The sequence below is a fragment of the Amphiura filiformis genome, chromosome 4 (genome assembly GCF_039555335.1).
Source record: "Amphiura filiformis chromosome 4, Afil_fr2py, whole genome shotgun sequence".
Lineage (NCBI taxonomy): Eukaryota > Metazoa > Echinodermata > Ophiuroidea > Amphilepidida > Amphiuridae > Amphiura > Amphiura filiformis.
This window is the reverse complement of record NC_092631.1, coordinates 79541146-79613234: the sequence shown is the minus strand read 5'-3', so window position 1 is coordinate 79613234 and position 72089 is coordinate 79541146. Positions and strand designations below refer to the sequence as shown.

General features: G+C 36.0%; 4 protein-coding genes across 4 annotated transcripts; 2 read left to right on the top strand and 2 right to left on the bottom strand.

Annotated features, from left to right (window-relative positions):
- Positions 1–12308: 12308 nt before the first annotated feature.
- Positions 12309–16936, bottom strand: LOC140149946 (acetylcholinesterase-like). The gene is made up of 4 exons (XM_072171957.1): positions 16715–16936; positions 15208–15431; positions 13045–13211; positions 12309–12479 (listed from the first exon to the last, which is right to left on the bottom strand). The coding sequence occupies exons 1-4, from the start codon at positions 16931–16933 to the stop codon at positions 12370–12372; spliced, it is 720 nt and encodes a 239-aa protein (XP_072028058.1). The 5' UTR covers positions 16934–16936; the 3' UTR covers positions 12309–12369.
- Positions 16937–22071: 5135 nt separating this feature from the next.
- LOC140151482 (uncharacterized) lies at positions 22072–35425 on the top strand. Its single transcript, XM_072173833.1, has 10 exons — positions 22072–22227; positions 23314–23601; positions 24395–24496; positions 25159–25437; positions 26507–26593; positions 28247–28534; positions 30598–30789; positions 31794–31871; positions 32576–32651; positions 33006–35425. The coding sequence occupies exons 1-10, from the start codon at positions 22128–22130 to the stop codon at positions 33247–33249; spliced, it is 1734 nt and encodes a 577-aa protein (XP_072029934.1). The 5' UTR covers positions 22072–22127; the 3' UTR covers positions 33250–35425.
- On the top strand, positions 34334–35059 carry LOC140150413 (uncharacterized). The gene has a single exon (XM_072172425.1). It carries the CDS (start codon positions 34334–34336, stop codon positions 35057–35059), a length of 726 nt encoding a protein of 241 aa, XP_072028526.1.
- A 9-nt stretch (positions 35426–35434) lies between the features above and the next one.
- Positions 35435–67087, bottom strand: LOC140150412 (uncharacterized). Its single transcript, XM_072172424.1, has 5 exons — positions 66139–67087; positions 65462–65758; positions 37585–37686; positions 37138–37347; positions 35435–35880 (listed from the first exon to the last, which is right to left on the bottom strand). The coding sequence occupies exons 1-5, from the start codon at positions 67085–67087 to the stop codon at positions 35576–35578; spliced, it is 1863 nt and encodes a 620-aa protein (XP_072028525.1). The 3' UTR covers positions 35435–35575.
- Between the last annotated feature and the right edge of the window lie 5002 nt (positions 67088–72089).

Below are 72089 nucleotides of genomic sequence, written 5' to 3'. Positions count from 1 at the left end.
GAATTAACGTAGGTGAAAATATGTACATGTATACTAAATATGCATAGCTAAATATATAGAAAGTTTTGTAATTCCACTATCACATTTAGTTAAGTTTCTGCTTAAACAGTAAAATGTTGTTTGGTGTTTTTGGTTTTGGTTTTCATGTTCATGGCCATGCAATGGTGAAGCCAAACAAGGAGAGGGACCTTAGTGGCCACTTAACCTCTGCAGGTATACAGATGCATGGTTTGTTGTGTGGTATATTTACCATAATGTATAGCCTGTCTCAAAAACAATTGTGCAAGTGAAAAGCGCCCTCTTTGGCAATTAGAAAATACCGTTGTGACATGATGCTTACATCAACGTCAAGGGCGTCTTAGCTCTCAAATGCCGTTATTCTGTTCAATTTGCTTGTTTTAATCTCGAGATATGTTTAGTTAACAACGAAGGGGTAAAATCACAATTGTGCCACTTTTACTAGGGAAGAGGGCTGTATATCTTGCAAGAAGAGCGCTCTGAAGTTTTCAACTTTATTTGCCACTTGAAAAACTGACTTAATGGCTGAGACTAGTATAGTGCATGAGATGCCTAAAATTGTTGTAATTATTAAATGTCAAAAGAGTAAGCATTAGTAAGAATAAGAGGAAAAAGAGGAAAAAGTTGGTTTCGCCACTGTTCATGGTCATCGAGATTCTTGTAAATATTGTGATATGTCTTTTATGGGAAACATTAAAAAACTTGTACAATGTTGATTCTTATCAAATTCTATTCTTATCAATCTCAGAGATGAAATGTGTAAATTTTAGCTGTTTTTCCCGAATATGAAATGTAATAATAATACATGTATGATATGGTATATCAAGCATACGATATCATGATAGAATTTGTCTAAATTTATTTAGATTCATTACAATATTTTCTATACGCAGGCAGCGTAAGTAAGATCTGAGAAGAGGCGATGCCGCTCTATAGGTTCATGATCATGATGATTTGGGTAGTAGGTCTACCAGGTTAGGATTATGGCGAGGAATATGGGAAAGGATTAAAAGATGTTCATGTTGAGATTAAGGTTATAGGGTTAGGCTTATAGGATTAGGGTTGGGTGGCGTCCGGGGGTGGCGTCTCTATTTTTTTTAACTTACACACAAATTGGGGTAGTCAAATCGTGAGTTTTGGAAATGGTTTAAACAAATTCCGAAATGTATCCCATGACATATTTTGTTCACATTTTTCTTGCAATCATAAGTTCGTAATAATTAATTCATTTTAAAACTATATTACTGTACAAATAATTTTAGTACATGGGTATCGTTCCAAATCTAAAACGAAAGGTAAAATTCACTGAAAACGTGTATGGAAAGATATACTATAGACAGGATATTCAGTTATCAAACAAACAATGATTTTAAATGAACCTTGACTACGAATCAATTATTCAAACAAAAAAACTTAAGGGTGTTGAATGCTATTGCTAAGTTTACATGGAATAAGGGGGATGTGCATGAGTGCATGTGAATAAGTACAACTGTCAAATATATTATTTTTTAAATACTAAGAGTTGTTGTTCTTTGTAAATATTAGGTATTATGGTATACATGGCTAATGCCGTGTTCGCACGGAAATGTTTGTTCTTTGTAAATATTAGGTATTATGGTATACATGGCTAAAGCCGTGTTCTCACGGAAAGGTATAAGAGCATAAATGCATATTTTGTGAATAACAAGGCGTTATAAAGTATAGGCACCTATCGGGCGGTTGTAATAGACAAGTTTTTGCTTTCTTGAAAGATATAAAGGCTAAAAAGACTAAAAAATACAAGCTCGTTTTTGGTAGGCTGCACAAATCTTTTGGGAGCCATTTTCGTGGGGTTTTTTTTGTTGTTTTTGTTTTTGGAAAAATCCTGAAAAAAAATTCAAGCAAAAAATGAACGGCAAAAGTCTTCAACATATTTTGTCCCATGCATTCTATGAAAATTAATATATAATTTTCCTAACACTTTTTTCACAATAAATATTTGTAATTTGTATATGCCCATGCTATACCATAAATCCTGACTCTAAAAATAAAAAGGAAATAAAATCCGTATTTCGCATTTTGGTTTCAGGCCACCTACTGGAAACAAACTCGTTTTATTAGCCTAATATTGCAAAGTTGCTAGCAGCCTATTAAACTAACTCTCAGTGATATTTGTCAAATATACTAAGATTCATGCCCGGGGATTCATGACACTTCAGATAGTTTTGCAACAAGAATACATGTGCCAATAAACCGTTCAAATGGTAAAAGTGAAAGCAAACTTAAGATATTTGGCATAACTCTTACTTTCACAAGCATGGCAAGCAAGACTGATGGATTCTGAAATTCGGAATACAAACGTAATGAGCAGTAGACGCGGCTAGCCATCGACATGATCGAATTGACAAATTGGGGTTAAAATTAATTGATCATTAATGCAGAAAATCACTGATAGGTCTAGTGACTTTAATAGTGCAAGTGTAAATTGCCGGGACTCCCGGGAGTAAAGACGGTGGGGGGGGTAAGGGTGTGTAGACACACTAGTCCGTGTGTACTATCTGGCAACGGTGTCGGCATCATCCTACTTCCTCCTCTTATTGAAAAACTGATTGTTGCCTACGGATGGCGTGGGGCCGTCCATAGGGGGTAGGGGTGTGTAGACACACTAGTCCGGAGTACGGAAAATTATTTGTGTGGATGTTTGTTATTGCCGGCGAAATTTACGCCTAAGAGTAACTAGAGTGTGAATGCGGCTTAAGCCATTATAGTTTATATTTTTTCAATCATACTGCAGCAATTATCAATGGATCTCTACATAATAATGCACAGGTTATATTAAGGGATCTAAAATGAGCGTTTATTGCGTTTCGACAGTATTTTTTGTGCGACATGAGAGCACCTCAGACCTATCGAATTGCATTCTGAATACGAAGCATGTCTTTCTGATATCAAATAATTTTCATTTTTGAAAATCACAATATAATAAATTTTATGACAAATTATAAAAATTGATATTTTCCAAATTTTGATACATAACAGTCCTCGAAGTGAATTATATAAATCTAATGATATATTCTTAAAGTGTATGTAGCAGGGAGGAAAAGCCGACGGTCAATTGAAAATTTTGACCTTTCATATTGAAGATATGGATTTTTTCCCAAAAGACCTAATTTTTTTTGGTGTTTTGGGGAAAAAATCCATATCTTCAATAGGAAAGGTCAAAATTTTCAATTGATCGTCGGCTTTTCATCCCACCTACATACACTTTAAGTATAAATCATCAGATTTATAAAGTTCACTTCAAGTACTGTTAAATATCAAAAATATCAATTTTTAATGATTTGCCATAAAATGTGTATTAAATTGCGAATTTCAAAAAATCAAAATTATTTGATATCAGAATGACATTGTTCGTATTCAGAATGCAATTCGATATGTCTGATGTGTTCTAATGTCCCAAAATAAATACCGTCCAAACGTTCATACCCCAGCCCTTAAGGGCATTCATACAAAAAAATTCAACATAAAATAGAAATAACAAATGGGGAAATGCCGATAATATTCGGTGCCTCGTAATGTACATTGTTCCAAATGGCAAACACAGGTCCTACTTCAGGATAAGAGTTCCAAATGAGTATTAATATACTCAAATACAATATTAAGATTTATATATTTTAAGGGGGTACTACACCCCTGGCCAATTTTGTGCCTATTTTTGCATTTGTCTCAAAAATTATAGCGCATTGGTGACAAGTAAGATATGTATATTATAGGGGCAAGGACTACAACTACTGCTCTGAAAATTCAGCAACTCAAGGCAAGTAGTTATTGATTTATTGATCAAATATTGGTTTTCACTCATTTTTGACTGTAACTCCACAACTGTTGTCTGTGTAGAAATAAAATTTCCAGTGCAGTAGTTGTAGTCCTTGCCCCTATAATATGCATATCTTACGTGTTACCAATGCACTATAATTTTTGAAAAAAATGCAAAAATAGGCACTAATTTGGGCAGGGGTGTAGTACCCCCTTAAACTGGCAATTAAAAGGGCATTTCGTGATCCACAGTATCATCCCCCCACTTTTCTCAAAAAATGTTGAGATTTTTATACAACTAGAAACCATATATTAATGTTTATGTCAAAAAAATTCTTGGCAGAGCCGCAGATTAATTCGTTTAGCAAAAATATCGTGAATTTGAATTACGTTCTGATATACCAGAACGAAATTACAACAAGCAACACTACGGTAGTACGGAGCAGTATCATTACTACATGCATAACTCGCAAACGCAAAATCGGAATCAATAGAAATTTTGGGAATAAGCTTTTTTCATGGGTATCTACTGAAAATGTCATACAAAGAGGAGGCTAGGATCACGAAATACTCCTTTAAGGGTTTATTATCAAACTAATATATATTATATATTAGCTGGCAAATGCCTTACTTGTCTTATAAAGTGCTTTCATAATGTCTAATCAGATTACTCAGAATATTTTTGCAGCATATGGAATGGTTTTCAGTTTCCTACTGGAGTGTCTCATCTTTAATCAGTTAATTATCAGCCGAAACTTTTTTAATCATTAACTTCACTTGTTTGGACATTTACTTCATTATAATTTTAAACTTCAAAACGAATTTCTGTCTGTTATGTTTTGAACAGCATTTCTATGAAAAAAGGTGGAGTAAAGATTTAATTTAATTATCAAAAAGTTTGTTTTCTTCAATAGTCAATATCTATTTCCATTTGCTGAAAACAATTCCATTTGCTAAATATAAAAAAGGGACGGACCCATCAACGAGTTACCGGTGTTTACGATTCTCAAATATAGGTTAGAAACACGCAGAAAAAATGAAAAAAGATTCCCTCCTGACAAATTCCCGCATATCGTTATTCCTAAATTACTTGTTTTTGGAATGCAATAACTTATTATAGGGTTGCTATATTATAGGTCTAATCAGGCCCGTACGCAGGATTTTTTTTTTTTTTTGGGGGATAGGCTTCCAAAGAGTGGACCTTTTCCGAATGGAAAGTGCGCTTGAAAGTGGACCTAAAGTCTTTTAAACAAATTGCCCTTTTTTAGTTTTGGAATGTCTTGTCACCAAAACGGGGACCTTCTGTAAATTTTCTCCCCCTTTTGGACCTTTTTATTGGATAAAATAGCAAAAAGTGGACTTGTTTCGATTCTTTTGGGAGGGAGGGGTGCTGCCCCCCCCCCCCCACCCCTCGTACGGGCATCTGCCAAATATAATGTAACTTAAACGACATACTTTTTACATATTTCAAATTTCAAACATGTTAAAAGTAAAGCAGTTTCATTTTAAATTATTTCCATAGCAAGAAACATTTTGAATAAAACAGAATTCTCTGGCAAATAACAAGCTTATTTAAAACTTGACTTTCAAATTGGAAAAAACTGAATTCTCAATTGAGAAAAAGCAAGTTTCTCGAATTTGAAAAGTCACATTTTTTAGCAATCGGATTTATTGAATTGTTTTAAAAAAGCAAACAAAAACCAAAAAGTAAATAGAGGTTTTTTTTCTCGTTCCAATGGGTCCGGACTTTGTAATTATAAATTTATCTGCTTTATGTTATATCTTGTTAATGTGTATAAGTACAGGGTGTCCCAAACATTAATGCCCATTTATTGGTGTATCCTTCCTGTAAGAGAATACCAAACAAATCCCAACTCTAATCCTAATAGTATTTCGTACTCTCTATACACTAAGGATAAACCCATTTATTAGACCGTTTCCATTGTTAAACTGTCATCAAACCGTCTCCATATTGAAAGAGACAATATATTTTTCTTAATTTGTATATAACCAGACCATCTTGGCTATAATAAGCACAAGTTTACAAACGTTATGGGGCTTTCATTTATGAATTTCACAGTTGTACTGATACTGGACTGTCTTTGTACAGGCTGTGGTATATACCGGCACTGATTATTTTTGGACACCCTGTATTATTTTGTAAATATTGTCATTGTATTAATGATCCAGATAAATCTGTTTCGAGCACAAATCACAAGCATAATTCATATTTCATTCAAAGAAAACAGGAAGCCTCAAAGATAAGAGAAAGCTTTGTGTTCGATAAACGTTTTAAAACAATTTTTTTAAACATTTTTCTAAAGGTTTCATTGTAATAACATTAAATGTCGGGTTATTAGCATATTAGAAAAAACGTTTAAAGCCATATTATAACATTTGCTGAGGAGAACGCCCTCAAAAACATTTAAATTCTGGTTTTTACACGATTGTAATGTACTTTAGTCAATAAAGATATTCTGCAAAAATCAAGACTTCAGGTGTTGTAGTTTTGTCAAAATCCGAGATTTTGAATAAAACGATGGAACCGGCGTTTTATTATTACGATGGAAATATTAGTCGAACAAGTATGCACAGTACGTACATGCTGAGTCAAAAAGAAGTAAACTCATGTTTGAGAGGCTGTAACTCAAGATCTGTAAAGAATCTGCTAAAAATGAAAATACCACTGGAAAGAGCAAATTCTACACGTTTAAATAAAAAACAAATTGTTGCAATTGCTCACAGCAAACTCAAGTTATACTCATTTGAATACAACCATCCATTTTTGTAGCTGCACACGGTTTCACTTCCCAAGTAGGGCCTACCTATTATATTGATTGGTAAGGCGTGATATTCAAATGCAAATAAAGTTCTGTGGCAGGTGTGGTTTCGATCAATAATTCCTACATGTTAAAGGGCTCTTTTCAATATGAATTTTACCATGATTTTACCTCATTGCACTACATTATAATAAAACGGGCCAAATGACAACATGGCACCACAATTTACCGCACGGGAGTGCACGTTTCTGTCGACGAAGTATCATGAAACTAAGAGTCCCACTGAAGTTCAGTGTCTTTTTCGTCTCCAATTTCCTACAGCTAACCGGGTTTCATGTATTAGTGAGCAGTATATAAGAATGTAAACAAGCTCAATGTGCATGGGGGATATGGGACACCAAGGAACAGACAGCCGGAAGCTTCAGGCAGACCACGAACTGCTAGATCACAAGTGAACATTGCTAGAGTTAGACATGCGTTACAACAAGACCAAAGATCAGCTCAATCCTTTACCCAACATTCCCCAATCAAGCTTCTGCCGGATCGTTCGTAAAGACTTGAATTGGTATCCCTACAAACTATAGTACCGCCATGGAATTTTATTGAATATCAATTAAAAGCAAAAGTTGTCTTTTCAACAATAAATCCTGTTAGCACTTTGCTGATTCGTCGAAATTGTAATGGATGAAAATCAATCAGCCGTGTACAGCTGCAAAAATGGGTGATTGTAATCAAATGAGTATAACTTTAATTTGCTGTGATCAATTGCAACAATTCGGGTTTTTTTATTTAGACGTGTAGAATTTGCTCTTTCCAGTGGTAGTTTTATTTTTAGCAGATTCCTTGCCGATCTCGAGTTACAGCCCCTCAAACATGAGTTTACTTCTTTTTGACTCCGCCTGTACACGGCGTGGGGGATACACATACACACACACACCCCGAGGGTCGTACCGTATTACAACCGCGGGAGTAGCATGCATGGGCGATAGTAGTAAATTCCAATTTTCTATCTTTACCTCACTTGTTCGGCTCAAAATTAAAAGGGGACATATCTGACAGTAAAAGCTAACATTTTATGGAAAATAAATACTTAAAAGAAATGTTATAATATGGCTTTAACGCATTGCAATATGCATGTTCTTTTACGGGCCACCCGAACAGTTTTTGCTGATCCCATACATGTACAGGGTGTCCCAAAAAAAGAGGCCCCTCATTGCGCCCTCTTTTTCTCCTATTTCTGAAAAGGTGATTAAAAATATTTTGGTATGTAAAGAAACCTTTAATGATAATCGTTAGCTTTAAGGGTAGACGAGGTGTTGTTGGTCGAAGCAACCAAAAAAATCGATTTTCATTCTCTAGATCAATAAATTATTGACAAATAACACCTTGATGTTTTGCAAAAGTTCATTCTACAAATTATCTAATTTGAAAACTTGCTTAATTTATTGTTGTTAATGAGTTATGTACATTTTACACAAGTGTTGTTGTTTCAGCCCTCTTTACAACATAACTCAAGAACCACAGGACCTACAAAATTATTTCTGTGATATATGAATTCTTCTACCCGCTCGTAAGGAAATGAGCAATGCAATTTTTGCCAAAGCTCATTACCATTCGCAAGATGTTGTGAACTACCAAATCGCAACACTTTAAAATAGTGTATTACCTTAATAAACCAAAACAATTATTTCAATCGGCTCACAACTTTTGAAGATATACCCTTTTGAATAAAAGTACCCGTTTTTCACTCTGTCCACGGATAGCAAACAGAGTGGTTGGGATGGCTCATGCTGTGGAGTGGCCTGCACGATCACCAGACCTCACACCACTTGATCTTCGCAAACGTATTACTGAATGCATTTGCAAGTATCCGGTGCACAAGGATGGTACGCAACGCAATTGATGCAATGAGGACCAGGGCTGAAACCTGTATTCGCCAAGGAGGCAACCAGGTAGAGGGCAGAGCAGCACAGTAAACTCACTTCAGAAGAACCAAAGACAAACCAAACAGCCTTTTAGGGCTACCTTTTATCCTAAAGAGAGAAATGACTTATGTTGTAAATTTTAAAAAAAGAAAGCAAGAAACAACAAAGTAAGAAAGTAAGAAACATAATAAAACAAAAAGGCATAAATAACCAAGAAAAAATAAGTAATTGCAAGTAAAGCAAAAGAAGTCCCTTTTGGCATCCATTTTACCCACAAATTAATGACACTATTAACAAAATCCATTCCCCATTGCCCATAAACCCACTGGTAAAGCCCATTCCATAAATAAAGTTATTTTATAAAGTTATCATTGAGGAATGTTTGATATTCATGCATGGTATGTGTACTCCTTTTCAATCTTTGAAGTGGCCAAACCTTCTCCGTGGACAGAGTGAAAAACGGGTACATTTCTTTAAAACAGCATATCTTCAATAGTTGTGATCCGATTGATATAATTGTTTTGGTTTATTAAAGCTAACGACTCAAGGTTTCTGTACATACCAAAATATATCTAATCATTTATTTTATTTATTTTCAGAAATAGGAGAAAAAGAGGGCGCAATGAGAGGCCTCTTTTTTTGGGGACACCCTGTAGTACCCATGGGATACTACTACATGTATGGGTTCAGCAAAAAAAAGTTACGAGCTGTTATAGGGTGGCGCCCGTCAGCTTTTCTAAAGTTGTTCTGTATTTGCGATTGCGATTCTGAGGGATCACTTATAGCAGGACAATCAGGATCAGTGGCGGTATCAGGATCCTGGGATGGACACGGAACGTGTCCCCCACCTTTTGGCAAATGACCCATTGTTTGTTGTTTTCTGCCATTAAAAAAAAACAATTCAGGCCAAATGCCCCCCCCCACACACACCCACACACACTTTTCAAGACGGATTGACACCAATCACCAGGGGCATTTTTTAGGCATGTCTTGGGCTTTGCCGCCCCTTCTCTTCCCCTCTTTCACAGTCATATAGGAAATCAGGAAAATGTTCAATTTTGGAAAAATTGTAGTCATGTTTTCGGACCCTTCCCTGATATTCACTTTCCCCGTCCAATTATGATGCCTTTAGAGATTCCTAAGGATCATTGTTCCGAACTGGTGTATGGAATACTAGTAATTATGATTCGTCGGAATAGCAAGTGGATCCTTCTGCAGAAAATCATTCTCTATAATTAACCCAGCTAACACACTACGTTTTCGCGACATTCGCGGACGTTGGACTTAGGTTGTCATTTACGTTGTAAATACGTAAATCTGTGAACTCGTATTCGTGTAGTGACAACGTTATTTTCGACGTTGATTTTTGGACGTTGATATAACATCATTATGACGTTGTAATGACGTTGTTTCGACGTTGATGCAATGTTTGACCAGACCTGGTGACAACGTTTGAATAATACGTTCATAAAACGTTACACAAATACGTATCTGAAAAATAGTTTAGATATTGACACCATGGAATGTAAATTCTTCCATTCCAAGGAGTTTGTTGTCCAGCCAAAATTTTCTCATCGTGTCGTGTGACGATCGCCTTTAGGCGTGAAACTCAAAGTAACGACTTCTATTCCTGAAGTTCTAAACTTTAAATTTTTATACGCTCTCCCTTTTTGGGATTGAGCATCATTGTTGCCGGATGTTAATATAATGACTTAAAATCACGTTGTCTCGACGTGTAAAGCACGTGGTTAAAACGTGGTTTAAAAGTCATGAACTGACCCAGATACAACGTCATCTACAGACGTCGTTAGTACGCAAATTTATGACGTTGTTTCGACGTATAAAGTACGTTATTACAACGCCGTGTAAATGTCATGGTCTGACCCCGATACAACGTAATCTACGGACGTCGTAATTACGTTATTTTGTGAACTCGTATTCGTGTTGTGATTTTCGGACGTTGATATAACGTCATAGTGACGTTGTTTCGACGTTCACAACTTGACGTCGAAACAACGTCATAATGACGTTACATTAACGTTCGGAAATAACGTTTTCACGACACTAATACGAGTTCACAGATTTACGTACTTACAACGTCCATATATTACGTTTGTACGACTTTATATAACTTTTAGACAACGTTGTAACAACGAAAAATTGTTAGCTGGGAATAAGGATGCGAGGAAAAGGATCAAATTAGCCCATATTGTCTATGATACTTTTGGTGCTATTGCAGATTAAATTTAACTACAGATATGTACAATCAATCAATCAATCAATCAATCAAACAAACAAACAAAACTACGGAACAGATTTGTCAGATTGGGCTATTTCAGAAATATTATAATTAGGCTATATACCCACGTACTCGCCAAAGATGAAAGTGAAATCATCCTAAAAATTCAAAACAATATTGCTGAATTATATCATTGTAATTATTTTCATTGTTCAATAGATTTCAAATTCCAAGTTTAGACATTGTCTTTTGCCGTTTCTCCGTAAAAACAAACGAACAAAAAGTACACCCATAGATAGATTCCTATTAACAAGTTTAGACATTTATTGGGATGTGTCATCGTTCTTTCGCTTGTTTCTCCGTAAAAAGAAAACAAACAAACAGACAGACCTTTTTCTTTTTGAAATAGCCCAATGGATCTAACATTCACAATGGCAATTAATTATGTATTCTTGATAAACAATATCTTGCTTGTATTATAGCTTATCGATATTATATGAATAAACTTTGCTTGGGGTTAAAAGTATTTTACTGTGTTAATTTGCCTTTTTCATTCTGTGCCGAAGCACACTCAGAGTGCTCAAATCAGGCTTGAAAAGTTATTGAACTTATTTGCGGGGCCTTTCTATTCACTAAACTTTCTTGGCTCTCGTACAGCCCTGTTCATATTATTGATGCATGAAGTTTGGTAGATGACATTGACAATATTAAAGTTAGATCACTGAATTGTCATGAGTTATATTTAGCTTCAGACATATTTTGTTGAAAAGCAATTATGCACAAATTCAATTCAATAGAAATATTGTGCATGCATGGATTCCTTTGACAAAAACATGCGTCTGACCTGACATTGTGCTTTAGTATTTATACGGTTCACTGCCTTTGTTATGATTTAGGAAATATGACCCGTTCCGACAAAGCTCGGAATAATGTCATTTTGACATTTTTAAGATTTGAAATGATCACCTGTAATTTGATCAGGGGCGTAGTAAGAGCCTCGGGGGCCATGGACAAGGGACAGAGCGGGCCCTTTAAACATCTCCTTTATTTAGCCCTATAACCCACTTCATGTTCACTTTTGCTCGGGGCCCCTAAACACTCGGGCCCTTCGTCCACCCGCTTGCTACGCCCCTGAATTTGTTTTTGTATCATAATGCAGAAAGCCGAATCTTGCCGAGTTGCAAAGTTACCACGATATAATTGCTTATAACTGGATAGTTGACCAAGCTTCTGCTCGCTGCGTATCATGCACTACCTGTGAAGATTTGGTATGCAATAATTGCAATTTGTCAATGGATCTTTATAGATGTTTAATATCAATGCAATGCTGAGCAATACAGCAACGAATTTTCCCTAAAATTACTGAATTAACGGGATTAACAAAAGTAGAAATACAATTAATGATAATCACCCTTTTCTAAAACATAATGTGTGTTTTGATAAGTAATATTGGTATCACATCCAAAATCACTACAACCTTTATTTAACACATTTTTATGGTATCTCAAAAGCCTTCATCTCAATGAAAAGTTATGTTCATGATTTTGTGAGACCGGGTCACAATATATTTTTGAGTCCATGCAAAATGAAATGGAATAGTTTTCTGTTGAGTTTACAGTTCACTTTTATATTTCTCAAATTCTTGCTTCCATCTTGGTAGATATTTCTCCTTCCATTCATTCATGTTAGTCTGCCATTCATCTTGTGCTAATTCAAGATCCTCTGCAAAGAATGGAAAAGAAAGACCATTTTTCAGATAAAGCATAAACAGAATTATTTTTTTGCTATAGGATTTTGCAGCAAACCTTGGGTTTCAATTCTTTATCTGCGACATCTATAACATGTTATAGATGTCGCAGATGAAAGTTGCAATAAATGAGATGTCATAATTAATGCGCAGAAATAAATTCTGCTTCGAATGCATATCCCAAATTTGGCATATGATAAAACGTTTTGGAATAATGGTATTTTGTGTTTACACCACAGAATTACTTTCTTTAATTCTGTGGTTTACACAAATAACAGGTAAATAATTTTGATTTTCATCTCCCCGTTGTTTCAATGAGATTTAATGAATTTCCTTGTCTCAAAATGAAATTTAATTTTCTCCTTGAAATGAGATTTCATATTATTATACTCATCACCTCAAAGTGAACGTTTATCTCCCCCAATTGTCTCGAAATGAGTTTCATCGTATCTTATGATCTCAAATTCATCTCATCTCATTGTCACAAAATTTAATTTAATTAACTTCCTCATTGTTTTTAAAATAAGATTTCAAACTTACCTGTAAAAGTAATGAGTCGTGGAATATAATAATTCCAAAAGTTGGAAAATTCTGGTTTCAGGACACGTCCATTCGGCAAGTCTAATGAAATCTCTTTATATGAAAGATCTGGAATGGTGAATGTTGGCCAATGTGGTAGGTCATCATCACCATCACCATTGGGTGTCCTAGTATGGAAATATAGAAGGTTGGATTTTGAAATTGGAAAAGTTTCGGTATTATTTAGATAAGTTATAACAAACTGTTATTGGCAAGGAAAGCGATTTCTTCCTCAGGAGCAAGTTTCTATTTTCATTTCCTCAATTTTGATCATCATTTCCTAGGAGCGGTACTCCCCACCACCCCCCCACTTTCTACATCCCTGCATGCATGGTTAATGATGTAATGGGCTTACCAAAAACAAAATAGGATGGGTAATTTAGGATATTTTCCCATACCATTACAGAACAGGTATTATGGGTATCAGTATTTTAGAACAGTGCGTGATAATACTAATGTTTAGACATTTTGCATTTGAAAAATGCCTAATGTTCACCAATGTTCCAACATAGACGGTTTTTATCTGGTACAAATACGGTAATATTCATTTGTACAATATAACCTTTTTCAAAGTTAAGTATTTATTATTTTTGTTTCAAGCCTAAATAAACAAGATGATCAACAAGATTAGGTACTAAACAAATTAGAGAGAATGAAATTTGCAAAATATAGTTTGCATGTAGAAAGCAGCCCTTTCATTTTTTTTCCAGAATTTTGAACGTGATGCGGTTGGTGGTGGCGACATTTACTCCGGATTTATCATGAAACGGGTGACATTTGATAAACTGTATAAATAGATAATGACGAATTTCACATCCTGTTCAATACATGTAAATGCTCGCTTCTTGCCAATATCAATTAGGCCTAATAAAAAATAAAACATGTTTCACGTCCCCTCCCGCTTCCTTTTTTGAGGTTTCTTCAATTTTATTTTTATTTTTTGAAATTCAGTTATAACTTTTCAAAAAATATGTCTAGGAAGTAGAGATGCTTTCTATAGCCTTGTTATATACAAGAAACACTTTTATAAGGTTTTGTGATAGTTAGAGGGGGCCCCCCTATCTCTCAGAACAACAAATAAAAAGAGGCCTCCTCCTTTTTCCAGGCATTATTGTATACGCTAAAACAGCTCTAATTATGGGTATTTACACCGATTTTGCGATAAAAAATAAAAAGCCCCCCCCCCCCTTCCTCCTTTTTCTCAAACATGTTTTTTATTTTACTTGGCCTTATCAACAAGTGTTGCTGGATGTTTTTTCTTATTTTTTTTTTTTTAAGGAACGAAATATTAAATTGAGTAACGTTTTGCTCCCAATTTTAGTTACGTTATAGTTAGATCTATCTATACGTACTTCATGATGTTTATCCCAAAATATCAACAAAAAAAAAACAAACAAAAAGAAACAGAAAAACAACGAAAACCAAACCAAAAGGTCTCTGGTCAGCTGCGGACTATAATCAAGATTGAAAAATAAGAAGATACTACAACTATCAGTGGCGTACGTGGCTGCTCCTACCCCGGGGGCTAAGGGGGGTGTGGGGGGGTGTGGAGGGGGGTACGAGCAAAAATTTTGTCACCAAATTTTTCAAGTTTTATTTTACAGGTGTTACACCCCCCTAATACCCACACAGCTTAGAGCTGTCACCCTGTTGACAGTCAAAAAGGAATATTTTTATTAATTTTCAATAATATTTCGCCCTTTTTCCTTCATAATTATTCTTGCCGCCCCTTAAGGCCCACACTTTTTTCTTTTGTTACTCTTTTTGCCGCCCCTTTATCTTCCACCGCCCCTTCTTTTTTGCCGCCCCCTAATTTTACCCCGGGGGGCTGGCGCCCCCAAAGCCCCCCAAAAAAATAAATACGCGCATGACTATAAGAGATGCTAATATGAAAATGATCTTGGAAGTTTGGGAAAAGGTTAAAAGGCATTGGACCTCGATAGGGAAGATAATTAATGAGTGTGGTTGTTCACTTCTTCGTGAGAGTTTGGAGTTAATGAACCCCTCAAATGATAATATACAGGTTACTCCAAATCAATGTGGAACAGATTATAAAATTGCCCCTAAAAACAAAGGCACACTGATTGTTGAAGTTTCGTTGATTAATAAAAGAATCTTATTTACCCGTGCTGGGCGAAATTTGTCCAGTACTTCATAAGCTTAACAGAAAGCTCAATTTCGACATCTCTTGGTAGTTTAGGTTTGTAAAATTGTACACCAGGAATAAATGCATGCCCAAAGACAAACTGAACGTCTTCAGCATGTGTGCATCCCAACCATTTAGGTCCAAGACTAAGTATGTTGTAGATTGATACTGTTGGTACATGTGTCATGTAATAAAGATAGACCTGAAAGAAACAAGTTAATAATAACGATTTTAAAAAAGAATTCTTAAAAACTTGGAGTGATGATGCTAGTTTGATCAGGTATATTTTAACTTGGTCAAAAATGCCAGTATAACAATTTATTCTTTGTCATGCAATGTCCGTTGATAGATTGTAATAGTTGTACAAACTCACGCCCTAAACGGTAACCCATTCCCCAACCTAAATTACACAGACATAGACCATTAGGTTGAATGTACCGGTCTCTGGCGAAACTTTATTTCCATCTAAAGAGAAGAACAAAAATTACTACCCATTTGGATTTGTTTCTATATTTCAGTAGGTATTTCTTCAATTGAAATGATTTTTGTCATGCATCATCTGATCATCAAAGACACCGATTTCATACCTAGTATAGTTGGCTTCATGCTTGAATGCGCACACATTAAATGAAAGAGTTCACTAATTCAAAAGTTACAAAAAGTTCAAGTACTCGATTATTATGCACGTTTTCCTGATAACTGGTGCTCGATTGTAATCCAAGTGATGTATTTTCTAATAATGGTTGCCCGATATAAATGCAAGTTTACCTGATACCGGGTGCATGATTATAATGCAAGTGCCCGATTGCAATTGTCCTATTCTGGTTAGACAGTCGAGGCATGATATCAAAATTGAAAATTACTAAAAATTATCAGAATGCTAGCAACACCATAAAATGACAAATTATCCTCCTGTAAAAAGGTACTCATTTGTGATGCGATCAAGCAAAATCAGTCGGAACTCGGCAATAATAAATTTTCAGTATCCTATAGGATAGTAAAGAGCATTTACAAAGCTGGAGTTTGCAGAAAATCCCATTGAAATTAAACAACCAGTTCCAAAGATATGAGCAATTAAAGAGTTTCCAAAACAAGAGGTCACAAAAGGAAAAATTTCCTTTGTTTGGCTATATCTCAAAATCAATATTTCCGAGTTCCGACTGATTTGGCTTGATCGCATCACATTTTTGCCACTTTTGAAATCAGCAATCTCTCCATTCATGTGTGATTACTCATGCATCAGAACACCTGTAGGATTTGAACCACTGGCTATGAATAGCCATGAGTCTGTAGATGATGCATGCTAAAAATATTTTCAATCGAAGAAATGCTTCTTGAAATATAGAAACGAATCCAAATCGGGTGGTTATTTTTTGTTTTACTCTATTGATTCAGGATGAGTTTAGGCATAATAATCAAATAGGCCTATATGTTGGGTTACAACCCCGTTACAACTAAAGATAAATTCATTTAAGCATAACCAACCGTTGCGTTCAAGGCGACATGAGCACGAGCCACTTCATCCGTAGGACCCCAATAAGCTTGGTCTGTAATCTGACGGATCATCGTATCCAAATAATCTGCATCCGGGGATTCTGCTATCGACCAATCAACGTATTGCGTTTCTACGGCATCAACTAATTGGTCATTGACATACCCGTATGTAAACATCGGCCATGTTTCTTCATATAAACTTCTGTTCATTGGCGGTGGCCTGTGGTGATAAAATATTGCAGTTATTTCCATGTTATTATTTAAAAAGTCTCACAGAAATATGGACAAGATTGATAGAATAGGTCTACTTTAAATATTAAATAAATAACTACTTCAGATGAACGACTATCATAGGCTTTTTATAGCTTACTAAATTAAACATTCCTTCAAAATCACAGAACTTGAATTGTTTACTTTTTAAATAAAATTATTAGTGGTTTGCATGTAGAGAAAATCTATTCATTCTGTCCATTCTACACTATTCTAGTGCGTCATTTTTCTCATTTTTGAACTGCATGCATGGAGAATTTTATTGCACGGCAATCCGGTATCAGGAAAGACTACGTAAGTAGCAGCATTGTAAACCTACGTGTATAGAAATTAACAGGCGGCGGATGACACGATCGAGCCGGCAACTCGTGAAACCGCCCGGCCGTATGGCATTTTCCAATATACTCGGTTAGTTTTGTGGGGTTCATTATCGAACCCCAACGGTTTTAGCTTGTATTTATATTATTTATCAACATAGGCCTATTTGTTTGTGATATTTCAAGCGTTTTAAAATGTCAAAATAATCCCATTCAATTACACGGTTGACGATGAAAATTTACTGAATTTAGGGAATGCACGTCATACACCACCTGGAAATTAACGTAACATAAACGTTCATAACTCAAGTCTTTCAAACCCAGAGGCCGAGCCTTTCGTCATAAGCGACGACGGCGTTAGTGTCACATCGCTGCGCGCATTCGTGGTATTGGAAAGTTCAATGCAAGTGTCGATTTACCAGAACCTGGATAACCTCGCAGGAGAAATCATAAAATACAATACAAAAATAAGAACGCAATTTAATGTTTCCCATGGACAGGGTCATGAGGTTGAGGTTACAAGTATAATGTAAGACTATATTATTTTGTCTGTCTGGTTGCCTGTCAGTCTGTATTTGTGACGATGTGATGATGATGATGATGATGATGATGATGATGATGATGATGATGATGATGATAAACGTAGATATTTTTAAATAAATGTTGATATTTATAGCGCTTTATGCCACATAACAGGCTCAAAGTGCTTTACATTTATTCCGCCGTCAATATGTCGAAACCACGTTTGCAGCCTACAAATGGCGCAGGGTTCATCAGTACAACGACTGTGACTACCCCCAGCTTCCCAATGCACCTGGGTTGGTGAGGCAAGCGAGGCAAAGCGCCTTGCCAAAGGGCGCAACACGGTGGTGGGACGGGGACTCGAACCCACGAACGTCGAGCAAGCTCACAGAGTCCAAGGCCGTAACCACTGATCCACCGTGTCCTCATAATGATAATGATGATGATGATGATGATGATGATGATGTTGAGGAGGAGGAGGAGGAGGAGGAGGAGGAGGAGGAGGAGGAAGAGTTAGAAGAAGAAGACACTATCTGGTGAGGTTTTGTATTTTAAAGATGTTATAATAAATCAAGACTCACGTTCGATCGTTAAAAGCTTCTGGAAACGCGCCTAACGCGTACGAGGATCCCTCATCCTTGTTTGTTCCCAGAATAATGCCCACCGCTGCAAATTCGTTGTTTTTCAGTAAATTTTGTGGTGTGTCGTGTAGAAAATAACCATCAATTACGGGAACGTATACTTTTCACTACCACCACCACCACCACCACCACCACCACTACCACAACCGCCGCCACCACCACCACCATCGCCACTACCACCACCACCACCACCAACACCACCAACACCACCACAATTATCATCATCATCATCACCATCACCTTCAGCAGCAGCAGTATCATCATCATTACCATCATCATCAACTTTGCCGCTGTCATGATCTTCATTTATTAAGTCTATAAAACTCGAATACCGTATTGAAACATCAGTGACTCTAGTGACAATGACAACGGCAACACAACGGCAGCATCCAAACAACTATAGTCGCTTTGGATTGAAATTAGGGTGGGGGCTACTGGTATAAAATGAAGAGCCATTTCAGGCAGGAACAAGTCTTTTTAAGGAGATCTTGATTCTATATTTCCACTCCAAAAAAAGGAACGTATAAAGCATATTAAACAAAACAAAATTCCCACTAACACTTGCATAACATTAAAAAAAACCAAATTATCACTTCAAAAAAGGTTTGAACCTGCTATTGAAAGACTGTACATTTACCTGAAGCCCGCCTTGTAATATCTCATCTTCGGTTTGTTCTCGTAAGCATTGCATCAATTCTACTGTCGACTCATCAGAACAGTTGAAGAGAGCACCTAGTGCAAATGCTTCACTTCTTGCATTGTCGATGTCAGAACGAAAACCAAATGCAACCAAAGACACACCACTCTAAAATGGAACATAAATGAACCGGAAATAAATGAACGCGCCAAAGTTCTACAACGGAAGTAACCACGCACCCAATTTCGCCATTACTTATCAATTGCTCCATATGAATACTCGACCGGCAAAATCTCAAAGTCTTTATCAAAAGGCAACATTATATACCACAAGAAACTTCAAACTGGAGATATCACACTGACAGTATGATCTCTGGTGAGATTTTGATTTTAAGTACCTACAGAGAACACACTATCATAAAGTTCCAAGTTCCCTTAAGACTTTTTAAAATAAATCTGAAAGTATTTTACAAAATTTAGGAAAAAGAATATAACGGTTATTGTTATCACATTTTATTTTACACAACGTTGTGTTCGGTCATTATTTAAGAAAGAATCAAAAGATGCTGTTTTGAAAGTTGAACTGCGGTCCATTTAACTTTAGAATATGTAGTAGGCCTAACCTACTCACTTTTTTTTATTGTGGCAGTGGTGTATCGTCATAGGGTCACGTGTAATAAATTACATAGGAAAATTGCCGAAAAACGGCTAGTGCTCCTCCCCATCGGGCCCGGTGCACACCCCATCCCCACCATCCATCATGGTCAGCCCCCCCCCGATGACCTACGCTACGCCACTGCTTCGTGAGAGTTGAATATTGACCAAAGGGCAACACATTGTAAATTCAACCTGGTGTATAAACCAAAATATGCTATAACTTTATAAAGTATTCAATGTATTTTTAAAAAGTCAATAAAGAGGGGAACTTATAACATGTATAATTTGTGAACCCTTTGTAATGAATATCATGCTAATTGTTGTTGTATCAGTTTCGTATTATTTTGTATATTTGACTTATAATTATAATTTTATATCTGTTTTCATATAACAGCAATCAGATCAAACCGACACGGAAAAAGTAGCACCATCTGATCAAAAGGAAAGCAACTGAAACAATTCACGCTAATTCAACCGTTAAAAAGCAGTGATATAATTATTTGTTCATCTTCTAGGATGGGAACTTTTTCAAACACGTTTGTGATGAGTGATCTCCAGGAAACCGTGCAACTATTTGACGGGAATCGTTATTTAAAACTGAAGGAATTTAGTCAATGGATTCTTATTGTGTATTTGTTTCAAATAAAATATATTACGGTCCATTCATGTACATGTTTGCGTATGGACACAACCCCCAACATCCACTAAAATTTAAAAATTGTATGTGGGGTGTACCTGTGGAGGTGCCTGTGATTAGTGATCTAGTCTATTTTGCATTAGCTTTTAAAATGTATTAATACTCTTCAATAGATAGTAGCATGTACGACGTATGGTGATAATAATAATTATGCAGAAAGACCATGTAACAGACATCATTCGTAAATGCACTTGATTTATAATAAGAGATATTACAATATTAAGATGACATGGAATAAACTTTGTAAGATTGCATGTAAATCTGGTAATATTTTAAAAATGAAAAAGGTTCATGTACCAAAATAAATTGAAACTCGATGATAATTATATATTTACTTTTATTCAATATGTTTATCCAATCTTTACTTATATTCTTTGCATTGTATATCTATTTATTTATTTATTTATTTATTTATTTATTTATTTATTTATTTATTTATTTATCTATCTATTTATTTATTTATTTATTTATTTAAGAGCGTAGTTAATTTTAATTTAATTATTTATTTATTTATTTATTTATTTATTTATTTATTTATTTTTATTTATTTATTTATTGTTTATCTATTTATTTATTTATTTATTTATTTATTGTTTATCTATCTATCTATTTATTTATTTATTTAAATATTTATTTAAATGAATTTTAAATTTAGCTTGCTGTTACCTTGTCGTCTGACGATCGCCTTTAGGCGTGAAACTCAGAGTAACGACTTCTATTCTAGAAAGTCTAAACTTTGAATTTTTAAATATTTTTTTTTTTTTTATTTTTTTATTTTTTTTTATTTATTTTTTTTTTTTTATAATTTATTTATTTATTTATTTATTTATTTATTTATTATTTAGTGCAATTGGTACATTAGGCGCCGAGCATATCATTAACATTAAAGCCATGATATTCGATCTTAAATATCTTTTTTTCAAGGCATATATATTGGTAATGTTTACACATGTCCCAACCTATATGGAATCAGCATAATGTGTTTGTACAGAGCAAGTTTGACAATAGAGCAAAATGACAAAATCATAATAGAAAAAAGACCAAAACTAAGGTTAAAATGAACAGAAAGCCTTCCTGGCAATTGTTACTAACATCATTTCCGCAATTCGGGTTAAGAATAACAAAATTAAAATTCGACAGAAATCGTACATTATGCCTTTAATCATAATTGCTGATAAAAACAAAAGTATAACCATACAGACAAGGGTCATACCGCCTTGTCATTTGATTGTTCAAGTATATGATTCACAGATTCATGAATAGGTGTGTTATTAACGAATGAAGCCTTGACGTTTTCTGTATTCATGGCAAAAACCAAATAACACGTTCCATTGTTAAGTTTCGGGTCACTTAACTTATATAGCAAACTCACTGAACTTGCCGTGCTTTAAACATAGACTTACCTCAAGAGTGTTAAATATTACCGAATAAAAATGGTTTGTAAAATATATAATTCACCTTTATCAGATCATGCATATTATTTGAAAAAAACATATTTAGTTATTTTTCTTATGTATAAGATTGTTAATGTGCTATTTGAAACGAATTTATTTAGATATTAAAATAAACGCTTTCTTGTGACGATATCAGCTTAGTTCCGCAAATTGACTTACGGAATCGTACCATAGTGACAGCGGTATGAATAAAATTCTGCCTAACTTGCTATGATTATCAACTTGCTTGACTTAATCAATATGACTTCAAAGATTTCTTTCGTGTTTAAGCTGCTTTTCACCGTACGATTGGTATTTTCTCAAGAGCGGGGTAAGTATTCTTAAATCAGTGTTTTTAGGTATAAATTATAGTCAATGCAATGTTGTGGAAGTTCTTTGGCAAACCATGAAGAAATCATCTGTAGGCTATATCAAGGAATGTTTGTACATGTGCCGCAATAGTTAGATGGGATACAGGTGAGCTGTGGGTGGTAGGGGTGTGGGGTGGGGTGTGTGGGGGGTGTGTGTGTAGGACATACTGGTTGTCTGTTGTAGGGGTGTACGTACTTTGTGTGGGATGGAGGTGTGTAGGGGGATGGGGGTGCGTATGTACTGAGTGTTGGCTGTGTACGGAAGGGGTGTATAGGGAGTTTCGTGTGAGGATCAATGTGGTGGCTTGCAGATTTGATTATAAATAATAATATTTGAATTGTTTAGGTCCTACGTGTTTGTTTTGTTTTATTGTATTCCCCTTTAATTCTTATTTTACGTTAACGGGTAGATGTTAACAGTATGTGACCGTACAGCTCGAATGAGCCGTAAATTCCCTAAAATTTTATTCTGAGTTACAGTGTAAAATGTGTATGCAGGTTGTATTCATCGGCATCTCTAGCTGGCGCGACATCTATCTCATTTTGATAGTCAAACACCAATCAATAATCCTATTATTGAAGAGGATAATAAGCTTCTACCTTAGATGGCAATAGAATTTTTGATAGCTCGGGTCTTTGTTTGCTTTGGCTAAATCCTGTTCAAGTGGTGGGTTACCAGGAATTCTATTGTATAGGTATGTATAACCAACAATTAACAATGAGAGAACTTTCTTGAACCTCGTTGACTTGGGGATGATTTGATAGGACTGTTGCCAGCAATGTGGAAAAAGAGACACACGTAGAAACGAAAAAAGCTACCATTTTGTTGAAGGAGCAAAGTTCAAGAAACCATAACCCCGCTACTGTATATCGTTTGAAGTCAAATAATATACCATTTCAAAGGTTATGATGTATATTTTATAAACACAAAATAAAACAATTTTGACCGGGGGAAGAATTTACGGCTCATTCGCCGTGACATGTCACGTATAGGCTATTATTATCTCATTTATAGTTGGCATAACTTATTGCTTCTTGTTCCCTAGACGAAGGCATAATAGGTGTCAGACTTAATCCCGATAGGACGACGCCAACAGCATCAAATATAGGAGGAGTCGAAGTTCAATTCAAAGAAAACAAAACCAGCTCTCCAGTTTGGGTACTAGTGTGTAAGAGGGGTAATCATGAAAATGATGAGGATTGGGGAAGAGAAGAGACTCTTGTTACTTGTAGGCATCTAGGATACTTAAGAGGATGGTCGTATACCTACACCTACCAAAGCGACAGCAAAAGTATGGCTATTGATGATGTTCAGTGTGACCTTGACGGACCGGGTATGTATTGTTTACCGTGTTAATTTGTTTCTTCTATTCTTTTTTTTTATTGTATTATTTCACAATCTATTGTTAGTATCATTTTCTTTAGTCTTTCCTTCTCTTTGGGACTCTCTCCTCTACTTTCAGCGCCATGTGTCATCTAGTATGGGTCCAGGGCCCCGATGTTAAAATAAAACGCAAAGGTGGGACAAGGATAGCTCTAAATACAAGGGCGACATATCTCATATGTAGCACACGTATGGCCCCTGATATGCAGATGTGATTTTGGTTCAGGGGCTCCAGAGGTTCAATGTTTAAAACAGGCCGGTCGTTTCTCAGAAAAAGCAGCTACAGCTACAGCGCTCTGAAGTATAGGTATACTGACAGCACTTGAGCATTACACCTTAACGTATGTACATAATTTCCTATATTATGGGCCCCAGAGTTTCGTATGTTAAAACAAAGGCCTGTCGTTTCTCAGTTAATAAAGCAACTTGGGAAGCTTCAGATCTCGGAGTTGTTATACTAATATCACTTGAGCATTATATTGCATGTATGAGCCCCGTGTGTCACATAGTCGGCCAGCTAGGAGCCTAAACGCCAAAATAGATAGTAGTTCGGCCGTTCCGCATTAAATGAAGCAGCTATAGTACGCGTGTACATGAGCGCATAGTTTAAATATTATGGGCCCGGGCCCCAAATGTTAAAACAGAGGGTTGGCTGTTTCTCAGATAATGAAGCATCTTCATAATTACAACTTTGTGCATTGGAATGTTACATTATTGTTTATCTTTTCAACCTCATTGTACAGATCATTTGAATCGTCTTTGGGATTGCAGATATGATGGGGAGACATTTATTGATGGGGTTACTGGGTGTGGCCCTAACAATCGAGTAGGTGTCAAGTGTTATGGTAGGTTTGCACAACAGTATACGCCAAAATGAAATTATCTCTAAACGTGTTTTTAGAATTAGATTTATTTAATGCTAATCTATTGCACATGCTATACTGACTTAAGTTCGGAAGCAGTGATAGCGGTAAGCCGTGGGTTCGAGACCATCCTCTGCAAAACGTATTTCCTTTTGGGGGAATTTCATTTTAGGGAAATGGGGCTAGGCGAATCTATGTATGGCGTAGGGTGTGTCACTGAAAGTCTGATGGGGTTGTGGGTCGCATTAACACCACTTTATAATTACGTTACTGTGTGGATTAGTCGGGTTTTTTTTGTTTTGTTTTGTTTTTTCTTTTTATTACGTTACTGTGTGGATTAGTCGGGTTTTTTTTGTTTTGTTTTGTTTTTTCTTTTGTTTTTTGTTTGTTTGTTTTGTTGTTTTTTTTGTTTTTTCTTGTTGTTGTTTTGTTATCATTTTTTTTTAAAGGGTTTTTAGGGGTTTTTTTGTCACCTTGATTCATAAAAATGGTAGCTTTTTGGTTACTATCACTACGGCGGCTCCAATTTTGGAGGCTATACTTATAATAATTGTTCATATAGTTTTATATATAATGATTCATATAGTTTTATTGCTTTAATCATATATCCTTACGCGGTCTTGAACAACTTATTTTTAAAATAGACAGTGCATCAGTTCGTCTTGTAGATAATCCAGCGGACAGGCCTAATCAAGGCTTCTTAGAAATCAAGTACGATATCCACGGCACCAACTGGATGGAAGTATGCTTCAATGGTACACGTGGACCTACTGAACCTACTAAACCAATGAAGCAATTATGGACTCTCGACAATGCGAGATTGGTGTGTAAGCAACTTGGTTACCCGGATGTGATGAGGACTTATAAAGGGATATTTTATAATAGAATTATACCGTCTATTGATAATTTCAACTGTAAAGGACGTAAGTACCATTAAAGTTCTGACTTCAAAATTAATATTAGATCGCACTTTAGCCTGGTGAACGAATGTGAACGCGGTACGTAAACGTACCGTGTCACGTGATTCAGCTGCAACCAATCGGCATTCTTGAATGGCACCAATTAAGATCACGTGTTGACATATTGCTGTCAATTTCTTTTTCATTGATTGCAGTTTTTGAACGAGAAATTCTCTACCAGCATTGAGATTATAGATATAATATACGATTTCGGTCATTATTGCCTTGTGTGGGATTTTAATTTCTTATTAAGGCATTAATTGCTCCGCACACAACAAAGTTGATTCTAATTTATTAGAGTGTACGCTGGGACACGTGTAAACAAGACAAATATGCCAAAAACAATTAACCAAATTCATTTACAAAGATTGTACAATGTGGAATTATTTGCCAAAAAGCCACTTGCTTAGAACTCATCTTCGTTCTATATCTCCTCCTTTTTTTTTCTTTTTCACCAATCTATTAATAGGGTCAGACCGGCGAAGTGCTGATTACAAATTACAAAATATCTTCTAGCAATCTGACAAAAACCGATTGTTATTATTTTATTAAGTATATTGTTTAAGGGTATACGATGTATTGTTGGTCGAAGCAGCAAAAATGTAGTTCACAGCATCTTGCGAGTGGCAGTGAGCTTTAGCAAAAATTGCATTGCTCAATTCATAGCGAGCGTGAAGACGAATTCAAATATCACAGATATACATTTGTAGGTCCTATGGTTCTTGAGTTATGTTGTAAAGAGGGCTGAAACAACAACACTTTTGTAAAACGTACATAACTCATTAACAACAATAAATTAAGCAAGTTTTCAAAGATTATGATTTGTAGAATGAACTTTTGCAAAACTCTAAAGTGTTATTTTTCAATAATATATTGATTCAAATAATGAAAATCGATTTTTTTTTTTTTGGCTGCTTCGACCTACAATACCTCGTATACCTTAAGCGCAATTAATAGCAATAGACGTGATACAAGCAATCGTGTAAGTTTGACAGGACCGTTTGTATTATTAATGCTTTCTCTGTTTTTTCAGATGAACAATTAATTGCAGAGTGCTCTGTTGATGAGCCACAACCGGATAGTTGCCCAGACAAAGACAAAGTTGAAATCATTTGCTTTAGTACGTATTTTTGGTTTATATAATGTTTACAATGTTTTTGATGAAAGAACGCAACCAGAGGTGGCACGGTGTCTTTTAATGACAACATGCCATGTCCATTTAGTGCTTCCGTACATGTATTTTATACATGTACGTGCATAAAACTAAATAAAATAAAATAAACCCAGCACATAACTTTTCTGAGGGATAACCTCTTGAGCACATCCCCTCGGATATGGATCAAGCATCGCCGTATATAATAAGCCAAGAATTTTTCGCAAGTCAATACCCAGTAATTTTCACACCGGAGCCCTTGCCTTGTACTGGAGATTAGAAACCCAATTGAACCCAAGCAACATTATAGGCACTTACACTTCTTCCGGGTCACTTATTACACACAAAAATATATAGTTAGCATGTTAAAAATCCAAGATAGCCGCCACAAAATAAAATGGTCATACACGCACCAACGTTGCAGTTTGAATCATTTGTTAAGCCAAAGTTAGCCAATTCAATATCCAACATTCATGACATTGAGGGCGAGGTGGCCTAGTGGTCTAAGGCGCTGGACCATTGGGGAGAGTTGAGCGAAGGGTCCGTGGTTCGAAACCCCATCCTGCCCGATCCTTGTTGCTCATTCTAAATAGTTCCAATATGTCGGAAATATCATAATCATAATCTCTTCCAGTCTAGTAGAATATAATTGTGATATTTCTCCTAGACTTCTCCGTAGTCCACTTGCCCATTGTGCATACTCTTAAAACTCTGATTTAATTAATTTGTGAAAAATAGATAGATTTTCACGTCTGATCTGATCTTTTTAGTCACCGTACTCCCTCTGTTTGTTGGCTTCCCAACAGATTTTTAACTAGGACTTTCGCGATTAATAAACCGCTTGATTCTAAAATCAGAATTGTTCAGTCTTGAAGTGTCATTGCATTCAATATTTTTTCTAAGCCTTTTCTGTTACTCTCACTAATAAAATTAGATAAACTTTTTCATAACCATTAACAACATTTTGATGAAATAAATATCAGTATAATTTCGCAACTGAATGCGTTCATCATGATTAATAACATAGTTTTATTTATCAAAAATCGACTATGGCATAGTCTATATTTCTCCTCGCTTCTATCCACCGTGTATAATGTGCAGGTGTACACGGTAGGTGCCCGGTGTCTCGTGGCTCGAATGGTCACGTAAAATGGCGGTTCCGTGTGTCAGACGAGTCAAACCTGAGCACGTAAAAGTTGCAGGCCTTATCGAAAAGAGTAGGGGATCATCCCCGGGCGTGTTACCTGCACCCTTCCTAAGTCCCAGGGCAGTAGTAGTTGTGTTTACAGTGATGGTAGTAAATTAGTTGTGTTAATGTAATGTTGTGAAATGGTGATTTAGATAGATGTTCAAAGCAGTGGTGCACCTGAAATACAGGCAGGAATACCCAAATCCAATCCAATCCAATGCAATCCAATACAATCCATGGTTGCCATTTTCAAGATGGTGCCCCTGAATGACCAATATTTATACTACAAAGGACCGATGGTCATAAAAGCATAAAAATCCTCACTGTTTAGAAGGTCGAGGTTTTTTCAATTCCCATATGGGAAAGGTTTCCGAAAAAAATTAGAAATGACAGGCCTAATTATTTGAATTTTGTTTAACGCAATATTTCAGTACCCGGATACGTGGGGTGTTTTTCAGAAGCAATACTTCCATCGGTGTATATGGATGATGACACCAAAATGACAATAAGCAAGTGTTTGGATTACTGCCGTAAACTTGGGCCTCTCTTTAAGTTTGCTGGGCTAACAGGTGGTACTGACTGTCGATGTGGAACAGCAGATATTGGAACCGAACTGGATGATAGGAACAATCGATTGTCAAATGAGGAATGTCAATCGCCTTGTGGAGGAGAGAAGGACTTGTTTTGTGGAGGACAGAACAGAATTTCCATTTATAAGAGTAAGATTGTAAAGATGCTTTAATGTTAACATCGTCATCCGAATAAGATCCTCGCCATCAACTCCCGATAGTCATTCTACCTACCTATGTCAATGGCCAAATTGTATCTTATAGTTAGTCATAAATTTTTCATAAGTAAGGAAGTAATATTTTATTATATTTGTTAACCATGGTTTAGGTTAGGCAATAATCTCGGATGACTACAGTAAGTAAATAAAGGAAGTAAAAGGCTAGTAATAAATAACTGGAGTTGTGTATTACATAATTTTCACATTATTATGTTCCATCTTCATTTCATTCACTAGACTGAATGTTCATCTCTGTTGGTAGTAAACACAGTTAAGTGGTTTAAACCTTTGATCACAACACAAAAATTTGCGTACCTAGAAATTTCAGTCGACACTTCGACTTTCATCAGCAGAGTGGCAACCCAAATTAGATGTCAGCGACCTTTCGGACACTTGATCCCAAAATAGGATTGTAGATTTTAGGTAGCTTGTATCGGTCAGTGGCGTAGCTGCCGGGGACAGGGGACAATTGCCCCCTGGCAAAAAATGCCTATTTGGGCCCCCACACCCTAGCGCAAAGAAAAAAGAGGAAAAAGGAGAGAGAGAGAGGAAAAAGAGAGAGGGAGAGGATGGGAAAAGAGAGGGGAGAGAGGGAGAGGAGGGAAAGAGATGGGGAATGCATACGATATGCAATACCATACGATTATTATCAATAAGTCAGACAAAAATTGTCTATTTGAGCCCTCCCCCCCTAGTGCAGAGAAAAAAGAGCAAGGAGGAGAGAGAGGAAAAAGATGGGGGAGAGAAGGGATAGAGAAACAGGGAACCCATAGGCCTACGATATGAAGTGCCATACGATTATTGTCAATATACTCGACAATATATTTGACTTCTTGAAGACAAAGAAATAGAAATCTTTTGAAATGCTAATTGCACAAAAGCACCCATAGGAGCAGTATATTGACTAAAACAAATAAAACAATAAAATGGCCAACCCAAAAAGAAGAGTCGAAAAGGGTGGTCAAGAAGGCTGTGTCCGACATGTTTCTTGTATTGCATGCCCCAACCGAAAATTTTCAGTTTCGACACAAAATATTTGCAATTTCAGAAAAAAAAAAATTTTGTTCTTGAAATTTCCGAAATTTGGGTCGGCATTCATTTGTACAGGAAAAAAATTTTTCCCAATTTTTTCATAATCTGGGTCGGTCGGGCCCGTAGAACAGGGTTTTCTTTTTTTCGTGAAAAAGCAATAACCCAGCTTACCATTTTCCCTCTTGGGCCACTTGGGCCACTTTTCTTTGAAAGTACACTTTTTTTTCGATGGGGGTGCGTCACACCACCCGCACCTACCCCCATTTTTGTTTGGTGGATTTGGGCACCCCACCCCATACAGACTTGCCCCCCCGAAAAAATCCCAGCTACGCCACTGGCTCCCGTCCCTGTTTCATATTTCATTCGTTTGATTTTTGTCAAACATTGGCGCAACCTGCTAGCGCGGGTTTTCTATGTAAATTACATAAACTTCTGTTAAAGTATTTTTAGAAACATTTTGGGGCTATATACTCGGTGTCACAGCCTGCGATTCCAATAACTGATATATGTGCTAGCTATTCTTCAGACAAATTTTGGTAACATAAAGCATTGTATTGAAGTTATAGAGCTGGCGTCAGTGGTTCTTCTGACCAAGTTTAGTTGTAGCATGTAATTTATAGCAGAAATATATTTTTCACAAAATGACCCCTAATAAGCCCATCATGACCTTTGACTCTAATCATGGTACACCCTATATTAAACTTCTTCAAACCCGGTTTGGTGGTCATAGCATGTAGTTTAGAGTAGTAGTTTGTTTACATCGCATATGAAGCGTTTGACACAGGTATCATAATGAGCGTGGATAAGAAGAATCAGAAGCAGATTTGGCAACTCAACAAGTGTGCCATGTTGTGAACGAATGCTAATGGAGATGGACATTTTCACTTTAAAGATATGAACATCCTAGATTCCCAGTGTGTATTTCAGATAAAATTGTATCCTAACTACTCTGTAACTCCACAGTTGACAACAGCGTTTGTACTGACCCTGGTACACCTGCAAATGCAAAGAGAGAAGGGGATTTCTTTTCGTATGGTAGCGTCATAAAGTATAAATGTGATCTACATCATAGACTTATTGGTGAAGCAACCATACAATGCATCATGGATTCCAGTAACAATGTCAGGTGGAATGGAAGCAAACCTTATTGTCAAGGTAAGGAAGGACGATTTTCAGTGGTAATTACAAATGAAATTGTGGTTACTGTCATAACATTACTGGTGATTTAATGTTTTAATATTAAAGGATAGAGGATTGGGATAATAATCAAAATTACTCCCTATTCCAGAAACAATGCAGCACTCATTTTTTTAATTGAAAAAATAATATCCTGTTTTGCGTAATGAAATATAGCTAAAATAAACCCCTTAGTTATAACTGGCAATAAAAGTCAAATTTTTGTAATTTGAGGGAAATGAGCCAAAAACATGCAATTTTGCATGTTTTCTTTGAAGTCACAAAATTCTAAGACTTGACATAAGCCTAAGCATTCAAATTCTTAAATATAGTCTAGGAGTTGGCTCGAAATTATAATATTAATTTTTATGTGATATTTGATAATTGGTTATGAAAAGATTAGAAAATATGTTTTCCAAAAATTAGAATGCATAACTTGATATTAGTCTTTGTACAAGTCTTTCAGCTTAATTGTCACAGCATACGAAAAACGCCCTAAAAGCGCATGTTTTTGGCCCTTTAAAATTAATATTAGATCGCACTTACCAGGTAAACAAATGTGAACGCGGTGCGTAAACGCGCATGTCACGTGATTCAGCTGCAACCCATCGGCATACTTGAATGGCACCAATGGACATATGAAAGAGGTCTGAAACCATAAGTGATGCATAAAAATCCTATGCAGAAAGTGCAACTTTTATTACAATCCTTGTAATTTGGCCGAAAATGTTATAAATGGCTGTATTTCTCAGTGAAAATGATAAAAGATAAAAACAAAACCCCGTTGACTTGATGCATGACTAATCAGTCTATGTTCCAAACTTTAAAACAAGAGTCGTTTTTGGATTATACCAAAATGTCTTAGGGGGACTTACTTTTTTGGAACCGTTTAGGTAAAGTTAGATGTCAAGATTTCATAGGCTTTTTTATAAGGGGTAATTATGTGATATTGATTACTGGTTTCATTTTCATTTGCTATTCAGGACCCCCAAAAACAACTACAGCAAAGACACCGACACCTGTTTTACTTGAAGGCGCAGTGGACCATCCCGTTGATATAGGTATACTCTCGTGTGATATTCTTACTCTTTTTTAGCCACTACACACGATACATGTACTTTTCTCACAACATAGATTGGCCGCTGAGACACAATGAGAGAGTTATCATGGGGACTTAAGTTGAGATTGCCCGAGTACCGACTGTGAACTCAGGCAGTACAGTGGTAAAGCTCTGGACCGGTAATCCAACGACCGGGGTTCAATCCCCGCTGAGTCCTGATTTTTTCTCTCTCAATATTTTCATATGCCAGTTTGCTCGAGCCCCAATCACGCCATTTAAATTATAATTTCTCGAGCTTGCATCGTTCATTTCCGATCCTCGCATATATTAATTTGTGTTTCGCATTGTCTTACGCCCTGCCAGGGCGAAGCATATAGGCCGCCTCCTTCTTCATTATTTAACATAGAAGAAAAACATAAAAGGCTCAAAAATGCGAAACCAACTAAATATCGTTATATATAATGTGAGGAGTTTAAATAATTTCGCGGTTGGGTAATGTAATTCTTCTCTAATTTTCTTTAGAAGTTACCTTATCAAAAATTATCTACTTCCGACAAAGGCTTGTCAAAATTCCTGAACATGAAAGTCCTCACGTCTAAGTATGCTTAATGTGATACCAAATTAGGGTTATGTGAATCACCACCATGGTTTTAAACTTAAATTAAAACAATATACATGCACTCATATAACTGTTTTTCTATGCAGGACTTTTGGTGGGCATTTTAGCAGCAGCTTTACTCCTAATCGTTCTCATAATTGCATCGATTTGTCTTCTATTTTGGTAAGATTTAATATTTCATAACTCGTATGTCTCGAAACTCCAACGTGTTTTTCGGAAATTCCACCAAAAAGCACCGTAGAGAACACGTGTACGGCTTAAACAAATCCTATAAAGTAAACGCTAAGTAACATGGCGCCACTGCAATTACCCCCCCACCTATGACAGAGCTGGTAAACCAATCGTCGCTGGTTCAAGTCCCATCGAAGCCGTGAAAACCATTTGTTTCTTTTTAACAGTTTAATGATTGCATTCCGATTTTGAGCATCAGGATCGCTAGTACCCAAGTCCTTTTAACAGGGCAGTAATTTGATTTCAAATAAATCCAACATAACATTGTTTTGTGAACTATTATAGGCGTAAGAAGGCCATGCGGGAAGATAACATAGCGGCAGGGTCCATATCTGGGATATCAAGTGACATGGTTTACGCATCCCTGTGTTTGATGAAACTGGTGAAGTCATACCCAATCCATACTTTGATCCATCCATGGTTGCTGCAGGTGGTTATCCAGACTACGAAGACCTGGCAATGCCTGGAAAACCGGAGAAAGTTCCAATTGACAATACAGGTGCTGGGTTTGCGCAAGGCTCAGCTATGAATGAATATGTTGCCGGTCCGACGATGGGAGCAATGGCACCGCCTGATTATGATTATGAAAGTAGTATTCCAGAAAAGAAACCCTAAAAAATTATGCTGGATATATAATTATGTTGCTGTTTGTGTGCTGTTAGAGGTTATGGTGTCCTTTACATGATATGAAGTAACTTTAGGTTAAGACAAAAGAGGTATCAATATTTGCTAAACTGTGCTTGTTTTTGCTATTTTAGTTTTGAAACTTATATAAATCCGTAAATTTGCAGTTCTTATCACATTATACAGAGGTATTTATTTCTAGCCACCATTGGGTTTCACGCAAGTGTGATAATAATAATGTTTAAAACAGCTCCACGAAGGATTCCATGTGATCAATAGCAGAAAATGGATCTACTATAATTGTAAATTACAGTTTTACTGCGTATTCGCATCATCCAATTGACGTTTTAAACACACAATGACATCGAGGGTTCAGAACCAAAAAGCCGTAACTCACTATGGCCAGCTCTCACAAAATGAGCATAAAGTTGCTACCTTTTTCAAAAATCAATATTTCCTCCACAATGTCTTTTGTTTTCTATTGAATTTTGTCATGATTAATGGACTGCATCTTCTATATTGCCCTGGCGACTTAATGCTCATTTTGTGGGAGTTGAGGCTTTCTGGCTCTCAACCCTTGACATTATGTTCCTGTGTTGTATTCGTATTAGGCGGGCTTTGGATGTCGACGTTTACCCATTATGCACTGCATATTTTGACCTCTCCTCAGCAAACGCTGGAGGCGCATCGTATTGTGAATCGACCAAATTAAACAATATACATTCTTGAAGATGTTCATCAGGACTGTTCATGGTAAACTGGTATTTGTAATTTCATACAACTAGTCCAAAAATTTCCACTTACTTGCAGACGTTTCGGAAACTCACAGTTTCCTTTATTGATGCTATTGTTGCAGTGACGATCTGTGTACAGCAGATGATTTTTGCTGCTTAGCAACCGAGTTGCCAGTTGATTTTTCAGCTATCAGATCGTCAAAGACGTGACTCAAGTTGGGCAGCCCCGTTTCACCTTTGGCCGCCAATATTTTCATGGAACACCTGGAAGACATTGCTATCGCCACTGCTCCATTGGAATGTAAACCTAAGCTATGGAAGAGATATGTGGATGATATCTTAGAAATTGTTTGCAAGGATGAAGTTAATAATCTCACTGACCACCTGAATCAAGCTGACGAAATTGACTCCATTAAATTCACCTTTGAGAAGGAAGCGGATGGTAAGATCCCATTTTTGGACACATTGATTGTTCGCCGTGATGATGGGTCAGTTAAGTTAATGGTATATCGGAAGGCAACACACACCGACCAATACTTGAACTTTAGGTCTCACCACCCTCTGCACCAGAAACTTGGCGTCGTGCGTACCCTCCTTGACAGAAAGAACAAAATAGTCACGGAAGAGCAAGACAAAGTAGAGGAGGAAACACATATCAAAGGGGCTCTCCAAAATTGTGGTTATCCAGAATGGAGTATTGAAAAAGTGAAAGACCAGATGGCTAAGCCTAAACCTAAGAAAGACAGACCAAAGAAAGACGATTCCACCAAGTCCAAAGGCTTAGTTGTTATACCGTACGTGGAGGGTGTTTCAGAGCGCATCTCGAGAGTTTTTAAATCTTACAATATCTCAACCGCCATGAAACCCAATTGTACGCTGCGGAATCTCCTGGTTCATCCCAAGGATAAACGAGATCCCCATCATTCGTACAAGAGATGGATCAAGGAGGCAATCACCATTAGAAAGCGGGGAAAACCATGAACCGAGACGAGGGGCAATACAACTTGAGTCACGTCTTTGACGATCTGATCAACTGGCAACTCGGTTGCTAAGCAGCAAAAATCATCTGCTGTACACAGATCGTCACTGCAACAATAGCATCAATAAAGGAAACTGTGAGTTTCCGAAACGTCTGGAAATTTTTGGACTAGTTGTATGAAATTACAAATACCAGTTTAAACAATATACAGTTTTTACGCATTATATAATATGCTTATAATCGATAGAATATGCAGACAATGTTATGATAACAAAGAATTAAAATATAGATGAACTTACGGAGGAGAGATATCTTAATCTTAACGTTGTTATATGAAAAATTAAAACGTTACCAACGGATATAATCATGTGAAATCGGAACGTTGTGATTATTTTACTCCCGAGTCACGGGTGACCTTGAAATATTATAAGCCAAAAAACATGAACCACTGTTCCCGTCTCAGCACCCAGTCTGTGGGACAAACTTTACACGTCACAAATTTCAGGTTCACATTGGTTTCACTCCATAAATGCTTGTTTCAGTGCCACAACAAACACAGTGCGATCAGCGCCTTTCAATTCGTAATCTGATTCCAGTTCGTCGCGTAATTTCTCTTCATATTTGCAGCAACGAGAGTACATGTCTTGTAGATGCGTACCATTAAATCGCCGAAATTTTTCACAGAGCTCGGTGAGTTCGTTGTCCTTGAGCCAACTTTGTACTTCTTCTCTACTCCATGCTCCTGCATTTGGATTTCCTTGTTTGATTGGTGATGCGTTTGGAGAGGCACCTTGCATTTCTTTTCTTGATTGCCCAATTGGTCCTACCAAACAAAATAATTATGTACGTTATGTGTTTTTGTGCTCTGAGATGTGGAAAGGTCGGATGAAATCAATGACGTAGCCAAGGGGGGCAAGCCTAGTGATAAGTCATACCCCTCTTGCACTTTTTTGTAATTTGTAGCCAATTTTTGACCATTTTTTTAAAAAGTTTGCTAGCATTACTTCTGGGGACTCCAATTGACACCACATAACGAGGACCTGGATACGCATCCTCGGAACGCAAGTCCTCTGAAAACATCAAAAAGGTCCTGTATCTTACCACCCCAACATAGCTTACTTGTTCTGTCCGTTAACTTTATAAGGACTTGTTCAGTATTACAGAATTTTTTGTGGACTTAGCATAACAACATAGCGACAAAAAGAGGGCATACTTTCGTCAAGATTCATCATTTTCAGGCCCTCGGAAATATATACAATACGCGTAATACTCCATGGTTTTTTTTTGGGGGGGGCGGGGGTGAGCGTTTGCATCTCGGTCAATTTGATGATGGTGATCTCACACACACACATTCCAAATGAGTAGATTTTCTGGGTGATTTTGGCTTTTTGCAATTTGAGAAGATCCCAATTATCAACGTGCGCAAATGAAAAAACTGGGCCATAAATACCCCCTCCCCGCTATCCAAATAAAACCAATGTCATCAAATAATGTATTTGCGTTTACATCGCGTTTGTGAGAGGGGGGCTGTATTCAACCCTACACACACCTACAAAACGAGTCGAGTTTTGTGAGCGATATCCAAGGGCTCAAGTTGTATGCGATGTAGACATTGTTTTGTATTGTATCTTTAAAAGTAATAATGATATGTACATAAAAGTATACATTTTCAGAAAGGAAATGATGCTAGAAACCAACTAGCATGGCAAATTACTGCAAAAATGAGGGGTTTTTTTAGAACAGCGTCAAATTTAGGCTTCCATGCCCATTTAATTTCGTCCACCATAACAATTTACCCTAAATTTCCCAATCAATGAAAATTGCATATTTATGTTCTAAAGACACAGAAGTAGAAACAGGTTTCTCAAATTTTATAATTTTTTCAGCGTTTTAAAAATATACCTTAAAATAGCCAAAATTTGGGTCCAAATTGAAGAAACAAAAGTCAAATTTTGATCCTTTTTACCAATATTTTAAAACAAAGAAAAATGTCTAAAATGTTAGAAGACCGTTTCTGTGTCTTTAGAAATAAATATACAGTTTTCAGATTTTACTGTAGCCCTCAGAAAAGCACACTTACCATCAACCTCATCTCCTCCTGAATATTCGCCAATAGCTTTCAGTAATTCCCCCATGTTCTTGTTAAGTTGATCATCAGAATGAAAGGCATAGTAGAGATCCATACCTTGCAGAAGTCCGAGCCAGCCGTCTGGTTCATAACCATCTTGCAGCAACAAGGGTATGATCTTTTTATTCCGCTTTTTATTTAATTTGTACGCATAGGAGGCTTCTGAAATGACAATTTAATTTGATTTATTTATGCTCTTCTTACTTATGCAATGAAATGTTTCTTTATTATTTATTTCGCATCTAACTTTGACCAAAAACTGACTAAGGTAGGTATCAAAACAAGTTTTCTCTTTGAGAAAATTAATCCATATTCTTCATAATGTAATGTGGACAAGAGGTGTAGTATTTTAAAATAGTAAAGGATACTTTGGGACACCCTGTATATACATTATTATACCTGATCTGCAGCTTTGGCTATCCTTGTATTGTTCAGTCATACAAATAAGAATCACGTCTGATTTCTGTACAGCATCGGCCATCGCTGAAAGGATGTCCCCTCCTGAAACAGAGAATTAAGTAGGATAATGATAGAGTGATTTATAGAAGAGTCAAACCCTGTGTACGTTAAGTGTCAGAGCTATTCGAAAAGAGAAGGGGACCATCCCCGGTTCTGATATCTCCAATCAACTCTAGGTTCCAGGACCGTGCATAGGTAAACTGGGCACGTTAAGCCTGTGCGACAATGCTCAAAACTGAGGTACAGCACGTATGTAAGAGCCCAGTACGTAACAAAATCCCAGTAGGCTACGTATCAATTTGATACGTATTGGGCTCAACCTCTTCTACCTAGAACAAAAAGTGGCAAAAATAATTCATCCCGCCCAATACGTAACAAAACTAAAATTTGATTAAAATTACTTTATTCATACTCCCTCCCTCTGTAGTGGTTTTTGTTACGTATTGGGCTCTATACATTTTTTTGTTACGTATTGGGCTCCGGTTGTTTTTCAAGCAAATTATGGATATTATGTGCATGTGTTTTTATAGAAGTACTTTATATTGACCCAGTAACTCATTTTGAGTCTTTCTAGAACAAAATATTTGACAGTGTTTTATCTCTAGACTTGGAATTTATTTGTTACGTATTGGCCTCTGGTTATTTTAAAAGGACATTATCATGATTAAATGCATGTTTTTGTTATAGAATTACTTTATATTACTCAGTAAATCCTTTTGAGTCTTTCTAGAAAAAAAAAATTGACAGTGTTTTTTCTCTAGACTTAGAATTTTTTGTTACGTATTGGGCTCTGGTTATTTTTAAAGCAAATTATGGGTTTTAGGTGCATGTTTTTGTTATAGAATTACTTTATATTGACTCAGTAAATCCTTTTGAGCCATTTTGATTCTTTCTAGAAAAAAAATTTTGACAGTGTTTTTCTCTAGACTTAGAATTTTTTATTACGTATTGGGCTCTGGTTATTTTTAAAAAAAGCAAATTATGGGTTTTAGGTGCATGTTTTTGTTATAGAATTACTTTATATTGACTCAGTAAATCCTTTTGAGTCATTTTGAGTCTTTCTAGAAAAAAAAATTTGACAGTGTTTTTTCTCTAGACTTATAATTTTTTTGTTACGTATTGGTCTCTGGTTATTGTGGTGATTAGTTGCATTTTTTGTTTGCTATAAACTTACTTTATATTGACCTGGTAACTCATTTTGAGTCATTTTGAATAATTCTAGAACAAAGCTGATTATGGTTATTAGGTGCATGTTTGTGTTATAGAATTACTTTATATTGACTCAGTAACTCATTTTGAGTCATTTTGAGTCTTCTAGAAAAAAATTTGACAGTGTTTTTTCTTTAGACATAGAATTTTTCTTGTTACGTATTGGGCTCTGGTTATTTTTAAAGCAAATTATGGTTATTAGTGCGTGTTTTTGTTATAGAATTACTTTATATTGACCCAGTAACTCATTTTGAGTCATTTGTGACTCTTTCTAGAGTCATTTTGAGTATTTTTAGAACAAAATATTTGTCAGTGTTTTTCGGCTGGATTTTTTTTGTTACGTATTGGGCTCTATACATTTTTTATGTGTTTTGGAGGTTACACTGTCTTTAAAGCTCTTTTATCCGGATTTTGTTCGCATATATGGACATGAGCTGACCTCCAGTTAATATTTATCGAAGAAAGAAAAAAATTCGAGTGGGTCTAATTTTTTTGTTACGTATTGGGCTCTTTACATTTTTATGCGTTTTGGAGGTTACACTGTCGGAAAAGCTCTTTAATCCGGATTTTTACGCCTATATGGACATGACTTGACCTCCGGTTAATATTTATCGAAGAAAGAAAAAAATTCGAGTGGGTCTAATTTGTTGTTACGTATTGGGCTCTATACATTTTTTATGGGTTACACTGTCGGTAAAGCTCCTTTATCCGGATTTGTTCGCATATATGGACATGACCTGACCTCCAGTTAATATTTATCGAACAAAGAAAAAAAAATTCGAGTGGGTCTAATTTTTTGTTACGTATTGGGCTCTTTGCATTTTTTATGCGTTTTGGAGGTTACACTGTCGGTAAAGTTCTTTTATCCGGATTTTTTCGCAAATATGGACATGAGCTGACCTCCAGTTAATATTTATGGAAGAAAAAAAAAAATTCGAGTGGGTCTGATTTTTGTTACGTATTGGGCTCTTTACATTTTTTATGCGTTTTGGAGGTTACACTGTCGGAAAAGCTCTTTTATCCGGATTTTTTCGCATATATGGACATGACCTGACCTCCATTTAATATTTATCGAAGAAAGAAAAAAAAATTCGAGTGGGTCTAATTTTTTGTTACGTATTGGGCTCTATACATTCTTTATGCGTTACACGGTCGGTAAAGCTCTTTTATCCGGATTTTTCGCATAATATATGGACATGACCTGACCTCCAGTTAATATTTATCGAAGGAAGAAAAAAAATTCGAGTGGGTCTAATTTTTTGTTACGTATTGGGCTCTATACATTTTTTAATGTGTTTTGGAGGTTACACTGTCGGAAAAGCTCTTTTATCCGGATTTTTTCGTATATATGGACAGGTCATGTCCATATATGAAAAAAAAATCCGGATAAAAGAGCTTTTCCGACAGTGTATTCTCAAAACGCATGTGGGTCAAAGAATACGTAGCAATAGACCCACTGAATTTTTTTTTTCTTCGATAATATTATCTGGAGGTCAGCTCATGTGACCTCCATTTAATATTTATCGAAGAAAGAAAAAAATCGAGTGGGTCTAATTTTTTGTTACGTATTGGGCTCTATACATTCTTTATGCGTTACACGGTCGGTAAAGCTCTTTTATCCGGATTTTTTCGCATATATGGACATGACCTGACCTCCAGTTAATATTTATCGAAGAAAGAAAAAATTCGAGTGGGTCTAATTTTTTGTTACGTATTGGGCTCTATACATTTTTTTATGTGTTTTGGAGGTTACACTGTCGGTAAAGCTCTTTTATCCGGATTTTTTCTCATATATGGACATGAACTGACCTCCAGTTAATATTTATCGAAGAAAGAAAAAAATTCGAGTGGGTCTAATTTTTTGCTACGTATTGGGCTCTTTACATTTTTATGCGTTTTGGAGGTTACACTGTCGGAAAAGCTCTTTTATCCGGATTTTTTGCATATATGGACATGACCTGACCTCCATTTAATATTTATCGAAGAAAGAAAAAAAAATCGAGTGGGTCTAATTTTTTGTTACGTATTGGGCTCTATACATTCTTTATGCGTTACACGTTCGGTAAAGCTCTTTTATCCGGATTTTTTCGCATATATGGACATGACCTGACCTCCAGTTAATATTTATCGAAGAAAGAAAAAAATTCGAGTGGGTCTAATTTTTTGTTACGTATTGGGCTCTATACATTTTTTATGTGTTTTGGAGGTTACACTGTCGGTAAAGCTCTTTTATCCGGATTTTTTCGCATATATGGACATGAGCTGACCTCCAGTTAATATTTATCGAAGAAAGAAAAAAAAAATTCGAGTGGGTCTAATTTTTTGCTACGTATTGGGCTCTATACATTTTTTATGCGTTTTGGAGGTTACACTGTCGGAAAAGCTCTTTTATCCGGATTTTTTGCATATATGGACCTGACCTGACCTCCATTTAATATTTATCGAAGAAAGAAAAAAATCGAGTGGGTCTAATTTTTTTTGTTACGTATTGGGCTCTATACATTCTTTATACGTTACACGGTCGGTAAAGCTCTTTTATCCGGATTTTTTCGCATATATGGACATGACCTGACCTCCAGTTAATATTTATCGAAGAAAGAAAAAAATTCGAGTGGGTCTAATTTTTTTGTTACGTATTGGGCTCTATACATTTTTTTATGTGTTTTGGAGGTTACACTGTCGGTAAAGCTCTTTTATCCGGATTTTTTCGCATATATGGACATGAACTGACCTCCAGTTAATATTTATCGAAGAAAGAAAAAAAATTCGAGTGGGTCTAATTTTTTGCTACGTATTGGGCTCTTTACATTTTTATGCGTTTTGGAGGTTACACTGTCGGAAAAGCTCTTTTATCCGGATTTTTTGCATATATGGACATGACCTGACCTCCATTTAATATTTATCGAAGAAAGAAAAAAATCGAGTGGGTCTAATTTTTTGTTACGTATTGGGCTCTATACATTCTTTATGCGTTACACGTTCGGTAAAGCTCTATATCAGAATTTTTTCGCATATATGGACATGACCTGACCTCCAGTTAATATTTATCGAAGAAAGAAAAAAAATTCGAGTGGGTCTAATTTTTTGCTACGTATTGGGCTCTTTACATTTTTTATGCGTTTTGGAGGTTACACTGTCGGAAAAGCTCTTTTATCCGGATTTTTCCGCATATATGGACATGACCTGACCTCCATTTAATATTTATCGAAGAAAGAAAACAATTCGAGTGGGTCTAATTTTTTGTTACGTATTGGGCTCTATACATTCTTTATGCGTTACACGTTCGGTAAAGCTCTTTTATCCGGATTTTTCGCATATATGGACATGAGCTGACCTCCAGTTAATATTTATCGAACAAAGAAAAAAATTCGAGTGGGTCTAATTTTTTGTTACGTATTGGGCTCTTTACATTTTTATGCGTTTTGGAGGTTACACCGTCGGAAAAGCTCTTTTATCCGGATTTTTTCGCATATATGGACATGACCTGACCTCCAGTTAATATTCATCGAAGAAAGAAAGCGATTCGAGTGGGTCTAATTTTTTGTTACGTATTGGGCTCTTTACATTTTTTTATACGTTTTGGTGTTTACACTGTCGGAAAAGCTCTTTTATCCGGATTTTTTCGCATATATGGACATTACCTGACCTCCAGCTAATATTTATCGAAGAAAGAACAAAATTCGAGTGGTTCTAATTTTTTGTTACGTATTGGGCTCTGTACATTTTTTATGCGTTTTGTAGGTTATTCTGTCGGAAAAAGCTCTTTTATCCGCATTTTTCGCATATATGGACATGACCTGACCTCCAGTTAATATTTATCGAAGAAAGAAAAAAATTCGAGTGGTTCTAATTTTTTGTTACGTATTGGGCTCTATACATTTTTTATGCGTTTTGGAGGTTACACTGTCGGAAAAACTCTTTTATCCGGATTTTTTCGCATATATGGACATGACTTGACCTCCGGTTAATATTTATCGAAGAAAGAAACAAATTCGAGTGGGTCTAATTTTTTGTTACGTATTGGGCTTTTATGCGTTTTGGAGGTTACACCGTCGGAAAAGCTCTTTTATCCGGATTTTTTCGCATATATGGACATGACCTGACCTCCAGTTAATATTTATCGAAGAAAGAACAAAATTCGAGTGGTTCTAATTTTTTGTCACGTATTGGGCTCTATACATATTTTATGCGTTTTGGAGGTTACACTGTCGGAAAAACTCTTTTATCCGGATTTTTTCTCATATATGGACATGACTTGACCTCAGGTTAATATTTATCGAAGAAAGAAAAAAAATCGAGTGGGTCTAATTTTTTTGTTACGTATTGGACTCTATGCATTTTTATGCGTTTTTGAGGTTACACTGTCGGAAAAGCTCTTTTATCCAGATTTTTTCGCTTATATGGACATGACCTGACCTCCAGTTAATATTTATCGAAGAAAGAAAAAAAAATCGAGTGGGTCTAATTTTTTGTTACGTTTTGCGTTTTGGAGGTTACGCTGTCGGAAAAGCTTCCTTTATCCGGATTTTTTCGCATATATGGACATGACCTGACCTCCAGTTAATATTTATCGAAGAAAGAAAAAAAAAAATTCAAGTGGTTCTAATTTTTTTGTTACGTATTGGGCTCTATACATTTTTATGCGTTTTGGAGGTTACACTGTCGGAAAAGCTCTTTTATCCGGATTTTTTCGCATATATGGACATGACCTGACCCCCAGTTAATATTTATCGAAGAAAGAAAAAAAAATCGGGTGGGGGTCTAATTTTTTGTTACGTTATGCGTTTTGGAGGTTACACTGTCGGAAAAGTTCTTTTATCCGGATTTTTTCGCAAAGATTTACTTGATTTGATCTCCAATTAATATTTATTTATTGAAGAAACATGAAGTACCGACTATTTCTTTTATAGGCGCATACCGTATTGGAATGTCATCTTTCCCTGGGTAAGATCTGACACCAGGCCAGCCCATGGCCCGAGGGTAACATGAGTATGTTTGTTTTACCTTGAAGGCAAGGATAGTCTTGCAAATATGGGCTAACTTTCCCCTAGGCCATCCAATATGTCATATACATTAGGACTAAAAGTTCACAGATTTTGTTATGGTATGGTATGCGATTGGAGGTTTGCGTGTCAAAAATGGGGTTTATAGGATTTTTTGGTTTCATGGTTCGACTTCATTTGATATCCCATTAATATTAGTTATAGACAAAAAGTGTTATTTTTTTTTTTTTATTCCATGTGTAGGTGTTAATGTAAAAAAATGGTTTTATTCTGATATTTTTAGCGGCGAAGCCAACTGAAGCAATACCCGTGTAACAAATCGCTTGTTAAAACCATAGTGCAGTTATGTCCACGACAAATTCACCGTGACATTTCCAACCATAAACCCGCTTAGTGAAGATTAAACCGAGATATGCAGTACTAAACCATTATAGTAATCGATTGTCCAATGCAAATTTATTACCACGTGATAATATAAATCCAATGAGCGATCGAATTGTCCGCTACGGTCGACTAATCCAATGGATAATGACCTTATTGACATGTACGGGCAGAGCTCCACTGACCGAGTTTTGGGGTATTTTGCAATGGTTTGCTGTCATTTACTCATCAAGGTGGTCCCCGTTATTTTAAGGACTATGCTATTGATTTAAAGATTGACATGTAGAGAATAAACCATACTTGATTGACAGAAAGTACTAAGTTTGTACCTATTACGGTTTCGTGACACCCTCTTCCAAATGCGCCCAAGCCAGGGCGGTCCGGTAAAGCAAAATGTGCATTAGAATAACACGGGAGTTTGGATATAGATGGTAGGATTTCTTTCTCATACAAATGTATGGTCCCTCGTTATTGAAGTATGTACCGGGTTGAAAATTCAGACATTTTGAAAATAATAAGTAATTGAAACATAGAGCAAGTACTAAAATCATAGCTTTTATTACTTTTGATATATGACGCTAACTAATTCATCTCCTATATCTACAACACAGCGCTACCAGTAGGGGTCAATTGCCTATTGTGAGTGCCCCTGTGTTGTGTGCATACATGTGTGAGATGTGTGCACAGACTGTCCTGGACTGTCCCACAATCTTGGTTCGGTTCCGTCTTTGGATATTTAAATGGAATGATACATAATTACGTACGACCTATGAACAAAAAGTTCTGTAACCCCATTAACCCGCCCCAGTTTCCGGTTCTAAAATAGGCCTACTCCATACTCCATTGGTGCTGATTTAGGGTGTGGTGCGGAGCGGTAATCGGACACGCACATATTTTTTCAATCTTGCTAAATTATTACTTCAGTATCTATTTCGTGTAATTGATCTTTTCGGTGAACCCATAAGCCTTTGCGATTACACCTGATATGTCGTCATTTGACTTCAGTACGCGTCAGGCCGATGCGAACATCGTTTAGCAAACATCGTTACTGCGCATTATATATGTCGACGTGAAGTCAAGTAACGACATCTCAGGTGTACTCGCAAAGGCTTATGGGATTTACCCAAAATAATTGGATGCTGGGATATGTTTTTAAACCTAAAATACATTGTTATAACTGGTATTATTGATGTTTGGTTACACATTTGATGTTGTTTCAGTTATAATATGCTAGCATATTAGGCCAAAAAGACTAAATTGTTGTCTTGCCCTCCTAAGCCTAAAATCTTGGTACAGCCGGCCGGATTTTTTTGTACCAACTCAACCATTTGATACCTACTATTTTACAGTAACATGAGTGAAGAGAGGCAAATGCATAATATCGGCTGTATTTTCTACCCGATGTTTAAAATTTTTATTGAAGTAAATAATATCAAGGTCTTTCACAATTAACTCTTAGTTTACTGATTTATTTATTTTTTAAACCCCAAAAAACCGGGCCCATAATTATTTTCGCGATTTTGACCCGGCCGCGGAGGGCAATGCAACAACTTTTTTTTTTTTACCTAATCATAACACTTGTATATCGATCTAATCTCCTAAGAGGAATACACACATATTTTCATTTAAATGTTTACGACTTTTTATCGTTTCCAGAATATAAAATCTTACTCTGGTTATGAGTTCACCTACAAAAATATGGAAAATGTATCAAAATACAGTGTAGGTAACATTTAAATGTACAATTATGCTAAGCTTGAAGAAGCTATCATTTTATACAGGACAGAAGTTATAAGAGTGGAGGTAGAACTTTTGAATGACCCTCGTATATCAAGGAGGTTCAACGCCCCTCGGAAAAATGCCACAATGAAATAAAATATGAAATATAATCTTCAGTAGATAGCAATGACTTCACAGAACAACCTGCTATCATTTGATAGCACTGTCTTTACATAACCATCAGCTATCTTCAGTAGATAGCAATTACTTCACATCAGCAACCTCAGTAAATATATATGACTTTACATAGCCATCAGCTAATATCAATAGATAACAATGACTTTATATGACCATTTCTAAATTGGCAAATACTGTATCAAGTTGACAATACCCTAACCCTAACCTTTAACCCTAACCCTAAGCCCTATAACTATAAATCTTAACCCAAGTCCCAAACCAAAACCCTAACCACAAGCAGCGCCCTTACCCTTACGCTCTGAAAACCTTAACCCGAATATCCTAAACCCTAAACCATTACCCTAAGTCCAAACCCTAAACCCTAACCATAACTAATTCGGTGGGTTGGCACTGTATCCAGCAGTTCAGCACGTAGGGGGTGAAATGGTAGGGATGCGAAATGTCCTGTTTCCCTTTGTGAGAATAACTTCAGCTATCTTCAGCAGATAACAAAGACTTCACATAGCCTTCCGCTAATATCAGTAGGTAGCACTGACATCACATATAGCCATCAGCCATCTTCAGTAGATGAAATGACTTCACATATAGTCATCCGCTATCTTTAGTAGATAGCAATGACATCGCCATCAGCTATCTTCAGTAGATTCACCACGAATACGCTCACACCCGGACCCCAACCTTCTTCTGAAGAAATGTTTTTCCTTGATTATAGCTATACTCAATAAAAGAAATATGAATTATATTTTACCTAACAACGCAAATTTACAAGATTGTAAAATTGCCCAAATTGTTAAAATGTAGTATGCAAATTTATGTAGGTAAGGAACAGCAATGTTTAAAATTTGCTTCATTCCAAGTAAGTGATTATGTGATTATATGTGATTATTAGGCCTACATAATGGTTAAAGTTTGTTGAATTTTCAGATTGTCTGATTAGCAATATACTTGATGACCATGCATGATGACGGTGAGGTGACCATGCAAATTGTATGCAAATTAGCTAATTTTCTATAATTGTTCTTCACGTGCAAAACATTGCAGACTCCACAGTTACAAACTTCAAACTATTCTCTACCTTCACAAGAAATCAGAGGAACTCCAGATACCTCTATCGAATTATATTTTTTTTAAACAGACATTTATTACGGTTCTTCCACACATGACACATTAGTTTAGTGGTGCTTTGGTCAACTTCAAAGGACCTTTCTAGAGGGCGCAAACATGATTCAACAACGACAGATTCGGAAAAATGAACCCTTTTTATAATTCGGAATAGAGATCACGGTGACTCATTTCGGAATAAAGAACCCTATTTAGATTTCGGAATGAAGAATGTTTTTTTCATATTCCGAATAGAGAGCATTTTTTTCATATTCGGAGTAGAGAACACGGTGACTTGTTTCGAAATAAAGAACCTTTATTCGATTTCGGAATAGAGAACCCATTTTTCATATTCGGAATAACGAACTTTTTTCATATTCGGAATTTGCCGACGGAAATATCTTGGTCTGTCTAATACAATTGTGAATTGTAGATCCCAATTTTATTTTTTCGCCAGGGCGCTTAAGAATCTAAAAAGTGTGTGTGTGTGTGTGTGTGTGTGGGGGGGGGGTAATTATCAAAATTTTTCCTCAATATTTTTTTTTTTTTTTTTTCATTATTAACTACTTTTACAATAACAATATTGTATAACAACAACTTCCGCACATTGGCTTTTGTAATCTGCCGACAATCCTATATGTTTTGCCGACAACCGTCACTTTTGCCGACAACATTAAGAATTGCCGGAGGGGTGTCTCAACCCATACCACCCCACCCCCTTCTAGCGGCAGCCCGCAAAGTTACGTTACCGCAATCAAAAAGGAATGACTGGGCACCATACTAGCATATATTCCTTCCTTCCTATAGTTTCATGTTTTTGTCCTTTTGGGGCGTTTTCTTTCATGATATATCTTTTAATTTTCTCTGTTTAATGATGAGCGTAACATTTATATTAAAAAACCATATACAGTTTATTGGTAAATTACCGATTTTGTTTGGAACAGAAATTGCATGTGCTCAAAGTGGTTTGTGGCCGAATTGCCGTGGGACCGAATTGTTTTGGGTGCGAATCGACCTGGCCCTCAGGACGGGTATGGTCGAGGACTCAGGGAAGGTAATATGGATTCTGCTTAAGGGGATATAATACCATGATTTGATCAGTATCCCTCTTCTTTTTTTTGTTGCAAATTTATGAAGTACATGTTTCATAACAAACTATAATTTATTCTCTTTAAGTAGAGTACATAAATAGAATACTTTAAATCCTTTGTTATACTATCTTTAGAAAACTTATTCAGCAATGCATGCTAAATAATACTGAATAAATTAAATAAACTTTTCCACAATGGATGCATAGTCAATTTAATACTATTACCTTCTATAATGTGTTGTTAGGAAAAGAGATTTAATAAAAAACCCTTTAAAAGAGAGTGCTCAGGCATGATTAGAACACATAGTTATGCAATGTAGGTCGTTGGTGTTGAATAAGGTCGCGTTTCTTATAATTAGGGCTAATGATACTGTTTTTATTATGTAGGTCTACATACGATTAAGATATAAGATTGTGAAGATCCTTAAGCATTTTGATTAAAAGGGTAAATATAACGTTCCACTAGGGTGATTAGCTCTTCAATATTTAGAGACTGCATATCTACTAATGTAGAGCCGGTTGGGATATGTATAGATATGATATGATGTGTGATAGATAATGATAATGATGAGGTTTCTTAAGACTTGGGTGATTTTTAGGAAATACAGTAAAAATTTAACGTTCCAGAAGGCTGATTATCATTGTCCAAAATGATAAGAATATCCCATTTTATCTGTTTTTGGTTTTGTTTTTGGTACAGAAGTGCAAAATTATGATGTAGCTGGAGGGGATCATGAAATAACCAAAAACTTGTATAATTTAATACAAAATCAATTAAAATTGTATGAAAACAACAAGTTAAAGGTTTAAAACTGGACCTGTTTTGGTTAATGCTAAGAACTTCATTACATTAGTGGCCACCTACTTTCAACTAGAGAGGAAAAGTAAAAGTTGAAGCCTTAAGGGCTACGTGTATGAAACAATACCTATTCAGATAATGCATCAAAATACTGTGTGCAATAATGGAGAAGATATAAACATTTGGCCTTAAAATTCAATGTTGTAAATAATGTTGTTATGCTGGGCTGATTATATCAAATCCATATCAGTCAGAACAAGTACCTCTCAATGCAAATTTAAGAAGTTCATGGGCATTTGGTATTGTATATTTGGCCATGCACACTGATCTAGTTGGCTGGCAAACAAAATCTGATCTAAAGAAGTTCCTGAGCAGTATGTAATTTACTAACTTGAACTTCCAGACCACTATCAATCTGTCAACACCTATAACTATTGAAACTAATTTCATCCCCAGGTAAAAAAACCTCCACTATGGGCTAAAGAACAGTTTTATAAGTAATTTCATGGGAAATGAGGCTAATATTCTATGCCCACCTCAAGTTAGATATCTCACTGCTGCATATATATTATGAACTATGTCATAGGGAGTGAGGTTAATTTAGTAGCTAGCATTTATAGTCTGCATTTCCATTACCAGGCATTATCCTATCAAATATTATCCTATAAAATATTTTTAGTGAAGACAAAGCAAAAGCATTTGCAGAAGAAGCCTGACTTGGAGCTACTTAGGTTCAAAGGTCGACTTTAATTCCAAGGTCTAAACTGGATGTATATATTCACTCAGGTGTACCTGAGCGAAAAAAGGCTATATGTCATCATAGGTCAGGTTATAGGTCACTTGGTTCAGGTCAAATTTAGGCATCCATTTGTGATATTATAATGAGGCATCAATTTTAATATTTTGTTTTTTACTGGATATAATATTGAAAAGGTGTGAGGTGGATATACTAAAATACCTTGGGATGTAAATGGTGAGTACAATTTAGATTGCCTAGTTGAGATGGATTGGACACATAAATATAAAATAGTTACCAAAATCACAAAAGTGAAGCTTACGAAAAACTACCTAATATGGTGGTATAGGTGACAAGAATTGCTGTAGTGTGGTTGTGGTAACCTGTTACCTATGGCTTAATTAAGTTTCAGTGAAATAATGTCGCAAGTTAAAAATATAGCTCAAAATTGAAAATAGAAGCATTTTAACCACTTTGTTTTTTGATAGGTGTGCAGCACCCAGTTCATGATGGCATAAAAGAAATCAGGAAGCGCTTATTTCCATTTTACATATCAACATTATTCCCTAATGTGTTAGCAACACATATCCAAATTTTTAACGAAATCCGTTGATAATAAGCTTTCCAAAATGAAGTGAATTTAAAACACCAGTGATGTACCACCTTTTGGCTTCTACCTTTAAAAGCATGTAAGTTACATTGATACCGATGCCACCAATAGAACGAGAAGATTTGCCCTTCATTTTGCATACCCCTTAAAAGCCACAATTAATGCACGATTTTTTACAGATTTTTTAAAACCTTTTTTGCAAATTTGTTGTATGTTTACACATGTGCCAAACTTACACTAAACTCATGTTAATTGGTTTCAGACAAATTTGGTGTGATTGCAGGACAACATAATAGAAAATCTATGATTTTCACACATTTCAGATTTTTGCAGTATTTAGGGAGCGGTCATTTAATATCTACGTCAGCAAGGGGGATGGAGGATTTCCATATTTTTTCTCGATTTTTACGTTCCCCCTTTCAGGTTCCCCCACCAATCAGGTAAAAAACAAAATTGATGTTTTAAACTAAAACAAGTCCTTGGTCTTTTTTTTGTTTTTGATTTGTTTTTATCGAATGCTTTCGGTTGACACTTGTACTGGTTCTCACATTATCCAGTCAAAATGTTACAGCACTAAAATCATAGATTTACTTTTAGAGTTAACAAGTCACTGTACATCTGATTATGTGATGCCGCGATGTAGGCCTACAAAAGTATAAAAACAAGTTAGAAATTACTATGGAGGGGAATGACGTTTCTTGCTTCCCTTTGAACATGAAATTGCTGCAAGAATATCATGGGCGTACCCAAAGACATCGACAAGGGGTCCAGGGGTCAATGCTAGGTAGGCCTCTGTCGGGGTCCAGACCTTCAGTGGGAAAGCCCCCCCCCCCCCGGAAAATTGACATTCGACTACTTTGAACTAATTTGATGCTTTCTGGTGTGATTTAGAAAACTAATAATGGTTAAAGGCATATGGCCTATAAAGTTAGGCGCACCGTGTGCATAACAGGAGGCTAGAGGGGGGGGGCGGATTCCAGAAAAAATGGATTCTCTTCTTTTAAATTTGATTCCTGGTTGACCCACAAAAGTGTTTGTGGGGAGTGAAAATGTTTATCACAAAAGTTTGTATTACACTTTATATTATTGATATACAAGCTTTAATTTTAAGCTATTAGGAGCATTCAAAGTGAAGGCAGTTTCCATGGCAACGGCCATATATACTCATTTTAAAGCAAATTCTCCCAGCAAAATTGAGCAAATTTCTCAGTAAAATAAAAATGGGAGTAAATGGGGCCACGATCTAGAGAAGGGGCAAGTTTTGAGAGAAAAATAATAATAATAAAACAATTTAAAATAAAAAAGAAAGAATACAACACATGGTCAACCCTCTTAAGAATGTAAGCATTAAAATAACACATTTTCTGGCCCACCAGGATAATAATTTATAATTTTTCATAATTTCTCCATTTTTATAACGTGCGTCACCCAATAGGATTTGCACACACGTTTAAATAGCTTGTTATCAAATTATATCAGTGACATTAATAAATATCGTATATTGGACATATTTTTTGTATAATTACTCACGATATTCGCCCATACTGAACAGAGCTAGATAATTATTATCTTGTGTAATAAAAATCGATGACCGAATATAACTTTTTCGCAAGGTACCGATACCAATATGAATATCCGATTCATAATAAATTGTAAGTATGGGATAATACTGGACACTTCACCCCGCACACTTTCACCACGTATATTTCCACGCGGCCCGCACATTTTCATCCCAGCACATTCTCATCCCTTACGCATTCGCCCTCTAAATAACAAGCTATTCTATGTTCAAAATGGGCCGGTCGGTCCAGTCGATTTTGTTTAAACCTTCAGCTTTTAAAAATCCTAACAAGTATTAAATACTGGTTCATCCATTAGGGACATTGTCAATTTTTACTACTGAATAGGCCTACTTGTTAGATAATCAATTAAGACTAGTCTTTCAACAACAAAAAACAATTAAAAAAAAAAAACATTCAGTTTCTATATCTGTACAAATTTTTTTTTAAATCCTCACTCGATTTTTTAAAATCTTTCTTCGATAAATGTTGGAGGTCAAGACAAAATGCGAAAAAATCCGGATAAAAGAACTTTTCGGACAGTGTCGGAGCCAAAACGCATAACGTAACAAAAAATTTGACCCTCTCGGTTTTGTTTCTTTCTTCAATAAATATTAACCGGAGGTCAAGTCAAGTGCATTTATGCGAAAAAATCCGGAAAAAAGAATTTTTTCGACAGTGTCGGAGCCAAAACGCATAACGTAACAATTAGACCCTCTCCACTTTTTTTCTTTCTTCGATAGGTATTAACCGTAAGTCAGGTCAACTCCATTTATGCAAAAAAATCCGGATTGAAGAACTTTTCTGAGAGTGTCGGAGTCAAAACGTATAACGTAACAAAACAATTAGACCCCCTTGAATTTTTTTTTTTCTTTCTTCGATAAATATTAATCGGAGGTGAGGTCAAGTTCATACATGCGAAAAATTCCGCATAAAAGAACTTTTCCGACTGTGTAACTTCCAAAACGCATAACGTAACAAAAAATTAGATCCACTCGATCTTTTGTTCTTTCTTCGATAAATATTAACCGGAGGTCAAGTCATGTCCATATATGCGAACAAAATCCGGATAAAAGAGCTTTTCCGACAATGTAACCTCCAAAACGCACAAAAATGTATAGAGCCCAATACGTAACAAAAAATTAGAACCAATCGAATTTTTTCTTTCTTCGATAAATATTAACTGGAGGTCAGGTCAGGTCCATATATGCGAAAAAAAATCCCGATAAAAGAGCTTTTCCAACAGTGTAACCTCTAAAACGCATAGAAAATGTATAAAGCCCAGTACGTAACAAAAATAGAACCACTCGAATGTTTTTCTTTCTTAGATAAATATTAACCGGAGGACAAGTCATGTCCATATATGCGAAAAAAATCCGGATAAAAGAGCTTTTCCGACAGTGTAACCTCCAAAACGCATAAAAAGGTCATAATAGAAAATCTATGATTTTCACACATTTCAGATTTTTGCAGTATTTATGGAGCGGTCATTTAATATCTACGCCAGCAATGGGGGATGGAGGATTTCCATATTTTTTCTCGATTTTTACGTTCCCCCTTTCAGGTTCCCCCCACCAATCAGGTAAAAAAAAATTGATGTTTTAAACTAAAAACAAGTCCTTGGTCTTTTTTGTTTTTGATTTGTTTTTATCGAATGCTTTCGGTTGACACTTGTACTGGTTCTCACATTATCCAGTCAAAATGTTACAGCACTAAAATCATAGATTTACTTTTAGAGTTAACAAGTCACTGTACATCTGATTATGTGATGCCGCGATGTAGGCCTACAAAAGTATAAAAACAAGTTAGAAATTACTATGGAGGGGAATGACGTTTCTTGCTTCCCTTTGAACATGAAATTGCTGCAAGAATATCATGGGCGTACCCAAAGACATCGACAAGGGGTCCAGGGGTCAATGCTAGGTAGGCCTCTGTCGGGGTCCACCTTCAGTGGGAAAGCCCCCCGGAAAATTGACATTCGACTACTTTGAACTAATTTGATGCTTTCTGGTGTGATTTAGAAAACTAATAATGGTTAAAGGCATATGGCCTATAAAGTTAGGCGCACCGTGTGCATAACAGGAGGCTAGGGGGGGGGGGGGTGACGGATTCCAGAAAAAATGGATTCTCTTCTTTTAAATTTGATTCCTGGTTGACCCACAAAAGTGTTTGTGGGGAGTGAAAATGTTTATCACAAAAGTTTGTATTACACTTTATATTATTGATATACAAGCTTTAATTTTAAGCTATTAGGAGCATTCAAAGTGAAGGCAGTTTCCATGGCAACGGCCATATATACTCATTTTAAAGCAAATTCTCCCAGCAAAATTGAGCAAATTTCTCAGTAAAATAAAAAATGGGAGTAAATGGGGCCACGATCTAGAGAAGGGGCAAGTTTTGAGAGAAAAATAATAATAATAAAACAATTTAAAATAAAAAAGAAAGAATACAACACATGGTCAACCCTCTTAAGAATGTAAGCATTAAAATAACACATTTTCTGGCCCACCAGGATAATAATTTATAATTTTTTCATAATTTCTCCATTTTTATAACGTGCGTCACCCAATAGGATTTGCACACACGTTTAAATAGCTTGTTATCAAATTATATCAGTGACATTAATAAATATCGTATATTGGACATATTTTTTGTATAATTACTCACGATATTCGCCCATACTGAACAGAGCTAGATAATTATTATCTTGTGTAATAAAAATCGATGACCGAATATAACTTTTTCGCAAGGTACCGATACCAATATGAATATCCGATTCATAATAAATTGTAAGTATGGGATAATACTGGACACTTCACCCCGCACACTTTCACCACGTATATTTCCACGCGGCCCGCACATTTTCATCCCAGCACATTCTCATCCCTTACGCATTCGCCCTCTAAATAACAAGCTATTCTATGTTCAAAATGGGCCGGTCGGTCCAGTCGATTTTTTTTAAACCTTCAGCTTTTAAAAATCCTAACAAGTATTAAATACTGGTTCATCCATTAGGGACATTGTCAATTTTTACTACTGAATAGGCCTACTTGTTAGATAATCAATTAAGACTAGTCTTTCAAAAAAAAAAACAATTAAAAAAAAAAACATTTAGTTTCTATATCTGTACAATTTTTTTTTTAAATCCTCACTCGATTTTTTTTATCTTTCTTCGATAAATGTTGGAGGTCAAGACAAAATGCGAAAAAATCCGGATAAAAGAACTTTTTGGACAGTGTCGGAGCCAAAACGCATAACGTAACAACAAATTTGACCCTCTCGGTTTTGTTTCTTTCTTCGATAAATATTAACCGGAGGTCAAGTCAAGTGCATTTATGCGAAAAAATCCGGAAAAAAGAACTTTTTCGACAGTGTCGGAGCCAAAACGCATAACGTAACAATTAGACCCTCTCCACTTTTTTCTTTCTTCGATAGGTATTAACCGTAAGTCAGGTCAACTCCATTTATGCAAAAAAATCCGGATTGAAGAACTTTTCTGAGAGTGTCGGAGTCAAAACGTATAACGTAACAAAACAATTAGACCCCCTTGAATTTTTTTTTTTCTTTCTTCGATAAATATTAATCGGAGGTGAGGTCAAGTTCATACATGCGAAAAATTCCGCATAAAAGAACTTTTCCGACTGTGTAACTTCCAAAACGCATAACGTAACAAAAAATTAGATCCACTCGATCTTTTGTTCTTTCTTCGATAAATATTAACCGGAGGTCAAGTCATGTCCATATATGCGAACAAAATCCGGATAAAAGAGCTTTTCCGACAATGTAACCTCCAAAACGCACAAAAATGTATAGAGCCCAATACGTAACAAAAAATTAGAACCAATCGAATTTTTTCTTTCTTCGATAAATATTAACTGGAGGTCAGGTCAGGTCCATATATGCGAAAAAAATCCCGATAAAAGAGCTTTTCCAACAGTGTAACCTCTAAAACGCATAGAAAATGTATAAAGCCCAGTACGTAACAAAAAATAGAACCACTCGAATGTTTTTCTTTCTTAGATAAATATTAACCGGAGGACAAGTCATGTCCATATATGCGAAAAAATCCGGATAAAAGAGCTTTTCCGACAGTGTAACCTCCAAAACGCATAAAAATGTCAAGGGCCCAATACGTAACAAAAATTAGACCCACTCGATTTTTTTTTCTTTCTTCGATAAATATTAACTGGAGGTCAGGTCATGTCCATATATGCGAAAAAATTCCGGATAACGACAGTGTAACCTCCAAAACGCATAAAAAATGTATAGAGCCCAATACGTAACAAAAAATTAGACCCACTCGAATTTTTTTCTTTCTTCGATAAATATTAACTGGAGGTCAGGTCCTGTCCATATATGCGAAAAAATCCGGATAAAAGAGCTTTTCCGACAGTGTAACCTCAAAAACACATAAAAAATGTAAAGAGCCCAATACGTAACAAAAAATTAGACCCACTCGAATTGTTTTCTTTGTTCGATAAATATTAACTGGAGGTCAGGTCATGTCCATATATGCGAAAAATCCAGATTAAAGAGCTTTACCGACCGTGTAACGCATAAAGAATGTATAGAGCCCAATACGTAACAAAAAATTAGACCCACTCGAATTTTTTCTTTCTTCGATAAATATTAACTGGAGGTCAGGTCATGTCCATATATGCGAAAAAATCCGGATAAAAGAGCTTTACCGACCATGTAACGCATAAAGAATGTATAGAGCCCAATACGTAACAAAAAATTAGACCCACTAGAATTTTTTTCTTTGTTCGATAAATATTAACTGGAGGTCAGGTCATGTCCATATATGCGAAAAATCCGGATAAAAGAGCTTTACCGACCGTGTAACGCATAAAGAATGTATAGAGCCCAATACGTAACAAAAAATTAGACCGACTAGAATTTTTTTCTTTGTTCGATAAATATTAACTGGAGGTCAGGTCATGTCCATATATGAGAAAAAATCCGGATAAAAGAGCTTTACCTATGAATGGCCAAGTGGACCAAAAAACGTGTAAGATTATACGTGTAACCTTACACGTGTAAGGTGGCATCTTACACGTGTAAGATTGCATCTTACGCGTGTAAGATCGCATCTTATACGTCTTAGAATCTAGCGGGATGCTTAAATTGACGAATCATATATAAAGAACCCATATTTAAACCCCAAACAACCTATCATCTTACGCGTATTCATCTTCGACCAATGAAAACTCGCCATAGCATTTCTTATACGCGTAAGAATTGCCTATTAGGGATGGACGGTATTCCGATTTGACTGGTACGACGAGTGTGGAATAATCTCAGCCTCAATATCGATTCGCACCGCGGTAGTTTTCGCAAACGTTATTATTTTACCATCACTTTTTGAAATTTTATTAATATGAGTATTAATTGACTCCAGATAACTGAAAAAAGTAGCCAAACAGTGAGATAAATCGGGGTGTGACCATGACGGACCAACAGTCGGAACAATTCCTGAGAGAGATTCGTCATAAATTACAGGACATTGTAATACTCATACAAATTAAGAAAATGCCTCGTTTACAATTTTGGTGACGAGCTCTCCTTATCCTCAGTACGCCGCCAATAATATCACATATCGTCCATCACTAAAATTCAAATCTTACACGTATAAGAAGTCGTGGGTGTTACAAATTACAAAACGTCTTTACATATTATTGGTTGAAGTTTGTTACCCGTGAGATGATTGGTTGTTTGTGATTTCTTACTCTGTGATTCGTCAATTTAAAAATCCCGCTTCATTCTTACACGTATAAGGTGCAATCTTACGCGTATAAGATGCAACCTTACACGTGTAAGATGCAATCTTACACGGGTAACCTTACACGTTTATCTTACGCGTTTTTTGGACCACTTGGCCATTCATATTTACCGACCATGTAACGCATAAAGAATGTATAGAGCCCAATACGTAACAAAAAATTAGACCCACTAGAATTTTTTTCTTTGTTCGATAAATATTAACTGGAGGTCAGGTCATGTCCATATATGCGAAAAATCCGGATAAAAGAGCTTTACCGACCGTGTAACGCATAAAGAATGTATAGAGCCCAATACGTAACAAAAAATTAGACCCACTAGAATTTTTTTCTTTGTTCGATAAATATTAACTGGAGTTCAGGTCATGTCCATATATGCGAAAAATCCGGATAAAAGAGCTTTACCGACCGTGTAACGCATAAAGAATGTATAGAGCCCAAACGTAACAAAAAATTAGACCCACTCGATTTTTTTTTTCTTTCTTCGATAAATATTAAATGGAGGTCAGGTCATGTCCATATATGCAAAAAAATCCGGATAAAAGAGCTTTTCCGACAGTGTAACCTCCAAAACGCATAAAAAAATGTAAAGAGCCCAATACGTAACAAAAAGTTAGACCCACTCGAATTTTTTTCTTTCTTCGATAAATATTAACTGGAGGTCAGCTCATGTCCATGTATGCGAAAAAATCCGGATAAAAGAGCTTTACCGACAGTGTAACCTCCAAAACACATACAAAATGTATAGAGCCCAATACGTAACAAAAAATTAGACCCACTCGAATTGTTTTCTTTCTTCGATAAATATTAACTGGAGGTCAGCTCATGTCCATATATGCGAAAAATCCAGATTAAAGAGCTTTACCGACCGTGTAACGCATAAAGAATGTATAGAGCCCAATACGTAACAAAAAATTAGACCCACTCGAATTTTTTTCTTTGTTCGATAAATATTAAATGGAGGTCAGGTCATGTCCATATATGCGAAAAAATCCGGATAAAAGAGCTTTTCCGACAGTGTAACCTCCAAAACGCATAAAAAATGTAAAGAGCCCAATACGTAACAAAAAATTAGACCCACTCGAATTTTTTTTCTTTCTTCGATAAATATTAACTGGAGGTCATGTCATGTCCATATATGCGAAAAAATCCGGATAAAAGAGCTTTACCGACCGTGTAACGCATAAAGAATGTATAGAGCCCAATACGTAACAAAAAATTAGACCCACTCGAATTTTTTTCTTTGTTCGATAAATATTAACTGGAGGTCAGGTCATGTCCATATATGCGAAAAAATCCGGATAAAAGAGCTTTTCCGACAGTGTAACCTCCAAAACACATAAAAAATGTAAAGAGCCCAATACGTAACAAAAAATTTAGACCCACTCGAATTGTTTTCTTTCTTCGATAAATATTAACCGGAGGTCAAGTCATTTCCATATATGCGAAAAAATCCGGATAAAAGAGCTTTTCCGACAGTGTAACCTCCAAAACACATAAAAAATGTAAAGAGCCCAATACGTAACAAAAAAATTAGACCCACTCGAATTTTTTTTCTTTGTTCGATAAATATTAACTGGAGGTCAGGTCATGTCCATATATGCGAAAAAATCCGGATAAAAGAGCTTTACCGACCGTGTAACGCATAAAGAATGTATAGAGCCCAATACGTAAAAAATTAGACCCACTCGAATTTTTTTTTCTTTGTTCGATAAATATTAAATGGAGGTCAGGTCATGTCCATATATGCGAAAAAATCCGGATAAAAGAGCTTTTCCGACAGTGTAACCTCCAAAACGCATAAAAAATGTAAAGAGCCCAATACGTAACAAAAAATTAGACCCACTCGAATTTTTTCTTTCTTCGATAAATATTAACTGGAGGTCATGTCATGTCCATATATGCGAAAAAATCCGGATAAAAGAGCTTTACCGACCGTGTAACGCATAAAGAATGTATAGAGCCCAATACGTAACAAAAAATTAGACCCACTCGAATTTTTTTCTTTGTTCGATAAATATTAACTGGAGGTCAGGTCATGTCCATATATGCGAAAAAATCCGGATAAAAGAGCTTTTCCGACAGTGTAACCTCCAAAACACATAAAAAATGTAAAGAGCCCAATACGTAACAAAAATTTAGACCCACTCGAATTGTTTTCTTTCTTCGATAAATATTAACCGGAGGTCAAGTCATTTCCATATATGCGAAAAAATCCGGATAAAAGAGCTTTTCCGACAGTGTAACCTCCAAAACACATAAAAAATGTAAAGAGCCCAATACGTAACAAAAAATTAGACCCACTCGAATTTTTTTTTCTTTGTTCGATAAATATTAACTGGAGGTCAGGTCATGTCCATATATGCGAAAAATCCGGATAAAAGAGCTTTACCGACCGTGTAACGCATAAAGAATGTATAGAGCCCAATACGTAACAAAAAATTAGACCCACTCGAATTTTTTCTTTCTTCGATAAATATTAACTGGCGGTCAGGCCATGTCCTTGTATGCGTAAAAATCCGGATAAAAGAGCTTTTCCGGCAGTGTAACCTCCAAAACGCATACAAAAATGTACAGAGCCCAATACGTAACAAAAAATTAGACCCACTCGAATTTTTTTCTTTCTTCGATAAATATTAACCGGATGTCAAGTCATGTCCATATATGAGAAAAAATCCGGATAAAAGAGCTTTTCCGACAGTGTAACCTCCAAAACGCATACAAAAATGTATAGAGCCCAATACGTAACAAAAAATTAGACCCACTCGAATTGTTTTCTTTGTTCGATAAATATTAACTGGAGGTCAGGTCATGTCCATATATGCGAAAAATCCAGATTGAAGAGCTTTACCGACCGTGTAACGCATAAAGAATGTATAGAGCCCAATACGTAACAAAAAATTAGACCCACTCGAATTGTTTTCTTTCTTCGATAAATATTAACTGGAGGTCAGGTCCTGTCCATATATGCGAAAAAATCCGGATAAAAGAGCTTTTCCGACAGTGTAACCTCCAAAACACATAAAAAATGTAAAGAGCCCAATACGTAACAAAAAATTAGACCCACTCGAATTGTTTTTTTTGTTCGATAAATATTAACTGGAGGTCAGGTCCTGTCCATATATGCGAAAAAATCCGGATAAAAGAGCTTTTCCGACAGTGTAACCTCAAAAACACATAAAAAATGTAAAGAGCCCAATACGTAACAAAACATTAGACCCACTCGAATTGTTTTCTTTGTTCGATAAATATTAACTGGAGGTCAGGTCATGTCCATATATGCGAAAAATCCAGATTAAAGAGCTTTACCGACCGTGTAACGCATAAAAATGTATAGAGCCCAATACGTAACAAAAAATTAGACCCACTCGAATTTTTTTCTTTCTTCGATAAATATTAACTGGAGGTCAGGTCATGTCCATATATGCGAAAAAATCCGGATAAAAGAGCTTTACCGACCATGTAACGCATAAAGAATGTATAGAGCCCAATACGTAACAAAAAAATTAGACCCACTGGAATTTTTTTCTTTGTTCGATAAATATTAACTGGAGGTCAGGTCATGTCCATATATGCGAAAAATCCGGATAAAAGAGCTTTACCGACCGTGTAACGCATAAAGAATGTATAGAGCCCAATACGTAACAAAAAATTAGACCCACTAGAATTTTTTTCTTTGTTCGATAAATATTAACTGGAGGTCAGGTCATGTCTATATATGCTAAAAAATCCGGATAAAAGAGCTTTACCGACCGTGTAACGCATAAAGAATGTATTGAGCCCAATACGTAACAAAAAATTAGACCCACTCGATTTTTTTTCTTTCTTCGATAAATATTAAATGGAGGTCAGGTCATGTCCATATATGCAAAAAATCCGGATAAAAGAGCTTTTCCGACAGTGTAACCTCCAAAACGCATAAAAAATGTAAAGAGCCCAATACGTAACAAAAAGTTAGACCCACTCGAATTTTTTTCTTTCTTCGATAAATATTAACTGGAGGTCAGCTCATGTCCATGTATGCGAAAAAATCCGGATAAAAGAGCTTTTCCGACAGTGTAACCTCCAAAACACATAAAAATGTAAAGAGCCCAATACGTAACAAAACATTAGACCCACTCGAATTTTTTCTTTGTTCGATAAATATTAACTGGAGGTCAGGTCATGTCCATATATGCGAAAAATCCGGATAAAAGAGCGTTACCGACCGTGTAACGCATAAAGAATGTATAGAGCCCAATACGTAACAAAAAATTAGACCAACTCGCATTTTTTTTTTCTTCGATAAATATTAAATGGAGGTCAGGTCATGTCCATATATGCGAAAAAATCCGGATAAAAGAGTTTTTCCGACAGTATAACCTCCAAAACGCATAAAAAATGTAAAGAGCCCAATACGTAACAACAAATTAGACCCACTCAAATTTTTTTTCTTTCTTCGATAAATATTAACTGGAGGTCATGTCATGTCCATATATGCGAAAAAATCCGGATAAAGGAGCTTTACCGACAGTGTAACGCATAAAGAATGTATAGAGCCCAATACGTAACAAAAATTAGACCCACTCGAATTGTTTTCTTTGTTCGATAAATATTAACTGGAGGTCAGGTCATGTCCATATATGCGAAAAAATCCGGATAAAAGAGCTTTACCGACCGTGTAACGCATAAAGAATGTATAGAGCCCAATACGTAACAAAAAATTAGACCCACTCGAATTTTTTTCTTTGTTCGATAAATATTAACTGGAGGTCAGGTCATGTCCATATATGCGAACAAATCCGGATAAAGGAGCTTTACCGACAGTGTAACCCATAAAAAATGTATAGAGCCCAATACGTAACAAAAAATTAGACCAACTCGAATTTTTTTCTTTCTTCGATAAATATTAAATGGAGGTCAGGTCATGTCCATATATGCGAAAAAATCCGGATAAAAGAGCTTTTCCGACAGTGTAACCTCCAAAACGCATACAAAATGTATAGAGCCCAATACGTAACAAAAAATTAGACCCACTCGAATTTTTTTCTTTCTTCGATAAATATTAACCGGATGTCAAGTCATGTCCATATATGAGAAAAAAATCCGGATAAAAGAGCTTTTCCGACAGTGTAACCTCCAAAACGCATAACGTAACAAAAAATTAGACCCACTCGAATTTTTTTTCTTTCTTCGATAAATATTAACTGGAGGTCAGGTCCTGTCCATATATGCGAAAAAATCCGGATAAAAGAGCTTTTCCGACAGTGTAACCTCCAAAACGCATAAAAAATGTATAGAGCACAATACGTAACAAAAAAAATCCAGCCGAAAAACACTGACAAATATTTTGTTCTAAAAATACTCAAAATGACTCTAGAAAGAGTCACAAATGACTCAAAATGAGTAACTGGGTCAATATAAAGTAATTCTATAACAAAAACACGCACTAATAACCATAATTTGCTTTAAAAATAACCAGAGCCCAATACGTAACAAGAAAAATCCTATGTCTAAAGAAAAAACACTGTCAAATGTTTTTCTAGAAGACTCAAAATGACTCAAAATGAGTTACTGAGTCAATATAAAGTAATTCTATAACAAAAACATGCACCTAATAAGCATTATCAGCTTTGTTCTAGAATTATTCAAAATGACTCAAAATGAGTTACCGGGTCAATATAAAGTAAGTTTATAGCAAACAAAAAATGCAACTAATCACCACAATAACCAGAGACCAATACGTAACAAAAAAAATTCTAAGTCTAGAGAAAAAACACTGTAAAAAATAATTTTCTAGAACGACTCAAAATGACTCAAAAGGATTTACTGAGTCAATATAAAGTAATTCTATAACAAAAACATGCACCTAAAACACATAATTTGCTTTAAAAATAACCAGAGCCCAATACGTAACAAAAAAATTCTAAGTCTAGAGAAAAACACTGTCAACATTTTTTTTTCTAGAAAGACTCAAAATGACTCAAAAGGATTTACTGAGTCAATATAAAGTAATTCTATAACAAAAACATGCACCTAAAACCCATAATTTGCTTTAAAAATAACCAGAGCCCAATACGTAACAAAAAAAATTCTAAGTCTACAGAAAAAACACTGTCAAAATTTTTTTTTCTAGAAAGAATCAAAATGACTCAAAAGGATTTACTGAGTCAATATAAAGTAATTCTATAACAAAAACATGCACCTAAAACCCATAATTTGCTTTAAAAATAACCAGAGCCCAATACGTAACAAAAAAATTCTAAGTCTAGAGAAAAAACACTGTCAATTTTTTTTCTAGAAAGACTCAAAATGACTCAAAAGGATTTACTGAGTCAATATAAAGTAATTCTATAACAAAAACATGCATTTAATCATGATAATGTCCTTTTAAAATAACCAGAGGCCAATACGTAACAAATAAATTCCAAGTCTATAGATAAAACACTGTCAAATATTTTGTTCTAGAAAGACTCAAAATGAGTTACTGGGTCAATATAAAGTACTTCTATAAAAACACATGCACATAATATCCATAATTTGCTTGAAAAACAACCGGAGCCCAATACGTAACAAAAAATGTATAGAGCCCAATACGTAACAAAAACCACTACAGAGGAGGGAGTATGAATAAAGTAATTTTAATCAAATTTTAGTTTTGTTACGTATTGGGCGGGATGAATTATTTTTTGCCACTTTTTGTTCTAGGTAGAAGAGGTTGAGCCCAATACGTATCAAATTGATACGTACTGGGATTTTGTTACGTACTGGGCTCTTACACACGTATACACGTATATAGGAAGAAGGAGAAGATTGCAATGTTCCGCACGTTTATACGCACGTTTGTATATGTATTGGCGGTATATGGTCAACCAACGATTTTGGATTCCAGCATTTGGCCCTCTTGCGGCCAAAATCTGGTAAATTGTGGAGGGCGTAAACACGTTTTTAACGGCGATTTATAATAGCGGTAATTCGGCCTCGTTTGATTTTAAAATTGATTGTTTTTCAGTGCTTTCCAAATATTATTATTACAAAAAACCTAATATTTCTGTAGATTAAGTACCACTGCATGCATATATCATGACTTTATTTTCAAAATAATACTTTTTCGTGGTGAAAATTAGTCGCGTTCATAAGCCGTCGTAAAGCTGTTCAAATTTCAACGTGGACCGTGCGTATTAAAGGTACGTTTGTATCAAAAATGCAAATCGCAATGTCCTTTTTCAAACGGACGATCTCACATGCATTTCAATGGACAATCTTCACGAATGAACCGCGGGTATGAATGAAGTCTCCTGTTGCTTTATTTTAATGATTTCTCACAAACAAAAAAGATCATAATAATAGTTCTTTCCTTCGTATGTTCATTATTATCCTGACTGTCTTTAACATGTTGTAACACGGACACATTTTGTGCATTTTCATCGGTGTCTCCACGTTCATTTCGAACGTGACAAATCTTCAAAACTGATTAAATACCCGACCTCGCTTCGATAGAGGAGTCTCACGGAGTGGTTTTGAATAGATCGACGGACGTACGATCACGGCGTTTGAAAATCGCAATCCCTCTAGTAACTGATAAAATGCATGCTCCACAAAACGGATGGATCGCTATCTTATAATTTTCTTAATCCAGATCACAGAACTTACGCATGTTTGTTACATCCATCCAGACTTTGTAACCAGTTGCAACCAGCCTGTCTCTGATCTGCACAGCACGTTCTTGCGAGTCCCATTGGTAGCTTATCATAACCTGTACGGATCGATTTGCATTTGATGGATCTGGTTCCGAAATGGCTTCTTGATATGAAGGCGGTGGGCTGCGTGGAGTGTTGCTTGACGGCGAAGAGCTGGGATCGATGGTGACTTCACCTTGGATTTCAAAGAGTGCTGATGCACAGACACCCCGAAGTTCTTTGTGTTTTGATTTAGTCAACTTCTTCAAAGCTGTACAGTAAACAATACGACAGTAAATAAGTTAGAAGAGTTCATTCATAGTGACTAAGTAGCGGCAACTATTTCGTGGTCTACTATAGTCTCCTTTAACACTGAGCACGCTTTCAAGTTGGAACATAATTTTCATGAGAAGTTATAATTGTAGTAGATATAATAGAATACTATTTGTGCATTTCCTCCGTTATCTTATTCAGAAATTGCCAGTACATTTTATATGGCAAAAACAAATATAATCGATGCTTTCTTTTTGTCATGTTTGTTTAGCAATTTAAAAATATGTGATGTTTAGCGAATTTGACAGTATGTACGATTTAAAAAATTTTGAATTTCTAAATGTTGTTTGAACAGAGTACAACAAATTAATGACTTACTTGGAATTGTGGCTTGCAAAATGTCAGACTTTCGTAGGGAGTCGATAAATGACAAGTTCCAGAGAGCTTCAGCAGCGACCTTTTGTTCTTGTGCAGAAAAGTTGTCCTGCAACATTTGAATGATGAATGGAATTCCTCCTTCATTTTCTATCGCATTTTTAACGTCGTCATTTATGGCTAGTTGATTGATAGCATCCAGTATTTCAAACGCAGAGAACCATGATGTACCTTTGGAAAAATGATCATCTGAACGAACGGCTTCCTTTAACAGGTTGATCAGATTTCTTACCCCTGTCTCTGCCGATGCGAGTTTGTTCTTTTCTAAGTCTGTTGTGATATACGCCAAAACTAAAAGGGAGAAAAATTGCCATTTGCTATCCAGCTTAAGGAATCCGTTCAGAATGGAGACTGCATTATTGTTTCTATAATGCGTAAGGTTGGAGGGACACAAACGAATTGTATTATGTAGAATTATAAAAATGCTCTCTGTCGCGTCATCTAAGCTTTCTGTTTCAAGTTTCTGATTGTCATGATTGTATATACTATTTATCTGTTTAAGGCCAGCAAACAAAAGCGTAATGGCTGAACACTTTCCCAATGACAGACCACATTCAGGGCTGCCGTTTGTTATATTCACAAACGCTGCCAACATTTGCCGCAAATTTGCAAAGCCTTGCGATTCCCGATGATCGTGATACAGGTAAATTGACAACGTTTTCCACATCGTCGGGAACAGTTGACCAATGCCCGATTTACCAACATGATTTTCCAATGCGGCAATGTTATCGCAAGGGCTAGTGTCTTCGGCTAGTACATTACGTAAGTAACGAAAATGTTTAAATGCGTTCTTGGTGGAGAAATCGTCACATGTTCTAAGATACAGCAAAGATGAATTGATTTCTGGAATCACTTCCTGTGGTGTCTTCTTCTTTTGTTTCGGAACGGCCATGATTTAGTCGATTATATACCTACAGCAAGTTTGAAATAAAGAAAGTAACATGTAACTGAGTCTCGAAACATATCCACCCAAAACACCAGCACACGATTGCAAAAGTGTGTTTTTAATCTGCTGCTAATGTCACAAAATATCATTCATTATCTCCAAAATGAAACAACGGAAAGTATACTGACTGGTTAAGTTTAAGAGCTGGTACTCAGTATATTTTCTGAATCATGTGTGACCAGAGGACTATTTTGGCCCGGGATTTTGGCAGGCCCAAGGGACACTCAAGTAACGGGTATGTGCTTGTCAACTGGTCCCTTGTTGAAGTCGAACTTACCCGATTTTTAGTTATAAATAATACAGAAAAATGCAAATTATCTTATTTCAACAATTTGCATTGAGAATTTTGTTACATTTTGTTTTTGGAAATTTTCTTACCCAATGACCCTCTTTTTTCAAAATATTCTTAACTACCAAATTCTAAAGTTGATTGCCCTGTGGATGCTGACAAAATTTGACCAGTTTTTAATTTGTATTTAATTGTTAGAAGCAAATTGTCCGTTATTTTATTTATCTTTAACCACTTTTGCCAAACAATAAGACAAACTAGAAAATAAAAACTGAAACTAAAAGGACCAGTATATCACGGAAAGAAATGCACACAGACACATCCTTATGGTATTATTATGCGCGAAATCATAATGGGGATGTGTGTGTTTTTAGCTCAATTAACTTTAACACCATAAACTTTCTATTACTTTCTACAAGCTTCCTTTGTTGCTGATAAAAGAAAAAGGAAAGGAAGAGCTAGCCACTTCATCGCCTGCTTTTCTGATATTACATATCCTGTTTTTGTTTTGTATCATAGGTCATAGGCACAGGTATATAGAGGGTAATTTAAATAATATTGTGTATTAATTCCCCCCCCCCCCCATTCTCATAATTTTAAATCTGGGTTTTACCACGGCAATTTAATTTTATTTAGTTCAGGCATTATTGTTTCATGGTTGATTGTTTTTTATAGTACTACTTACATCACATTTAAAGGAACTACCAGTGATCAAAAGTTCGATTTTGAACCCTGAACCAGACATGTATACATAAACTCTACAATGGCAAATATGGAAGTAATCACAACACAAATCTGGCATTGAACATCTGACCCAAATGTGGTCCTTGAATTTTGAAACTATGATTTAAAATTAACATATGCGACACTTACGCAACGAAATATTTACAATATTTGTCGAAATAAGCATGCCATGAGCTATATTATGACCAAATTGTCCTATTTTCCTCATTGATCGTCTCCAGGAGCAGTTAGCATGGTTAAGTGTATTACCTTCAGGTAAAATTTCTGATTGAATAGTAATAATATTTGATTTCAATATTATGTGATAAAGCAATAAAGCTGAAAAACATGAATACCGATCAGTTTGACCCTTACTTTAAACTTACTGCTCACAAAGAACGATCTTCCCAAAATAAAGTCAGATTCAAAATATCAGTCCCGGATATCAGTGTTGAAGATCTAATTTCACAAAATATTGCTGTTTAATCTTTGGGTTTTATTGCACGGGTCATACATTTCACACGCCTCAACAATTTTACTCCAGAACTTCACTAACATGACTAAGGGACAAAATTTATTTTAAAGGCACAAGTATCAATCCCTCCTGCAGAGTCTACTGGTTCATCTCTGTAAACAATCAGATATGAGCAATTAATTTTGAACTCAATCAGAAAAGGCTGACAATTTAATGAAAAGAATTAACGTATACCTTACCTAAAGTCTGGAAATCTTGATTACTCCAACCGACGATAGTCACCACTGGGAGTGTAGTTGGTGGCAAATATGACGTGCTAAGTCAGTCACATCGGTTGATACCCATGTCAAATTAAAGCTACGTTTCTATGGACAGGCTAAAATAGAATGCTTGTGACCGGTAACGTACACTTGATTTTATATAGGTTTCGTTTTAAAAGGTCGATTCCCAGGGAGGCACTCGAATATGAAAGTGACGTGTCTGTGCCTACCGGAGTACAACACTAGGGGTCTATTGCTAGCGATTGTTGTTCAGGGGTAGTTCAGTGGAAGGGGCTCCACGAAAATAGGGGTCCGCTAAAAACTGGGTGTCATTGACCGTGAGAAGTAGCTTTCTGGGCAAAATTGAAATATATAATTGCTAACAAGAAAGTTAAAAATTGCAGATTTCGTAAATATTTCTTTAAAAAGAGGTTCATTGGATGTAAGCTAATGAAAAGGGATGCCATTGTCGGATTGGGTGGGAGATTTGCCTTAAAAAGGGGGGACTATTGACAGGCACATGACGCATACCAATGTATGGGAGCCCCCCCCCCCCACCCCGAAACATAATTTACTTGTGAAAAAACAAATATTCTTTTGCTGTGATTGCAATTAATAATTTGGAGTCCTGTGATATATTGACCAATACTAGGCAATTGGCCTAGGCCTAATTCAAGACGAGAGTTTACTTATGGTGAAGTCATTCAAAATGGAACCGTTTCCAGGGAGAGAATGGCGCAGGGCAGTAGATAGAGTAATCACCATTGGTGCATGATACCCGATCTCAATCCTTTGCGATAACACTTAGGGGAAAGGATTATATTCAGAAGCCCGCTCTCCCCATGGTACACTTAGTTCGGCAAATGAATTATGCCACTCGGTTGTTTCAATAATAAGTTTTGGTATTGGTTTTGGTTTTAATCACGTGGTTTCCTATTATCCTGCCTAAGCTCTTGACTGACGTCACTACCAATACCTTTGCCTGTACTCTTTGTTGGAAACTTGAAACTTATAGAAAGCAGTTTTGGTTTTCATTTCAGTTTGACCACAGATTATCAGGTGTAACGTTACCTTGATCAAAGTATACAAAAGAAGTTTTAAAATTTCGCCGTTCAATATTCACGAGCAGAGAAGTCGAACAAGTCTATCTACATTTGAAAGCCTGATTTAGTTTCCGCAAATCGCAATAATCCTAGGCTTATTTCCCTGTGAAAAATATAGACCATCGAAATATTCCCACCAATATTACAAAAGAATAGACACTCGAGTGATATATATACACAACTATTCATGTGATAATCGCATGCAGAAGGATCGATAGAAAGCTATATGACTTCCAATATAGGCTAGGTGACATTTATTCAAGTAAATTATTACTCGAAAGAAATGAGAAGAGAGAAAGGGAGGACGGGAGAGGGGGAGGGGTGGAAAGTGCGTGGGGAGGTAAGGGGAGGGGAAAGAGAAACAGAGGGGAGAGAGCAATGAGTGGGAAGGGAAGGAGGAGGAGAGGAGAGCTCGAGAGTGGAATAGTGTATAGGGAGAGGAGATATCTAGTGTAGGGGAGGCGAGGGGAGAGAAGGAGACTGGGGAGAAGGAAGAGGGGGTTACACAGGTGGGGGAGATGGGAAGGGTAAGGGGTGTGGGTTGTGCATTCCGGGGTGAATAAACTAATTCATAATCAAATCATCTCCATCTTCATGCATCGTTTATGTTTCGTACAAACAAACAAACAAACTAACAAATAAAAAAGTTTTTATGACACTTATACTTCCATCACCCATACCGCGCCAGTCCTGTTACCGTCCACGTGTGATTGATATCCGATCCATACATAATTGTCTACATTTGATATAAACACAACCGGATATGTATTCGATATTTGCTTAGCACAATCATAACAATAAGCTATTATATACTTATAGTCCTTATAGTCCTTATAGTACTGAAATTAGAGAATAAACGATGGGAATTTTTATTTTGCCTATCCTCTACCGTGTGATAGACGACAGGCAGGTCAATATTTTGAGTAGTGGATGCCGGCGCAGCCGGTATCCACTACTCAAAATATTGGACCTGCCTGTCGTCTATCACAGGTAGAGGATAGGCAAAATAAAAATTCCTATCGTTTATTCTCATTCTTAGTCAGTTAAATATTATTTTAATAACTGTAAACAATTTTTAAAGCAAAAACTAAGTTACCGTCATAAAAACTCCCCTCATTATAAAATGAACGAAACTTGTTTACAACTTCATGTATTCTGTTGCGCGTATTGCTAGCACGTTCGCGTATTCCGCACTAGTCTACGCATACAGCGCGACACATACGCGCACCTCTACAAGCGTGTTACGCATTATCAAGACGCATGATGACGTGGGGTCCTCTACGGCCTGATATAGACGGCACCCGAAATCATGCGATTGTCCAATCAGAAATGTGTCTATGAACTAGACCACTCCCACTGACTAAGAATGCCCTTTAAATTCACCACATGGGATGAGGAAACTGGGAAAGCCGCGCACACTGTACTGACGCTAAGTCCAGCACCTCCTGGGAGATACTGAAAGGATACTACAGCCAAACAAAATTGTTTCGCTTGCCCAAGATCGCAATAGTTGGAGAAAGCTTGTAGTCGCCTGCTCCGTAGCCGACTGATGATGATGAGTCCTCTCTACACAAAAGTTAAATTTATTACTCTCTAGCGCTCTACCTCATTGGGTAAAAACCAATCGATGTCGCTCAGCTATGTTATAATTGCAGAAAAGTTCTGTCACTCTTTTTAATCTGCTGATTTTTGATTTCTGACCAAAAGAAAAACGAAAACTTATTACTTCGGAAGGGACTTTATAGTCCGGTGGCAGAGCAAGGTTAGATGGTTTTGCCAGTTAAAGTAGTTTTCTTTGCTGATTATTACTCTTTCAGTGGTACAAAATAAGATTTAGGGGGATGTAAAATGGTAACACTTGGGCAATTTGAAATATTCAAGATGGCCGCTATGGATACTAAAATTAAGCTCGGTTATTCACTAGCGGTACCATAATAAATGATAACTTAAAGTATTTTGTGTAAAATATTTTCCTTTTGGATGCTTTAAATATAAACTATATACAGTTTTAAACATGACATTCTCACAATTCAAAATGGCCGCTGTTAAACGTCATAAGCAAAAACCATTAGTTTCAAGGTAAAGTTCTTTTGCCAGA

Coding starts and splice junctions, on each gene's coding strand:
- LOC140151482 (XM_072173833.1), top strand. CDS start 22,128: ATGATTATCAACTTGCTTGACTTAATCAATATGACTTCAAAGATTTCT. Junction 22,228..23,313: donor GGTATTTTCTCAAGAGCGGG/GTAAGTATTCTT, acceptor CTTGTTCCCTAG/ACGAAGGCATAATAGGTGTC. Junction 25,438..26,506: donor TAATTTCAACTGTAAAGGAC/GTAAGTACCATT, acceptor CTGTTTTTTCAG/ATGAACAATTAATTGCAGAG.
- LOC140149946 (XM_072171957.1), bottom strand. CDS start 16,933: ATGAACAGAAGTTTATATGAAGAAACATGGCCGATGTTTACATACGGG. Junction 15,432..16,714: donor ATGTCGCCTTGAACGCAACG/GTTGGTTATGCT, acceptor TGTTTCTTTCAG/GTCTATCTTTATTACATGAC. Junction 12,480..13,044: donor ACGACTCATTACTTTTACAG/GTAAGTTTGAAA, acceptor CATTCTTTGCAG/AGGATCTTGAATTAGCACAA.
- LOC140150413 (XM_072172425.1), top strand. CDS start 34,334: ATGGAACACCTGGAAGACATTGCTATCGCCACTGCTCCATTGGAATGT.
- LOC140150412 (XM_072172424.1), bottom strand. CDS start 67,087: ATGGCCGTTCCGAAACAAAAGAAGAAGACACCACAGGAAGTGATTCCA. Junction 65,759..66,138: donor TTTGCAAGCCACAATTCCAA/GTAAGTCATTAA, acceptor TTTACTGTACAG/CTTTGAAGAAGTTGACTAAA. Junction 37,348..37,584: donor TAGCCAAAGCTGCAGATCAG/GTATAATAATGT, acceptor TTGTCATTTCAG/AAGCCTCCTATGCGTACAAA.